The sequence below is a fragment of the Salvelinus namaycush genome, chromosome 20 (assembly GCF_016432855.1).
Source record: "Salvelinus namaycush isolate Seneca chromosome 20, SaNama_1.0, whole genome shotgun sequence".
NCBI lineage: Eukaryota > Metazoa > Chordata > Actinopteri > Salmoniformes > Salmonidae > Salvelinus > Salvelinus namaycush.
In genome coordinates, this window is record NC_052326.1 from 28627924 (window position 1) to 28700012 (window position 72089).

A 72089-nucleotide genomic window follows, 5' to 3' on the forward strand; every position below is an offset into this window, starting at 1 on the left:
GAGCTGTAGTAACAAGTGAATCTGGTGTCGGATTACATTACATAGCCACTGCACTGAAGGCTGGAAAGTCCCACCTATCTCCCGTTTATTTCAATCTCGCTGAAAGGCCAGTCACTTCTTGCAAGAAAGAAATGCATAAGTGCATGGCACTGTCAAACGAATCACAACGCTGGAAATCTATCCGCATCCACATAGACTGATCCCTGCATCGTTCTTTGACAAACACATAAGGTTGTATATTGAATTCAATAGAAGAAAACAGAGCGGGAGAGAGAGAGAGAGACTGCTAGTTCCTTAATATAGCCATTGGCTACAGCCAAAACATTAAGGAACTGGCAGTCTCTCTCTACTCTGCTCTGTTTTCTTCTATTGAGTTATATGTAGCCCAATATTTAAACACTTTTCTAAAGTGGGCAGGGGCGCTGTTATGTTATTATATACCAGCCAATGGGGTAAAGCTTTATTTTAAGGGTCAATAATAAACCATTCATAAGGCATTTATAAATTGTGTGTTCACCATTTATTAATCATTACTCCCACATTAATAAACCATTTACTAATCATTAGTAAAGTATTTTTGCAGTCTCTAATCTAAAGTGAGTGCTATTTATACTTCATAAATATTTTATGTCTTGAGTGACCAGTGTAATTTCTCACAGAAAGATGGGTATGCAATTGGTATACATTCCTGCTGTGCCTGGTAAAAGAACAAGCACACAACAGAAGATGTTTAAGGAAATATATATACATGTGTGAATAACTATTGTAGCTTACTAACATTTACAAATGTGTGAGTGATGATTCATAAATGGTGAGCAAACGGTTTATAAATGCCTTATAAATGGTTTATTATGGACCCTTAAAATAAAGCGTTACTGCTGGGCCCACCACAGTGTGGTCCCCTGGTCTTCTGGTCCAAGTGATGCTAGGACATCTCAGCTGTTGCTGCAGCGGTGAAGTGTAGTGGACGTAGGCAGAAAACAGAGAGAGAGAGAGAGAGAGAGAGAGAGAGAGAGAGAGAGAGAGAGAGAGAGAGAGAGCGAGCGAGCGAGAGAGAGACACTGACACACGTATTGGCAGTTTATTGATAGTGGCTTTATATTATACACTTAGTGTACAAAACATTAGGAAACCCTGATCTTTCCATGACATAGACTAACCAGGTCAATCGAGGTGAAAGCTATGATCCCTTATTGACATCAATTGTTAAATTCACTTCAATCAGTGTAGATGAAGGGGTGGAGACAGGTTAATGAAGGATTTTTAAGCCTTAAGACAATTAAGACATGTATTGTGTATGTGTGCCATTCAGAGGGTGAATGGGCAAGACAAAATATTTAAGTGCCTTTGAACAGGTTGTGGTAGCAGGTGCCAGGCGCACCGGTTTGAGTGTGTCAAGAACTAACAAATCTAATCAAATAGTGTTTATGTAATGCCCGGGGTGTAGTGGAGGAAGGAGTCAGACGCAGGAGACAGAGAGTTCAGAGTAGCGCTACTTCTTTATTCACCACATAGGTGAAAACGACACCACTCAAAACAAATGCCCCAAAACACAGGGGAACTAAACAGTCCCGAAAATAACTAATGACATACAGGCGCCTGTATGCCACGAAACAACCGTGACATACAGGCGTGTCCAACAGTACACATAAAACAGGAACAAACACCCACAACACACAATGACAAACAGGCTACCTAAATATGGCTCCCAATCAGAGACAGCGACTGACACCTGCTTCTGATTGAGAACCATATTAGGCCAAACACATAGAAACAGAATAACATAGAAAAAGGAACATAGACTACCCACCCAACTCACGCCCTGACCATACTAAAACAAAGACATAACAACAAAACTAAGGTCAGAACGTGACAATTTATCACATGCGCCAAATACAACCGGTGTGGAACGTACAGTGAAATGCTTGCTCATTAACCTTTCCCAACAATGCAGAGTTTAAAAAAAATAAAATAAAATAAAATAGTAACTAAAACAAAGAATAAAATAAAATACACAAGAATGGAGATATATACAGGCAGTACCAGTACCAGATCAATGTGCAGAGGTAAGAGGTATTTAAGCTAGATATGTACATGAAGGCAGGGTAAAGTGACTAGGTATCAGGATAGATAATAATAAGAGTAAAATAAAGAACAGAGTAGCAGCAGCAAATGATGATGTAAAAGTGTGTGTGCATGTATGTTAGTTTGGGTTGTGTCGGTATGCGTGTGTGTGTTATGTGTGTGTGTGAGTGTGCATATGCATATGCAGTATTTTTGAATGTGTGAGTAGTGTGTGTGAGTGAGTATATAGTATGTATATCAATTATAGTCAGTGTGGGTAGGGTCAACGCAAGATAGAGTAGGGGCAGCTGGTTTGGGTACCATTCATTGACTATATAGCAGTCTTACGGCTGCAGCGCTGCTGGGTTTTTCACGCTCAACAGTTTCCCGTGTGTATCAAAAATGGTTCACCACCCAAAGGACATCCATCGCGATGATGGGGCTGGCTTGGCTGAAATGCCAGGGTTTAATTTTTGTTCCAGTCCACACCTGCCATCACCAGGCAGAACAAAACTCCATCCCACCAAAACAGGCTGAAATGTCAGGCGTCTTTTTTAACAGCTCTTACACTAAAATGGCATTATCGTTATTTTCAGTTTCACAGTATTATTCCAACCTCAAAGAGTGGAAATATATATAAAACAAAGGACATTCACGTTTTTGACTGCACAGGGCCTTTAACATTCAAATATCTCTATCCCTCCTTCTCCATCCCCCTTTCCCCATAACAGTGTGAGGTGCCCTGAGAAGTGGCTGTGCTAATTCATTCGAGGTCAGGAGTTCACTTCCTGCCCACAGTGCAACAGGAAGTCTGCGTTTACAGCATCTCGTCACTGGCAACCTGTCAATCACACTGGCTTTCACAGACCATATCTAGGGAGTTGGAGAATTCCAAAATGTAACTCAGCCTGTTAGCCTTCATCTATTTGTCTGTCTGTCTGTCTGTCTATCTGTCCCCTCTTGGTTACCACAGACCTCTATACAATTTGTGTTCATGTTGCTGGGACGTTCCACGACAGGCAAACTTTTAAGAAATTCACTTTGAAATATGTCTTCTTTTAACATTCACTTGCATGGAGTACATGTTAATCCTACGGGAAAACACCTTTTCCCATCTCAGGCATTAAAATCCTATGAACTAAAAGCATTTTATCTGCACTTGTACCACACTGTCTGTCAACCCTGTTACAGACACTTATGTAACTGCCAAACTATTATTTAAAAGCATGTTTGAGATAAATCCAATATTTTGTCATTGATCAAGTATCAAGTATAACTGTCACATTCGTCGTATGGAGGAAGAGAGGAGGACCAAGGTGCAGCGTGATAAGAATACATTCTTCTATTTATTTAACGAAACAAAGAACACTTAAACAAACTATGCAAAACAACAAACGAACGTGAAGCTATATATTAAACAAGTGCATACACAGGCAACTTACTTATAGACAATAACCCACAAAATCCCTAAAGAATATGGCTGCCTAAATATGGTTCCCAATCAGAGACAATGATAAACAGCTGCCTCTAATTGAGAACCAATCTAGGCAACCATAGACATACAAACACCTAGACTAGAAAACACCCCATAAACATACAAAACCCCTAGACAAGTCAAAACACATAAATCCCCCATGTCACACCCTGACCTAACCAAAATAATAAAGAAAACAAAGATAACTAAGGCCAGGGCGTGACAATAACTGATAAAGTTACCATTGGGCCTCTAACAGGGTTGACGATAACAGGGGCTAAGGTGAAGATCAGCCATTACTCCTCATGTGGTGAAAGAGCATGGGACCACAAGGTGTTCATTAAATTAGGAATTATACATATATTCCACACAAAGTTAAATCAATTAAAGTTTTCATAAAATAAATTGAGTGAAGAGGGTTGACTGTTGACCACGACCCCCTCAGTCAAAGATGATAAAACAATTATAAATAAAATGGACCAAAAAGAGAGAGAAGACTTCCTTTCTTCTCCACCATGCTGTTCAGAAAACCCAAACAATGTCACCTGCTGTGAATCATTTAACTTAGTGGAATGGTCCATTATTTTAAAGGGGTAAATTGTTTGCATAACAGCGTTGGCCTTCAAATGAGAGACAGACGTAAATGCATCACTAATCACATGAATATAAATAATCATCTTCAGAAATGACTGTCATAGCAGCAAAGTAACTAGGCCTTTACAATGATGGTGAAACTTGGAGAAATCTTTGGATTAGGTGGGTTGAAATCTTCCGAGAAGTTACACGGGTTGAAGGAGGGACATGTCAAAATGCTGAATTTTTACACTTTAGCAAGCCTTTATTCATATGAAAAATCTGATTTCGCAAAAGGCACCCATTTTGTGGAGTGACACTGCTATCACTACTAGTGTTCGTATTAGTGCTGAACTGTCACGATCGTCTTGCTGAGAGAGAGTGGACCAAGGCGCAGCGTGTGCAAAATACATTCTCTTTTATTTTAGAGAGAAAGGAAAAAAACACGCAACGAACACTTAAACAAACTGAAACAAAACAACAAACGATCGTGAAGCTATAGACGTAAGTGCACACACAAGCTACAAACGTACAACATAGACAATTACCCACATTAACCTAGTGCCTATGGCTGTCTTAAATATGGCTCCCAATCAGAGACAATTAATGACATCTGTCTCTGATTGAGAACCATTCAGGCAACCATAGACACAGCTAGACACCTACACTAAACACAAACCCATCTACTCTACTTAACCCCCTAAACCATACAACCACCCTAGACAATACAAAAACACATACCTTCCCCATGTCACACCCTGACCTAACTAAAATAATAAAGGAAACAAAGAATACTAAAGCCAGGGCGTGACAGTACCCCCCCCCCAAAGGTGCGGACTCCGGCCGCAGAACCTGAAACAGAAGGGGAGGGTCCGGGGTGGCCCCCATCATGGCGGCGGCTCGGGCGCGGGACGAGGCCCCCACTCCACCATTGTCAATACCCGCTTTGGTGGCGCCTCTGGAGCGGCGACCCTTGTAGCAAGTCCCGGACTGAAGACCATCCCAGAGGGCGCCACCGGACTGAGGGGTAGCTCCGGACTGAGGGGTAGCTCCGGACTGAGGGGTAGCTCCGGACTGAGGGGTAGCTCCGGACTGAGGGGTAGCTCATGACTGGAGGGGTAGCTCATGACTGGAGGGCAGCTCCTGACTGGAGGGCAGCTCCTGACTGGAGGGCAGCTCCTGACTGGAGGGCAGCTCATGACTGGACGGCAGTTCCGGACTGAGGGACGGCAGCTCCGGACTGAGGGACGGCAGCTCCGGACTGAGGGACGGCAGCTCCGGACTGAGGGACGGCAGTTCCGGACTGAGGGACGGCAGCTCCGGACTGAGGGACTGCTGCTCATGGCTGGCTGACGGATCTGGCTGCTCATGGCTGGCTGACGGATCTGGCTGCTCATGGCTGGCTGACGGATCTGGCTGCTCATGGCTGGCTGACGGATCTGGCTGCTCATGGCTGGCTGACGGATCTGGCTGCTCATGGCTGGCTGACGGATCTGGCTGCTCCTGGCTGGCTGACGGATCTGGCTGCTCCTGGCTGGCTGACGGATCTGGCTGCTCAAGGCTGGCGGACGGATCTGGCTGCTCATGGCTGGCGGACGGATCTGGCTGCTCAAGGCTGGCGGACGGATCTGGCTGCTCAAGGCTGGCGGACGGCTCTGGCTGCTCATGGCTGGCGGACGGCTCTGGCTGATCCTGTCTGGCGGACGGCTCGGGCTGATCCTGTCTGGCGGACGGCTCGGGCTGATCCTGTCTGGCGGACGGCTCGGGCTGATCCTGTCTGGCGGACGGCTCTGGCTGATCCTGTCTGGCGGACGGCTCTGGCTGATCCTGTCTGGCGGACGGCTCTGGCTGATCCTGTCTGGCGGACGGCTCTAGCGGCTCGGGACAGACGGGCAGCTCTGACGGTGCTTGGCAGACGGGCAGCTCAGACGGTGCTTGGCAGACGGGCAGCTCAGACGGTGCTTGGCAGACGGGCAGCTCAGACGGTGCTTGGCAGACGGGCAGCTCAGACGGTGCTTGGCAGACGGGCAGCTCAGACGGTGCTTGGCAGACGGGCAGCTCAGACGGTGCTTGGCAGACGGGCAGCTCAGACGGTGCTTGGCAGACGGGCAGCTCAGACGGTACTTGGCAGACGGGCAGCTCAGACGGTGCTTGGCAGACGGGCAGCTCAGACGGTACTTGGCAGACGGGCAGCTCAGACGGTGCTTGGCAGACGGGCAGTTCAGGCGCCGCTGGGCAGACGGCAGACTCTGGCCGGCTGAGGCGCACTGTAGGCCTGGTGCGTGGTGCCGGAACTGGTGGTACCGGGCTGGGGACACGCATCTCAGGGCTAGTGCGGGGAGAAGGAACAGGGCATACTGGACCCTGGAGACGCACATTAGGCCTAGTGCGTGGTGCCGGCACTGGTGGTACCGGGCTGGGGACACGCATCTCAGGGCTAGTGCGGGGAGCAGCAACAGGACGCACAGGACTCTGGGGACACACAGGAGGCTTGGTGCGTGGTGTAGGCACTGGTGGTAATGGGCTGGAGACACGCACCATAGGGCTAGTGCGTGGAGGAGGAACAGGGCTCTGGAGACGCACAGGAAGCCTGGTGCGTGGTGTAGGCACTGGTGGTACTGGGCTGGGGCGGGGAGGTGGCGCCGGAAATACCGGACCGTGCAGGCGTACTGGCTCCCTTGAGCACTGAGCCTGCCCAACCTTACCTGGTTGTATGCTCCCCGTCGCCCGACCAGTGCGGGGAGGTGGAATAACCCGCACCGGGCTATGTAGGCGAACCGGGGACACCATGCGTAAGGCTGGTGCCATGTAAGCCGGCCCGAGGAGACGCACTGGTGGCCAGATGCGTTGGGCCGGCTTCATGACATCCGGCTCAATCCTCAATCTAGCCCTGCCAGTGCGGGGAGGTGGAATAACCCGCACCGGGCTATGAACACGTACAGGAGACACCATGCGCTCTACTGCGTAACACGGTGTCTGCCCGTACTCTCGCTCTCCACGGTAAGTACAGGGAGTATGCGCAGGTCTCCTACCTGACTTCGCCACACTCCCTTTTAGCCCCCCCCAAGAAATTTTTGGGTTGTACTCGCGGGCTTCCAGCCTTGCTTCCGTGCTGCCTCCTCATATCGCCTCCTCTCGGCTTTAGCTGCCTCCAGCTCTTCACGAGGGAGGCGATATTCTCCCGGTTGTGCCCAAGGACCCTTTCCATCCAGTATCTCCTCCCATGTCCATAAATCCTTTGTGTATTGCTCCTGTTGCTGCTTTACACGCCGCTTGGTCCGATTCTGGTGGGTAATTCTGTCTCGATCGTCTTGCTGAGAGAGAGTGGACCAAGTGTGCAAAATACATTCTCTTTTATTTTAGAGAGAAAGGAAAAAAACACGCAACGAACACTTAAACAAACTGAAACAAAACAACAAACGATCGTGAAGCTATAGACGTAAGTGCACACACAAGCTACAAACGTACAACATAGACAATTACCCACATTAACCTAGTGCCTATGGCTGTCTTAAATATGGCTCCCAATCAGAGACAATTAATGACATCTGTCTCTGATTGAGAACCATTCAGGCAACCATAGACACAGCTAGACACCTACACTAAACACAAACCCATCTACTCTACTTAACCCCCTAAACCATACAACCACCCTAGACAATACAAAAACACATACCTTCCCCATGTCACACCCTGACCTAACTAAAATAATATAGGAAACAAAGAATACTAAAGCCAGGGCGTGACATGAACGATTAGATTAGGGCTTTTTGAGGCCAGTTGAGTTTCGTTTTGATTATTGGAAAATTATCAAGGTTTTCAATTTCGGTTTCAATAATTTTTTAACAAGAAATGCACTATGCATTATGTGGGTTGAATGCTGTAACAACAAAGAATAAAACAATGAATAGAAGTCCCATGATGTTAGTGACTGCCCATTACTGCTTATTACTTATTAACCATAATTTAATCAGATTACTTCACGTTAATAAAATATTTCAGTTGTTATTACATTTGTTTTATTTGATGACTTATTTCATCCCAAGTCATCATCTCATCTTTAAGCTGCTGCTTAAAGCTGTCTGACAAAATCACTATTTTAGTAGTTCTTCAAAGTAAATAAGGCATACTTTATGACTGCTGAATACCAACTATCAATCACTTAGGTCACGTATTTTCAGGTAGAGACACCTTGCAAAGCAGCTGCTCTCTATCCCTCTTGATCAGCATTCTTCTGTCTCTTTTGCATTCTTCTGTCTCTTTCATGTAGCATAAAAGAAACACAGATGGACAAGTAGGCGTGCAATGGATTGTAGTCCATTATGTTTTCTGTCCTAAACTATGTAGAATATTTGTAAGGGGTGCGTAACTGGTGGCAGGGAAGTCAGACGCAGGAGAGCAGAACTAGGTAATAGCCGGAGCAGGTTAATTGTAAAACCAACGGCATAATGAAATAAACAAACATGGGTACAAAACCCGATGCACACCAGTAACATGTGCACAAGCACTTACAATAAACAATTCCACACAAAGACATGGGAGGGGGAACAAAGGGTTAAAGACACAACAATAAATGAGGGAAATTGAAACCAGGTGTGTAAGAAAACAAGACAAAACAAATGGAAAATGAAAAATGGATCGACGATGGCTAGAAGACCGGCGATGCCGACTGTCGAACACCGCCTGAACAAGGAGAGGAAACGACTTCGGTGGAAATCGTGACAATATTGGCCTGTTGGAAAATACAACTCCCTACTACATTGCACAGTTTGGGCTTGATCTGATTTATCTCTAGAGAAAATGTGCAATGTTCGCATAGAGCTCACAGAAAAAAACTGAATGAAATGGATGAAACAAATTATTGAACCGACTTTGGTCAATTAGTTGTTTAAACAACAAAAATAACAGAAACTTCAGTTAATTGCTCAGCATAAGGTAGTGTAGGAGAGAATGGGCATGTTAGACAAAAGACATGGGTATGTATGTATGTATGTATGTATGTATGTATGTATGTATGTATGTATGTGTGTATGTGTGTGTGCGTGCGTGCGTGCGTGCGTGCGTGCGTGCGTGCGTGCGTGCGTGCGTGCGTGCGTGCGTGTGTGTGTGTGTGTGTGTGTGTGTGTGTGTTTGTTTGCACGTGTCCATTCGGTGTAACACTGTGCAAAAATGTTCCAGACTTGACGCCCAGCGGCTGGACAGGAAGTATGTGGAGTCCATAAAGGAAGTATGTACCGGTAGGGTAGAGGGCTGAGAGAAAGAGAGATCATTGTTACAACAGTGTACATAGCCATAATATAACATTTGAAATGTCTGTATACTTTTGAAACTTTTGTGAGTGTAATGTTTACTGTTCATTTCCGATTTTTATTTCAATTTTGTTTATTATCTACTTCACTTGCTTTGGCAATGTAAACATATGTTTCCCATGCCAATACAGCCCTTTGAATTGAAATCGAATTGAGATCACACACTCTGTCTCTCCATATTTCCCTGTATTTTCCCTATCTCCTCATCCTCATTGCAAGTACTGAATGTATAAGTTTCACATTCCCTCTCTCACCTCACCTGGATGTAACAGTATCCATAGTAATGAAGGTGGGGTTGTGCAGAGACAGAGGGTATGAGAAAGAGAGAAAGAGAGAGAGCGAGAGAGAGAGCAAGAGAGAGAGAGAGAGAGAGATAGAGAGAGAGAGCGTGAGAGAGAGAGAGAGAGAGAAAGAGAGAGAGAGAGAGAGAGAGAGAGAGAGAAGAGAAAGAAAGTCCAGACCAAACAGGAAAATAGGGCAAGGATTGTATTGGATGGTTCAGAGCAAAGGTGATGAATGAAAAGTGGTTGATTAACAACCTCTCTCTCTTTCTCTCTCCTTCTCTCTCTCTCCATATCTCTCCATCAGTCCGACAGTTCTAGTTTCCTATCATTGTTTCAGTAGAGGAATTTGGGTGCCCTGGGAGACACAGGCCACAATCAGCAGCCGATAGGAAGTGCCCCATCCTCCCAACAAGCCCATCATACAGAGAGAGAGAAAGAGAGAGAGGTTGTTACTCAACCATTTTTCAAATTAGATAAACACTAACACTAAATCTATAAAACTCGACTATGTTCATAACAGATTCTAGTTTTGGGAACAGAAACTGTACTGAGATCAAATGTATCATTGATGAGAAAATTAGCAGAATGTCAGACAAAATCCATCTTGCTCCATCTTCTCCTACTTGCAGGCCACTGGGCTTCCTCTCATCACCATTTTTGGTAGTGAGTGGAAACGCCAACCGGATGCTTCCCACTTATACATCTAGTGAAATATCTGGCTCATTGATTTATCTGTGGCAGAACAAAGCAGAAGCAGCAGAGCTGCTCCAGTCCGGAAGACACACTGGCTTACATCGTCCTGTTGATGGACTCAAATGCGAAGTTTGTTCAGGAGAATAAACGTTTCCCTAGACACAAAATGAGAAAGGTGTGGTGCCAAACAACACAGGGTGCCACGGAGCTACAGTACCAGTCAAAAGTTTGGACACACCTACTCATTCAAGGGTTTTTCTTTATTTTTACTATTTTCTACATTGTAGAATAATAGTGAAGATTTCAAAACTATGAAATAACACATATGGAATCATGTAGTAACCAAAAAAGTGTTGAACAAATCAAAATATATTTTATATTTGAGATTCTTCAAAGTAGCCACCCTTTGCCTTGATGACAGCTTTGCACAATGTCATCAAGGCAAAGGGTGGCTACTTTGAAGAATCAGGGAAAATATCAATAAAGACAATTGCCAGTTGGTCAGCGCATGCTTGGAATACACGTCCTGGTAATCCGTCTGGCCCTGCGGCCTTGTGAATGTTGACCTGTTTGTGAATGTTGACCAGCTGTGAAGAGAGAGATCACACGGTCATCCAGAACAGCTGATGCTCTCATGCATGTTTCAGTGTTACTTGCCTCGAACCGAGCATAGAAGTTATTTAGCACGTCTGGTAGGCTCATGTCACTGGGCAGCTCTCGGCTGTGCTTCCCTTTGTAGTCTGTAATAGTTTGCAAGCCCTGCCACATCCGACGAGTGTCGGAGCCGGTGTAGTACGATTCGATATTAGTCCTGTATCGAAGCTTTGACTGCTTGATGGTTCGTCGGAGGGCATAGAGGGATATCTTATAAGCTTCCGGGTTAGAGTCCCGCTCCTTGAAGCGGCAGTTCTACCCTTTAGCTCAATGCGAATGTTGCCTGTAATCCATGGCTTCTGGTTGGGGTATGTACGTACAGTCACTTTGGGGACGACGTCATCGATGCACTTATTGATGAAGCCAGTGACTGATGTGGTGTACCCCTCAATGCCATCGGAAGAATCCTGGAACATATTCCAGTCTGTGATAGCAAAGCAGTCCTATAGTTTGGCATCTGCTTCATCAGACCACTTTTTTAGACCAAGTCACTGGTGCTTCCTGCTTTAATTTTTGCTTGTAAGCAGGAATCAGGAGGATAGAATTATGGTCAGATTTGCCAAATGGAGGGAGAGGGGGAGCTTTGTACGCATCTCTGTGTGTGGAGTAAAGGTGGTCACTAAGTGATAGGCTGTTTTAAAACTCTGCAGCTGCAATAAAAAAAATAAAACAGATTTACAATTAAAAAACAAGGTGACCCCTGAAAGCTAGATGTGTAAATTAGACACGCATTCTGTCTTAATATTACTCTAGCATATGCTATGCTGCAACAAATGTAGGCCTACCTGTCACAAGAAAAAAAGTTACCATGATGAGATGATAAGTCTACATGCATTGTGAAGTGCGCTCCATAATGCCATGGGCTGTCTGTCCCCATCCTGAGCGTCAATTCATCATGCAGAGGCCGAAGAGAAGCCATATTTAGACATCACAAATAATTTAACAGTTCCATTTCACGCCATGCTGTTCATTTAAATAATGTATTATAATTTACAGATTTCGCAGTTATTTATCCCAGGAAAAGGGAGTGGTTTGGGCTGTAAATCCCAGTAAATCTCGGTAACCGGGTCCTCGCCATTCAACCCTAGTAGAGACAGAGCTGCATTTCCTATTACACTGTGACAAATAGACTTGTGAGAATCTTTCTTTCCCAAAATTGTCATTCTGTACAAAAAATTTGAAACTATAAAAATATTTATGAGGTGAAAAGCCCAAATGTGCAGTTTTGGCAGCCAAATATGTGTCCTCCTGCCACAACCTGCGGGAAGGCCAGTGAAAAGTGCAATGTAACGTCAATAATATTTGCTTTTTTGTTTTGGCTTTCATACCATGCCATGTGGCTTTTCAGTCATGTTGAGACTGGCCTGCTACTATTGCTTTCATTTATTATTATTCTCATTAATATTGTTGTTGCTGTTAATGGTAATACCATTTCCACTACTACTACTATTATTGATGACTTATTGCTGTTGGTCCCACCTTTGTTGTTTTATGTGTACTTTGACAATGTAGGTAATTTAACTTGCTAGAGAGAGAGAGAGAGAGAGAGACAGAGAGAGAGAGAGAGAGAGAGAGAGAGAGAGAGAGAGAGAGAGAGAGAGAGAGAGAGAGAGAGAGAGAGAGAGAGAGAGAGAGAGAGAGAGACAGAGAGAGAGAGAGAGAGAGAGAGAGAGAGAGAGAGAGAGAGAGAGAGAGAGAGAGCGATTTGCAACAACAGATGGCCTTGGTCATGGATTCATCTCAACATTCAACCACTTTTGAAGTCTGAACATGCATGACAAAGTTTGATTTTAAAGTGAATTGACCTGAGAATTGAGGGTGTTTGTAAAATGTTGTATATCTTTATGTCTGGTCTGTCAGTAGATCTTGGTTGATGGTAAGACTTAAATCCCCAGCAGACTGTCGTCCTCCTGCAGGGAACTGTGACTGTCTGTCTGCTTCTTAAGCTGATTCACCAGCAACAACTGGTCCTGCCTGTCATATTCACTCTATACACATGCAGACAGGGAGTAAATAAGATGCACATCTGTGTGTGTGTGTGTGTGTGTGTGTGTGTGTGTGTGTGTGTGTGTGTGTGTGTGTGTGTGTGTGTGTGTGTGTGTGTGTGTGTGTGTGTGTGTGTGTGTGTGTGTGTGTGTGTGTGTGTGTGTGATTATGATTGAAGTTAAGCTAAAGCTGGTCTTTTACATAAGCATCTAAATAAATTATCAACTTTATTTTTTACTCTCTCTCTCTCTCTCACACACACACACACACACACACACACACACACACACACACACACACACACACACACACACACACACACACACACACACACACACACACACACACACACACACACACACACACACACACACACACACACACACACACACACACACAAAGTGTGTTCCCTCCCTCGCCCACCTTCTTCAGCATCCATCTATTTCTCCTCTCTTTGCCACGGTATGTCGCTCTCTCCTCACCTAAATCCTCTCCTCTGTTTGAAGTTACTGTATCAGTCAGTCAGTGAGTCTTTCTCCCACTCAGTGTGTGTATTTGTGTTTGTGTGTGTGTGACTCTCTCTCTCTCTCTCTCTCTCTCTCTCTCTCTCTCTCTCTCTCTCTCTCTCTCTCTCTCTCTCTCGCGCTCTCTCTCTCCCTGTCTCTCTGTCTCTCTGTCTGTTTTCCTTTAGCAACAGCCAACCCAGGCCCTGCAGGTGCAAGAGAGAGAGACACAGTTGGCCATTGTACTACTTTACCACATCCTTCATCCTCTACCTCTCTCTCTGTCCCTCCCCAACATACACACCTGCACATACATGCTGGTGGGGAAAGACAAGGGGAGTGGTCAGGGGGCTACTGTCACTGAAGAAGGTGGTGTTGATTGGTCTGTGGATGATTATTGAAAAAGGTCATGCTTTGCCGGTGCAATGTATTCCATAATCCATCTATCTGTCTCTTACTCTGATTCCTCTGAGCTACTCCTGACCCCTAGTGGTGATGTAGGCAACTAGCTCTTACAGTCTCACGTCAGAATTAGAAGTTCGTCCATGTTTCTCAAACCTCAAATTTCGTAGTGTTTTGCGAACGTCACATATCAAAGTGTTTAAGGTTAAGTTCAGGCATTAACAACGAAGTCTTAAGGTTAGGCATTAACTCCCAATGGTTAAGGTAAGGGTTAAGGTTTGGGATAGACTTAAAACAAAAATCTACAAAGCAACTTTCTAGCTCTGGATTTGAACTTGCAACCTTAGGAATCAGAGGCAGACAGGGTCCTGTGTCGCACAGTCGTCAAAAGCACTGCAACAGCGCTCACTGTTGCCTCTAGTGGCTGGTTTCTCCATCATCTTCTGACATCCTCAGACATGGATGGACGTCAAATACTGACTTGTATCACGGGTGACCTGGCTGGGTCTAGGGTGGTCAGATACACCAAATCATCTGTGTGTGTGGTGAGTAAAGTGCAATGTTTTTATACTAGAATGTTGTGTATATGATTACATTTGTTAATGGTTGATCATGTTGACCACCCTTGTTGATCATGTGTAAAATGTGTGTAAAATGGTGGTGTTTTTATGTACTCTTTCGCATTTGAGTGTATTTTCTGTGCCTTCCATTTAGCAGTGAGTGCCATTGCCAACAGTCCCTATGTGTGTGTGTTTGTGTCTTTCAGGGCAGGCTAAGCAGTTTTATCAAGGCAAAACATCACTTTGATATGAGGATTTAGATTTTGCCTCATCCTCATCCTACCCTCTCCTTTTCTCCCTTTCCTCCTCACTCTCTTGTAAAGGTGACAGACGACAGTTGAGCACTGGATTATTGGCGAGAAAAGCAGCACATTCTAGTAAACTCCTTCCTTTCACCCTATCAGTGCTCACAACATTTACGACATCTAGTCTTGTCTTCATATACAGTATGTGTGTGTCAGTGGAGGCTGCTGAGGGGAGGACGGCTCATAATAAGGGCTGGAACGAAGCGAATGGAATGGCATCATGGAAACCATGGAAACCATGTGTTTGATGTATTTGATACCATTCCACTTATTCCGATCCAGCCATTACCATGAGCCTGTCCTCCCAAATGAAGTATCCACCAACCTCCTGTGTTGTGTGTGTATGTGTCATCATTCATTTGGCTAGCAGTCATTTCCAGCGTGAGAACAACTCTGTTTATGGATTTGGTTCAAGCTCACCAGACGAAGCACTCATAAACGAAGGCCTGTTGTGGAGTTTGTGGTTGGAGATACACTGCACACATTTGATTTGAGAAGGTGTTACTCGATGTTACCGACCAATTACACAATAAAACAACCCCCATTCCCGCAAAAAAGCCCCTCTACTTCCACCACACCTCTCCCCTTTTCACTCCACCCATCTGCCACCTCTGTGAATGCAGAGAGAGCGATAGAAACAGAGAAAGAAGGAGAGTGATGCCAGCCATATGGCGCGCCTGTCCTCTCCTTCCCTCCCTCCCCTACCCCCTCTACTCACCACATCAGGATACACTTGTTCTGGTGGGATCCGGTTTCTAACGGAATGCTGCCTTGCTCTGGTTTGCCGCAGGCCCGGTATTATTAGCAGACACATCCCGTCCCCTCTCAGTGGGCTGGTGGTCAGGGAGGGGCACCCCTAACGGACTCTTAACCCCCCACCACCTTACTAACACCCCCACCCCTCCCCTCGACACACAACACACTCACATTCCCTCCCTCCCCAAAATCACTCACCTCACCTTGCTTGCGGCCCAGAGTGCATTGCATCCCTTCATAAGGATCTTTACACAGTAAAGATCTTAAAGGGAAAAAGAGAAACTGCTGCTTCTCACATACAGAGCTCTCTTTTCGCTTTTCTCTGTATCCCCTTTTCTAATCTCCTCTTCTGTTCACAACTCCTCTTCTGCCTCTGTAGCTGAGAGCCAAGGCTTAATTTATCAGCTTTGGACAGTAAGGGCTTGAGGCCCAGGGACTCTGAATCACGTTACCACTCTCTCTTACCATCCCCTCACTCTATGTGCTCCTAATGACCCTTAGGCCAGGGTCTAGTGCCCCAAGTGTTGAGATAAGGTTTAGCATGACTCATGTCAGCAGAAGCTTAGCTCTAGTCTAAACTCTATATCTACAGGATTGGATGTGGGAATGCCAACCTCAGCTATTATCATATGACTTTCTCATGGCTATTCAATATTCATGAATTTACATACTTTCAACAGTTCCTAAAGATCACATTAGGACCTACTGGTGTGTCGTGGTTGAACTGCATTCTGACATACAGATTATTTAGAGGGTCACAAGAATATTGGGTGAGTCACTCCCAGCACTAAAAGGTTTGGAAAGTACTTTCCCCAAATACTCTTCATATCTCTGTACAATAGCTATATTAAGCTGATCCTCCACTGTGGCTATCATACAGCCAGAGAACCATGAGGACAGAGTTCTCACGATGTCAAGACCCAGTGTGGTGGGAACAACCTCTTATTCCAATAGAGAGGCACTGATCACGTCCCCTGTCGCCCTCCACTCTGCTCCGCCACAATGTGTTTTTTATACACACTGCCGTTTTGTGTGTGCACTGTATTATTCCCTTACTGTTTATTTTCTAACAAAACACAATTTCTATTGTCTGGTGACGGAGACCTCTCTTACACATTGTGCCTCTGCACGTAGCGGCACCGTGCCTCTATGTATTCGCATGTGAACCTTTTAGGCCTTTTGGCTATTTTTTTCCCAGATGAACTTTTTGGTACAAATCAGAAAGAGATCATTTTTCCAGAACCTTCTCTTGACTTCAAGCGTCATCCTCAAGCAACACTGCCATCTGGTGTTGAGATCTGCTCTTGGGGGGGGTTAGTGTGTTCAGACCTGCTGAGTGTGTCAGGATACAGCTCCATGGAAGCTGGATATACAATCATGCTTCAAATCTAGGCCCAAGCTTTCATTGGGCCTGTTTGGGTCAGGATGAGTTTCATTGTGTTGGGTGTCTTTATATAACATTCGTTCTATTTTACAGTATTTCAGTATGTTTTGGACTTTACACAACTGAACAGGCCAACTGAATGTAGGCTTATATCACGTGTACCCAAAAGGTTCTATCTAATACAAGAACATCAGAAAAAGAGTAACACTGAGTCCCTCTTGATCATATATTGCTCTTGAACATCACCAGTAGTGCTTTGAGGTTGCCATGGTAATGTTGGCACAGAACCAGAAGAGAGTGGGTTGTGAGAGCGCCTGTCTGCTGACTCTCATGGTCACTGTAGCCCAATGTCTATCTAATACCAGTGTCGAAGTGAGGTGAGGCAGGTTGTTGTTCGTAACACTGTGTACTCTGTGCTCCAGAGCTGTTGAAACGGCGCGGGTCACATGTGCCACTTCCCCCAGCGGCATATGGCGGTTCTCAGGGGGGATGTTGCTGGCTAACCGCTGCCCAGGCTGGGCTTCCGGCCTTTGGGCAGCTCAGCCCACAGGTGCCCCTCTCGCCCTCCAGCACCCCCGCTATCATCCCACTCCAGACACCGTGCCAGGATACTGTGGTGACACAGCCCTGGGACATCGGTTCCTCCCATGTCAACAAGACTGAATATGGGAAATTGGCTCCAATTCCATTAATTATGATTAAAATACTATATGCCAATCCCTCATCCATAGTTATAACAGGCAATATCTGCTCTACTCTGTTCAGAATCATTAGAAGCAGCAGACGGCGATCCGATTTCTCCTTTGCTATTTTTATTATTCATGGAACCTCTGGCACAGGCAATTTATCAATCAAAGGAAATAACACAAATTTCCCTTAAATATACTGATCCTTTCATCTCACTATACATTGACAATATTTTGCTTTATCTAGGCAATGTATCTCAATTTCTCCAAAATGCTTTGAAGATCATAGGATAAATTCTGATTAGCCCTACTGCCGCTCAAGACCCCCAATGGAGGACTCACCTCTACTTATGGAATCCCAATAGTTTCGTTTAAATCTTTGGGAGTAGATATGTTTCCTCCCTTAGGTAAAACCATTGCCAGAAACTTTAACAGAGCGCTCAAATCAATTAAATTCAACCTCAGTAGATGGACAAACATTTCAGTTCCTTTAACCGGCAGAATATCTATTGTCCAAATGAATATATTGCCATGGTTGAATTTCTGCAGTTCAATGTTTCCCATGTCGACCCCTTCTGGCTGTTGAGAAAAAATATATAAATGAGAAAACATAATTTAGGAAAAATCACATATTTTATAGGGCCCCTCTTAGAGTTGTTTATTAACCATTATTTTACCAGGTACAGTGCATTCCCGAAAGTATTCAGACCCCTTGACTTTTTCCACATTTTGTTACATTACAGCCTTATTCTAAAATGTATTAAATAGTTTTTCCCCCCCTCATCAATCTACACACAATACCCCATAATAACAATGCAAAAACAGTTTTTTAGAAATGTTTGCAAATGTATATATATCACTCAGTAATGCCTTGCATCCCCCCAATGGTCCAAATGTGGAATCCGTACCCTTGCCAATATCATGGAGAGTATTTTTTGAGAACTCCTTTTTTTCTATATTTACAACTTAGGTCGGCTATGCTGGTCTATGGAGTCTCTTGGGAAACCCAACTACCAAACCATCCAATGATGAGATTCATAAACAAATTATCTGGGCTACCGAAAGGACTAATTTCTAGAATATATAAACAACTTTTGGAAAGCTCATATTCTCAGCTAGCCATTAACAAAGTATGGACCACAAATGTAAGTGAATCTGAACAACTATTTAACTGGAACAGAATATGGAAAAATATGACCTTGGCATCTCGTAATCTGGGGGGGGCGACTGCAACAAGGGGACAACGACTGCCCCTCATTGAGGAGGTGGGCGGTTGTATAGAGACATGTTGGTTGGATTAGTTTGGGGGAATGAGATGGGAGGTTGGGGGTGGAGATATGATATGATATGAACTAAATATGAAACTATATGAATTTGTATATTCAACCTGTAAGCTCCCTCAATGAAAAAAATGCATAAATAAATAAATTGGTCACAAAAAAAAGCACTGATGGGAGGCGAGGAGAAGGGGAGAGAGATGCTTACAGGTATGAGGAGTTACTGAGTGACAAGTGTTTTTAATCATCAATGTAGTGATCTTAATTGTGTGTAGTGATCCAATATTCCATTGCCATATATTCATATATTCTGAGATAGTCCTCTCAATTTACACATGTTCAACTCAGTTCAGCGATTCTTGCAGGCCCACAAAACATTTCCCTTGAATATTACTGTAACATTGTACCAGTGGCAGTGAACTTGTCAGGTTTTGATCCTAACTAAATATTTTCAGGTCTGAGTTTGTCAGCACTAAGAGCTAATGAACCTCATAGAGGACAATATGCCTGGTTTGGTTTTACTCTTTCTAATTCAACCCAGGTATCAGTGATTAACAGTTCTCTCCAACCACAAGGTGGCAGATTGTCTCTTATCCCACATCAAGTTACATTAAAGCCAGAACTGTCAATCAATGACATGGCAAAAGAGACATCACAGGAGTGTGTGTGTATGTGTGTGTGAGAGATATATAGATAGAGAGAGAGAGAGAGATAATGATAACTGAGGCGGTATGATCAAACCATGTCTGTGAGGGGAGAAGCCAGCTTGAAGCCTTTTCATCTCTAATAGAGGCTTGTCTTTATTAAGCCAAGCACATCATGCACCTCCCATTTGTGTGTGTTTGCATGCGTGCATGTGTGTATGTTCGTGCATGAGCATGAATGTGTGTGTGCTTTTCTGGAAGTAGTGTTTATGCAGAAGTACTGTGTGGTCAAGTTTGCGTATATAAGAACTGCGCCGCATATAGTGTCTGCTATGCTGAGGACAGTGTTTGTGTTTGCTTTGCTGCAGGCAGTATGTGTTTGTGCTTGTCGGTTTGTGTGTATAGGTAGTGTGTGTGAAATACTGTGGCTAGTTGAGATCCTGCCTACCTGCTGTATGTCTGTCCGTCTAACCCACCTCGTTGTTATTATTAGCCACTCAGACTGGCAGCTCGTCGCGAACACTGCTAAAACGGGCAAAGCAGTTAACACACCCCCTCACCCACCCACCCCACATAGCCTCACCATCCCCCATACACTCACATCCCCGCACACACCCTGTACACCCCCCCCCCCCCCCACACACACACACACACACATACACACACTGCTCACACACACACTCTAAACTCCCCAAAAAGCTCTGTGAACCACAGCCAGAGGGAGCCGCCCGTCTGACGCCAACTCCAAAGGACAGCCGGGGGTCAGTGTGTGTGTGTGTGTGTGTGTGTGTGTGTGTGTGTGTGTGTGTGTGTGTGTGTGTGTGTGTGTGTGTGTGTGTGTGTGTGTGTGTGTGTGTGTGTGCGTATGTGAGCAAATATCTGAGTGTGTGTGTGTGTCTTTCTCTCTCTGTGTGTCAGAAAGTGTGTGAGCTCCTAATGCCATCATTGTGTGGGACTTTGGTATGGGACAGTGTGAAAGCTGTTACAAGTTATTTGTGGTAGGAGAAGGGGAGGCCCTTTACCAAAACTGAGCTCTTCTCTGTTGACTGTCATAGCATCATTTCAAAAGAAAAGACAGTTAGGGTTTAGCTGAGCAATCCCACAGCTGGGGTCAGAACACAGGGGCCTGGAGATCTAGGGGTAGAGAGCGCTAAGTTGGCTGTCGGCTGCCCCTCTGTTGTACATTAGCACGTTAGCATGTTATCGGGCCATGGCTTTGAGGGGTCTGAGTATCACCCAACTGATAACTGACCCCCCTCTGCATGAACCTGGCACCAGCTGACCCTATATCCAGGGGGGAGGGAACAGGAGAAGCAGCCACCATGAAACTCTGACTATCTAAGTTTTATAGTGTAACTTCGAATTTTTTGTGAAACTACATACCTGAAAAATGAAGAAGTGCTTTGCTAAAGTACTGTACTCAACTGACAGGTACTGTCACATACTCTGTAAAATGTAATTTGCTACATGATGCAGGCTTAGGGTGAGGGGTTTTACTTAGTTTCCTAGTCAGCTAATTCTCCCTGGTTTGGATGTATTGACAACTCCTGCCGAGACTGAGGCATTCCTAATATGGACACCTTAAGAGATTATCAGATGGTTGAAACGAATATGCTTGTTTGGGTGATTGAATTAAACCTGTGTAGAATATCATACGTATAGACCTAACAGGACACCTGGATGTCAAGTACCTTTCTTACATAACTTCAAACTGAATTTCAGGCAGAATCTGTTAATCTTTTATGTTTTTATATGTTGACATATCTTATTTACCCAAAATAATACTGATAAACCAGAGACACAAATAACTCAGTCATTGGTTATAAATGTTATATAAATGTATTTCAATAATAATTTCTCTATACTAAAGCCATGATTGTCAATGTACATTTCTACATTACATTTTTGTGGAAAGATTTGCATAACATACTGTATGAAAAGTTTACTGCCGTTTAAATATCACAACAAAAAAAGATGCGGGGTGGCAAAGTATATGGCTTGAATGATGGATAATAAAAATGAAGCAGGGGTGAGGAACCCATGAGCCTTTATGAACACATATTCTGCTGGTTAATGGTGTAATTCAACTTCTTCAACACATACTTGGATTATAAATAAGGACAGAGACATCTAAACACTTTTCGATTTAGCACTATATTTACACCTGGAAGAAGTGATTTAGTGGCTCACTATCCCAACATCATCCAGTGAATCAAACATCCAGTCATCAGCTGGTTAACAATAACCTTCACACACTCTGCAACCAGATTAGGGTTTCCCTAGCTGGGGCACATCACAAACAGATCTGGGACCAGGCTAGATTTATATATACAGAACCTGGCTCAGAGGTTGTAGTAGGCCTACATTTTACAGATTGCTACTTCACATTAACTGTCCCAAGTCATTCTTTATTAGATGTTGCGTGGGCGTGTCTTCATCTCCACACTCTTAAAGGAGTAGCGCTCTCCACTGTGGCTGTCTGTCAGGATGTACCAGGTGCCCCAGTAAATGCCGTTGGTCAGCCCGCTGTAGCGCCCGCGGTAGTACCGTCCATTCAGGTTAGCCGCCAGGCAAGCATCGAACCACCAGCCCGCACCGTAGTACTGCGCACAGTTCCCCGAGGTGTAGCGGTCGTGATCACGGTCGTTGGTGCTGAACGCTCGGCCGTCGTGGTTGTAGCGTTTGCTGTAGCTCAGGGCATTTCCCGCGTCACCAGAGTACTCCCGTGCTGTCAGACGGTACCTGGGAGAAGGAGAGACAACATTTACTCAGCGTTCATAACCAAGTGGGAAGGTGGTATTTACTACATACGACTAGGAAAATACACTTGAACGCCCCTCCAACTGGTAATTACTAGTGGGACACTCCTCTATCATCCCTGATCTCCGTCTTCTCCCACATACTGACCTCTGATGTCACCTACTAAGGAAATTACCTCAATAACAGGATTTTCGGCAGTTAAATCCAACAACAAAATACAATTTATAAAAAGCTATCTATTAAAAGTGTTTTTGAACAATATAATTAGAACAATAGAGCACGACAGCTGTACTTTTAGTTGATGGTTGCCGCAACTTGTTAGCCATTAGCCAATCTCAATGAGTTCAAAGCATGTGAATGCATCCAACTCATATTTATTACTTCACATCTGGAAAATGCCACCTTCCCACTTGGTTATGAACACAGCATAACACCATGAGTGTATTAGTGTATTATATGTTAAAGAGATACTATGTTCACTCCAAAATCAAAGTTTGTCAGATGTTTACTGATGTCAAAAGGGGTCTAATGTTGAGATGAGTCCACGTCATACTCCATCAGTTGTGTAGATCCAGATACATGCATTAAAGATAGGCACTGTCTAATTTCAGGCTGTGCCTATCCTCCCATTCAGATGCCGTGGGACCTGAACTGATCTTGACATTATCCCACTTTTGTAAAATAAAATATATATATATTTGGTAATCTTTGATTTTGAGGAAAACAATTTATTTAATTTGTGTATAATATACACTGTATATCTTAGTCTTCCTATCTATCTGTGTGTTTCCATTACTTCTGTGTCTCTGTTGCCACTCTAAAGGTGTTGTAGGTGGCTTGGCGTTTCTGCTTGTGCCAGTCCTCCAGTTGAATACGCAGTAGGTGTTGACCAGTGTTGGTGAGAGCATGCAGCGCTGCGTTCCCTAGCCAGTGTTCTCCCTGTGGGGAACCAAAACCCTCGCGGTACTCCTGCCACGTCCGATTGAAGTCCACCGAGCCATCTCTCCGACGCTGGAACATCGTCCACCCTCCGCCTGCCGTCTCCATGTCACACTCTGCCTGGGGAGAGGCAAAGGTAACAACTCTTGGACATCCGACGCAATAATGATGAAGATTCCCTGACCATTGCCAATAATAGAGAGAATATACGGGGTGATTATTGAGATACAGTATGTAACGCATTGAGACATTTTTCTGTAATCAGTGGCCTTGTGGTTTGAGTGTCCGCCATGAGATTGGAAGGTTGGGAGTTCCATCCCCAGCCGAGTCATACCAAAGACTGTAAAAATGGAACACGGTGCGTCTCTGCTTAGCACTCAGCAGTAAGGAGATATATTTGGGGTAAGGCCCTGTGATAGACTAGCATCCTGTCCAGGGGGTGTACCTGTACATCAAGCTGCCTTATGCTACAGAAACAGGAGATAGGCTCCTGCTCCTGTGAGCCGTTCTAGCTTGCACAAGCAAGGCTACTTTACTACTGTAATCTGTAACGTCAGCTCCCTCCTTGTCTGTTTTTTCTCGCTGTATGTTCCCCTCCAAGCTCGACAGATGGTGCATAACACACATACAGTAAACAGGTTGTTTGCATTTTGTGTGTGTAAGTATTAGGTGGTACCTCGACTGCAGGTCTGTGTGGGTCAGGCTGGATGGTGTAGATTCCGTTCTCTCTGATCCCCAAATGATAGATCTCAGCACAGTCCTGAGGATGCAGCCTCGCTGAGGGGGCCACTGCAACACACACACACACTTGCGCCCTTACATCTGTATATTTTGTACGCACATGCGCACACATGCACTCAAGTACACACAAGCACACACTCACTCACACACACACACACACACACACACACACACACACACACACACACACACACACACACACACACACACACACACACACACACACACACACACACACACACACACACACACACACACACACACACACACACTGCTCTCACCTGTTGGAGGGTGTTGTGTGATGCTTCTCAATAGTAGTAGCAAGTCTTTCTCTCCCTCTCTCCCAACCGCTGCCCCCTCTAAACACATAAAACAAGAAGAGGTTGTGTGAGATTGAGGACCCATCCCACTGTAGTTACATATAGCAGTTATCTTCTGATCTGTTGTAGAAGTTATATGGTGGTTTTGTGAAGGTTAAAGAGTTGTGCACTGGGTTGTGAGATACCAGTGAACTATCTATCTGCCTTACTCATCCCACACAGAGCCTTGCATTCCTGTGCACTCACCTCTGACCGGCACAGACCAGGCCTCACTACGACTTTGTTTACTGTGAGTGTGTGTGGCCCTCTAATGAGATAGGAGAGACACCGTCATTGTGTGGAGAGGGATCAAGAGAATGAACAGGAGGATACACAGAAAGAGAGAAGATAGGTAGTAACAATGTGTGCATCTGTGTGTGTATGTGTGTGTGTGTGTGTTCGCCATGCTCCTCACCCAGTCGTCTGGCCATAGCCCTGAGGGCCTGGCTGTGACAGTGGAGGTCACACTCTGTCAGCACTGCAGCCATCAGAGCCAGAATGGCCACTAGCGTGTTCCCTCCCTGGTCCCTGGGGGCCCCCGGCTCCTGGAAGGAATGCATACATCGCTGCAACTGGAACAGACGCTCCGACACATCCCCTGCCTGCAGAGACCACACACAGCATTACAGTCATGACATGACACACACACACAAGCATTTACAGTCACATCACACAAACACAAACCGACACTAAGGCATGCAAAGTAGATGACTGCCACAGACTCAATCACTCAGTCACGCTTACATCCCTCCTAGCCATGTCAGTGGAACACCTGTCATTGCATGAGCTCAGCAAAGCCATATGATGAGGACATTTATAAACCCAAGCCTAATTTTACTCTCTCTTTGATTGTTATCTTTGGAAAGCATCTGTCAAGTGGTGCCAAGTGAAGAGTGCCCCTAATCCCCAGAGTAGGGACCTGTTGCCCGCTCTCCACATACTATACCACTGACACTAATGCTTACGACACCAGACACTACCCACTGGGCACAGACGTCAATTCAACGTCTATTTCACATTGGTTCTATATAATTTCATTTAAATTACGTGGAAACATTGATTCAACCAATGTGTACCCAGTGGGTGTCTATGCCACTATGCTACAGAGTTGGGCTCAATTCCATTTCAAATGGCTGAGTGACGTTATGTCCATTGTCACTGTTTCAGCGGCCTAAACTTTACACCCCTGCCACACAAACAAGAGGGACATGGTGTGTCAGACTCAGAGACTCTGCACCAGCATTATCTAATCACCCCTACCGAGCAAACATTGTCCAGGCCTTCCTCTGTGCCACCCAGCTCAGAATGCTCATTGTTTGGTGTGTACAATACCTGAGTCAGTTATATCAATACCTCACTCATTCTACTGGGAAAAGCACAGGAAATGACCTCAGATTGACCTGGTGATGTCACTCACCTCGGGCTGGACCTGTCGGACTTCTTGTCTGTGTTCCTCCCTCAGAGGGGGGTCGGAGGCAGCCAGGGGGGCAACCACCACCCTGCAGCCCGCCGTCCCCGGGCTCCCCTCACACCCCCCTGACCCTATCCTCGCAGGCGGAGCGGCCACCAGACTGTCCCTGCAAGGGGGGTGGGGACAGACCGGGGGTGCGTCTGGGGGGGACAACACGGCCCCCACACACAGGGACAGCAGTAGTGGGACCACGCCGATTGAGCCCAGTAGAATCATGGGAAAACTCCTAAAAGAATTTGAAAAGCTGGCAGAATTCAGTCTCTCAGGCACCTCTGAGTTTCGCCGTTTACTGTGCCTCCCGACACCGGTTTTCACCTTAAAGCTGTTCTGCCTTGCCAGCCTCTTGGATTTGGGTGCCCACACCTCTTTGGTGCCACTTGTCCTTATTTTTTCTTTTTTGTTGTACTTGATGGGTTTCTACTCCACTCCTGAGTCTGTCGGCTTGATGCTTTGTTTGAAGCCTTGGATGGTGTCCCTCCACTCTCTGCCCATATAACCTTCTATTTCTGTGTGAACTTCTTCATCTTTTTCTGTCTCTCCATGTCTATCTCTTTTTTTGATCTAATCTTACTGTAATCCCGATCTCTGTGTCTGTCTCTTTCTATCTATATACCTATTTCATCCTCTCGACTTCTCTTCCTATTTTTTCTCTCTCCCTCTGTTTCTCTTTCTCTCTCTCTTTCTGTTAGTGAGGTTCTTTTGGCTCAAATTCCTAGATAACTGCGCCTCTCTTTGCTGTCTGGCACGCACTAACGCACACACCTCCTGATTCACACATACACACGCACGGACACATGCACGGACACACGGTCACACACAATCCATCCATCTCCTTGACCCATCCCCTCTCTCTCTCTCTCTGACTCTCTCTCTCTCTCCCTCTCTCTCTGACTCTCTCTCTCCCTCTCACACAGTTTATGGACACAGAAACCAGAGGAGTGTTCGAGGAGCTTGTTGTAGAGTTGCATCCCTATCTCAAATGAACAGACATTTTCAGTACACTGGATTTTTACTCGCCTCTCCATTTGTCTCTTATCTCACACACATGCTCAAGTCACATGTTCCTCCCCCTCCTACCTCCCTCTCTCTTTTTCTCCTCTCTCTCTCTCTCTCTCTCTATCTTTCCCTCTGACAGTCAGTGCCTGCCTTTAACTCTCCCCTGATAATGTGTGTCTGTGTGAAAAATGTGTATGTGTATATTTGTGACGTTTTTCCTCCAAGAGGCCAAATCCTTTCTAGCACTACCCTCTCTTGTATATCCTCCCCCCATACCTTTACTTTATTGCTGGACGTGTTTACCAACTAAGTTCCTACCAGGTCTTAAGACTAGGCACTCAATAGTGTAGAGCAGTCAGGAATTCGTCCATTAACACTAGGGTCATCCCGACTCATTAGCAGTGGTGTAAAGTACTTAAGTACTTAAGTAGTTTTTGGGAGTATCTGTACTTTACTTTACTATTTATATTTTGGGCAACTTTTACTTCACTACATTCCGAAAGAAAATAACGTACTTTTTACTCCCTACATTTTCCCTGACACCCAAAAGTGCTCGTTACATTTTGAATGCTTAACAGGACAGGAAAATTGTCCAATTCACACACTTATCAAGAGAACATCCCTGGTCATCCCTACTGCCTCTGATCTGGCAGACTCACTAAACACAAATGCATCTTTTGTAAAATATGTCTGAGTATTGGAGTGTGCCCCTGGCTATACGTACTTTATATCTGAGTATTGGAGTGTGCCCCTGGCTATACGTACATTATATCTGAGTATTGGAGTGTGCCCCTGGCTATACGTACTTTATATCTGAGTATTGGAGTGTGCCCCTGGCTATACGTACATTATATCTGAGTATTGGAGTGTGCCCCTGGCTATACGTACATTATATCTGAGTATTGGAGTGTGCCCCTGGCTATACGTACATTATATCTGAGTATTGGAGTGTGCCCCTGGCTATACGTACTTTTTAAAAACAAGAAAATGGTGCCGTCTGCTTTGCTTAAAATACAAGTGATTTGAAATGATTTATACATTTACTTTTGATACTTAGAACCAAATACTTTTAGACATTTACTCAAGTCGTACTTTAAGTAAAACTTCCACTTTTACTTGAGTAACTTTCTATTAAGGTATCTATACTTTTACTCAAGTATGGCAATTGGGTACTTTTTCCACCACTGCTCATTAGGATGTGCCAAATGGACGCACTAACAGAATACACACCCACGAACACACAGTCTGCCCACAGCCAAGGGGCAAAGACACTTCCAGTGAACTGACCCCCATTCCCTTTGGCCTTTTCCCTTTCACTGTCAGACAGTTTGCATACTTCAACCACGCCCCCCCAGTACGTGTTCAGTCAGTCAGGAATGGAGAGCAGTCCATCATCCCTGTCCCAGTGTCCCTTCTTTGAATGCACAGACAAGCATGGAGGACTGAATGACTTCAGGGAGTTCAGGATCTCAGAAAATATCAGGGTAAGACTGGACACAACAGCACTTTGATGATGAAGTACAGAGCTGAGCAGCTGCATTCTAGATAAAAAAACAGACATAGAACAGAACCTTGAGTTAGAATCAGAGAGTTCTATTAAGGAGCCTTGATTGAATATAATTGTATATTTGACTTATGAGATTCATTATACAAATCATTCAGCTGCAGACAGTAGATACAACAGAGTAGCTCCTCAACATCTGTGGTGATGATGATGCTCAGGCAAGATAGTAATTATGAGTAGATCAGTTCTATCAATAGGCCCCCCCAAAAAATCAGTACTGGAGATGATTTTTGGCCTGCACAAGAACGCCCTCTTCACCACTATTCAGAGCCTCTGCCAGAAATTAACGAAGACTGCCCTCTAGTGGTGCTCATATTTGCTGTCTTCATCACAGAAATGTGATAATAACCAATAGCGCTCCTAAACTACATTTTCAGCCCTACATAAAAAACAAAATAGGCTACTCTTCCAGATATTAGGCTAGGGGATATATTATGCTATGGACTATATACTACAAATGTGTGGTATGTTTCGAGACAGTCTGCTTTGGGTAGTCTGCTGTTCTTTTTTCCAAAACAAAATGTATCTTCCATAAAGACATGTTTAGGTGCTGTCTGCTTCTCTCCTAATGCTCATGGTGTTCTTTAGCCTGGCATGTTATATCAGCGCAAATGTGCTATTGCAATTTGGAGAACTTTAAGAAGAGATACATTTGTACAGTCAAAAAAAGCTAAGGTATTTACAAACTTACTATAGATCCATCTCTGGTGCAGTAAGTGGGCGTGGTGTATCCTGTTTGTGCGTGATTACGTTACAGCGCGGTGACGCAAGACTAGTTGTTTTGGAGGAAGTGAGAGAGAAAAAATCAGTCGCGAAAAGAAACCAGGGCAAAAGACAAGACAACAAAATCTGAACAAAAATTATATAGCTAGATATATGTATTTACACTAATGTGAAGGGAATCTGAAAATACTTATCGGGGAAGCTGAATATCAAAGAGAGATAAGCATCGCAAGCTGCAGAAACCAACTCGATACATTAACATTTTAACTGTGCAATCTAGCTAACGCATTAACTAGCTATCTATTTTGCTCGTGACAGTTATTCAAATTCAACAAGAGGCTCACCTGAGTCGATACAGCGGCCTGGTGTGTTGGAAGTTGAAGGTAAGCTCTGAGATGTAATTAACTAGCTAATGACTGCGACATAATATAACATTATTTCATACGGAAAGCTTTTGTTCATGGTCTAACGGGGTAATACAAGAAATGGGCGACCGTCATAGTGGGGCGGCCTCTTGCAGACGAATTGAGCAATAGGTCGGGGACGGTGTAGCCGTGGGCCTCCTGTCCTGTCAGCTCCGACGGAGTGAACATTGCGTTCTAATGTGGACATGACCGAAAATATTTTCTGTTGTCCATTAATAACCACTTGAAATGGAGTTTGAACAACAACGACGCCGCAAATTGTAGTTTCAGTACATTCCAAATAGCTAAGCTTCCATGGTTCAAAACAACATTTTATGGAACATTACATATCATTTCTTTGTACAAAAGATTGATTCATGCATTGTTTGTTTGATATGTCACACTTAGGATCTCAGTGAGTCGATTGTAAAACAAACGTCTTGTCGGTCGTGAGCTTGTGGAAATCTTTCTCCCATGTGATCCGACTTCAATAATGCAGTGTCATGGGTTGCAGATTAGGCGAGGACTGGGGTTGTTACAGTAACAACTAACTTTACAGTAGGATTCCTATAAATATAACTTAACAATTATACTGGTTTATATTATGACAAATATTAATTTGTATGTTGGTTATAGTTCCACTACAACATAGGCATGATACTGTGCTTTCCAGCTAGACATTTTGTCAGCATAGAGATGACCTTTCCCCTCGTTAGAGCATCACTGTGTCACACTCACAGTATCTCCAGCTGCGGGAGTCACACTAGCAGGGACTCAGGTGCAGCTGTCAACCTGGTACCATTGAGGGTGTTAAGTATGTGACATGTTTGGAAATGAGTTAATCTCATCAGGGTTATTTATGCACAACACATCTAGCCTATATTTAGACTTTGTTTGTGTCTGAATGTGCCGCTGTATCTGGGTGTATGTGCATACAAATCACTGAAGTAACTGATTCCAGCTGTCTCTCCACCTCTCCCTCCCTGTGCAGTGTTTAGAATCCAACATCATGGACAGAGGGCATCAGACCATAACCAAAGAACACTGTTTGGGATTTGCTGGAGTCATCATGTTATGCATGATGTCATGCTACTCCCACAAGAGAACAATGCATACTATATTAATGACCATGAAATGTGAAATATAACCATGATTTACTGCCTAGTCTAGCGATCACAGTCAGACGATCAACCCAGTATTTTAGGAATCCATTCTTCACGTTATGGAGAACCTCTATACATGCTGGAACTCAAGGCTACCTGACCCCTAGCCTCTCTGAGTTGGAGGTCAATGGTCAGTAGTCTTCTCTGGTAGTCATGTAGGAGACTGTGGTGTTGGCATGCCCAGTGGGGCATCCTGAAGGGCTGTTCTCCACGCTCCAGAGTCAATACACTGGCCCTGTTCGAATGCTTTAAAAGTTTGCTCTTTATTCCTTGTTTCCTTTGGGTAAACACAGGTCATAAGTGTTGGATAGCCAATGAGTTCTTCAAAGAAGTCAGAAAGCGAGGATTTTCATCAAAGTATTCAAAAATGGCCCCTACCTCATCACACTTCACTAGTTAACCTGTCTAGGACCGGGGTTCCGAACCCCTCGCCAACAGCCAATGAAATTGCAGGGCGCCAAATTCAATCAACAGAAATCTCGTAATTCAAATTTCTCAAACATACAAGTATTAGACACCATTTTAAATATAAAATTCTCGTTAATCCAACCGCAGTGTCCGATTTCAAAAGGGCTTTTTGGCGAAAGCAGAACATATCATTATGTTAGGTCAGCAACTAGTCACAGAAAGCATACAGCGATTTTCCAACCAAAGAGAGGAGTCACAAAAAGCAGAAATAGAGATACAATTAATCACTAACCTTTGATATTCTTCATCAGATGACACTCCCGGGACGTGTTACACAATACATGTATGTTTTGTTCGATCAAGTTCCTATTTATATCCAAAACCTCAGTTTACTTTTGGCTTTACCTCAAACATCCTGTGAGTTTGCACAGAGCCACATCAATTTACAGAAATACTCATAATAAACATTAATAAAAGATACAAGTGTTATTCACAGAATTAAAGATATACTTCTCCTTAATGCAACCGCGGTGTCAGATTTCAAAAAAACTTTACGGAAAAAGCACACCATGCTATAATCTGAGTACAGCGCTCAGCCCAAATAAGCCATAAAGATATCCGCCATGTTTTCAAGTCAACAGAAGTCAGAATAGCATTATAAATATTCACTTACCTTTGATGATCTTCATCAGAATGCACTCCCAGGAATCCCAGTTCCAAAATAAATGTTTGATTTGTTCGATAAAGTTCATAATTTATGTCCAAACACCTCCTTTTTATTAGCGCGTTTAGCCCAGTATTCCAAATTCATGAGGCGCGATCACTAGGAGCAGACAAAAAGTCAAAAAGTTCCGTTACAGTCCGTGGAAACATGTCAAACGAAGTATAGAATCAATCTTTAGGATGTTTTTAACAAATCTTCAATAATGTTCCAACCGGAGAATTCCTTTGTCTTCAGAAATGCAATGGAACTCCAGCTAACTCTCACATGAACGCGCATGGTCAGCTCGTGGGACTCTGGGAGAGACCTTACTCAATCCCCTCTCATTCACCCCCACTTCACAGTAGAAGCATCAAACAAGGTTCTAAAGACGGTTGACATCTAGTGGAAGCCGTAGGAAGTGCAATATGACCCCATAGACACTGTGTATTCGATAGGCCAAGAGTTTAAAAAACTACAAACCTCAGTTTTCCCACTTCCTGGTTGGATTTTTCTCAGGTTTTCGCCTGCCATGTGAGTTCTGTTATACTCACAGACATCATTCAAACAGTTTTAAAAACGTCAGAGTGTTTTCTATCCAAATCTACTAATAATATGCATATATTAGCAACTGGGACTGAGTAGCAGGCAGTTTACTCTGGGCACGCTTTTCATCCAAATGTGAAAATGCTGCCCCCTATCCCAAACAAGTTAATGGAGAGCAGAGCAGGAGGACTGAAGGGGTTCTTGTACTCAGAGGAGAACTAGAGTGTTTGGCCAACTCTGGTGTCTGAGCAGTGCCGTAAGTTAAGACTGTTTGTAAATATAGCCGCCATTTGTCATTATCATATTAATGTTGGATTTATGAGTATGGCTAAACAATCTTTAAAAGTCTCACAGGTGGAGCAGTTGTCTGTAGTTAGATGTCTGCTGGCGGTCGCCTATGGTTTGTATTATGAGTACAGATCCAGAGGCCTAGTTAGTAGGTTATCAATAGAAACACAGGGCTTGTTAATGGCTATGGCTTGTTCACAGACCGAGACTAAAAGTGGATCACAGGTCCTGGACACGAAGGGTCACTTACCCTGTTTCTAGGCTTTGACCCCACAGAGCCACAGCTGGGACAACACACAGAGAGAGAAAGACAGTGACCACTGTCCAGGGGGTTGCGTAAGTGTTGTTATTTTGGAACCTTTTTTTTTTACAAGTATCAGCTCTGAAAATGGAGAGAAGTGTCAGGCTTTGGCCAGATGGGACATCCCTGTGTTTCACTTAATTAATTAAGGGTGAGTGGAGTGAGGGCTGTGGATGGATGGTAGGCTTGGGCGGTATACCGTGGTATTTGTACATAGCCGTTTAGAAGGCCAGCATCTCGGAGTCGCCTCTTCACTGTTGACGTTGAGACTGGTATTTTGTGGGTACTATTTAATGAAGCTGCCAGTTGAGGACTTGAGGCGTCTGTTTCGCAAATTAGACATTCTAATGTACTTGTCCTCTTGCTCAGTTGTGTACCGGGGCCTCCCACTCCTCTTTCTATTCTGGTTAGTGCCAGTTTGCGCTGTTCTGTGAAGGGAGTAGTACACAGCGCTGTACGAGATCTTCAGTTTCTTGGCAATTTCTGCATGGAATAGCCTTAATTTCTCAGAACAAGAATAGACTGACGAGTTTCAGAAGAAAGGTCTTGTTTCGGGCCATTTAAAGCCTGTAATCGAACCCACAAATGCTGATGCTCCAGATACTCATCTAGTCTAAAGAAGGCCAGTTGTATTGCTTCTTTAATCAGAACAACAGTTTTCAGCTGTGCTAACATATTTGCAAAAGGGTTTTCTAATGATCAATTAGCCTTTTAAAATGATAAACTTGGATTAGCTAACACAATGTGCCATTGGAACACAGGATTGATGGTTGCTGATAATGGGCCTCTGTACGCCTATGTAGATATTCCATTAAAAAATCCGCCGTTTCCAGCTACAATAGTCATTTACAACATTAACAATGTCTACATCCTCTTTCTGATCAATTTGATATTTTAATGGACAAAAAAATTGCTTTTCTTTCAAAAACAAGGACATCCCTAAGTGACCCCAAACTTTTGAACGGTAGTGTACATATACATACACAGTACCAGTCAAAAGTTTGGACACCTACTCATTCCTGGGTTTTTCTTTATTTTTTATATTTTCTACATCTTAGCATTCTCTCAACCAGCTTCATGAGGTAGTCACCTGGAATGCATTTCAATTAACAGGTGTGTCTTAAGTTATTTTGTTAAATTTCTTTCCTTAATGCGTTTGAGCCAATCAGTTGTGTTGTGACAAGGTAGGGGTGGTATACAGAAGATAGCCCTATTTGGTAAAAGACAAAGTTCATTATATGGCAAGAACAGCTCAAATAAGCAAGAAATGACAGTCCATCATTACTTTAAGACATGAAGGTCAGTCAATCTGGTAAATTGTGAGATGCAGAGTAGGTGAACGGATGAACTCCGCATGTGTGGTTCCCACCGTGAAGCATGGAGGTGTGATAGTGTGGGGGTACTTTGCTGGTGACACTGGGATTTATTTAGAATTCAAGGCACACTTAACCAGCATGGCTACCACAGCATTCTGCAGCGACACACCATCCCATATCATCTGTTTTTCAACAGGACAATGACCCAACACACCTCCAGACCTTGTAAGGGCTATTTGACCAAGATGGAGAGTGATGGAGTTCTGCATCAGATAACCTGGCCTCCACAATCACCCAACCTCAAGCCAATTAAGATGGTTTGGGATGAGTTGGAAGAGTGAAGGAAAAGCAGCCAACAAGTGCTCAGCATATGTGGGAACTCCTTCAAGACTGTTGGAAAAGCATTCCAGGTGAAGCTGGTTAAGAGAATGCCAAGAGTGCAAAGCTGTCATCAAAGCAAAGGGTGGCTTTTTGAAGAATCTCAAATATTAAATATATTTGGATTTGTTTAACACTTTTTTGGTTACTACATGATTCCATATGTGTTATTTTATAGATTCTACAATGTAGAAAATTGTAAAAAATAGAGAAAAACCCTTGAATGAGTAGGTGTTCTAAAGCTTTTGACCGGTAGTGTATATCGTGGAACACTATCTTCAAAAAGGCCGCAACCTCAGCAGTGGAGCTTGCTTGTAGAAGACTATGGCTGTGCTGTGGCATAGCCTTGTTTTGTTAATTTAGTAGACAAGATGCTCGTTTTTTCCTGAGTCCTTGTCAAGTCACAGCTATTTTATAGTAAAAAAATATACGATTTAATATAACAGAATTTAAATTGACCAGAATATTTTTCCTAATAAAAAAAGTTTACAGTGCGAAGTGATGCGTATCTCGTGCCTGGAACAGTTATTCTCTGTGATCATTTAAAACGGGTCTCAATTTAGCGAGTTGAAAGACAATTTTTTTTTCTGTGTTACAAACCAAAATGTGTCTTTTCAATATACAGATATTCGATTTAGTTTATTCTGCCTGTTCTTTGGAATTTTCAAAATGGATGAACAATTCCACATTGAACACTGCATGGGGATGAATTATGGCCAGGATATCTGCTTGGTGAGTAGGCCCAGGCTTAATGATTCTGATGAAAATATGCTCTGTCTTTGTCAAACTAATGTTTTTGCATATTTTCAGTGTGGAACCTGTCTATGTTTTTATAGGCATTTATTTCTGTTGGCCTAACGGGATCTTGTGTGCGCACTCAGCACATGTGAGTGAATGAGACACAGAGGGGGAAGAACAGTGTGATGTTTGACTTGGTTTCTTTTTTGTTGTGCCCCGCCAATGCACATGTACAAATGGAACACTAGAGTCAAAGCAAATTAAAGTTGTCAAGACAATTTCACTTGCCCGTTCGGGCAGCCACAAATCACATTCCACCAAATAGTTTTACAGTATTGGATTAAAAAAATCTCTGGTTGAAGGTCGAGATTTGACGTCCGTTCAAGTACTTGAGTACTTGATTACTCATGCCCATCCCTACCTGCAAATAGTTTGTCAGAGACTGTATGAAATGTTCACATTGTCCTTGTTAGCATTTAGGTAGAGTTCTCTATGGGATTGTATACGTATTTGTTAGCATTGTTAACCTTCGGATTCGAGGCTGTGTGGTCTGAAAGTAGTGCCCCTTGTGTCCAGTGCCAGTATTACCGAATATCCCTGTATGGCACAAGGTTGGTATGACAGTCTGGAGACCGCCCAAGCCTAATGGATAGTACATGCAGGGGAATGTTGGGGATTGTGTAGCGGTAGCCTAAACAGTCATGTCTTTCCTCCTTAATTAATAACTGGCTAGTTACTCTCTTTGTTTAGACGGACATATATCTTGATGGTAATAGGCCGGACAAAGGCTGTTGTACTCATTAATCTGACTGTTGGCCTGGCTGTTACATTGTTGTTTCCCATGATAAACACAAGATGGATTTGAATGGGTCACTCATCATTGTTTCAGTATAACATTGGGGGGCTTTTCTATTATCCCTTATCTCAGTCAGTGCCAGATAGGACTGGGCTGGGTTCTTTCCCATGACACTGCACCAGGTGTGTGTGCCTTTGTGAGAGATCTCACCTAGATTTCTCCATTGAGAGAATGTGCCCTCAAAGTTAGGATGTTTGCCATTAGTATTGAAGCATAATCACTTATTAAAACTGCAGTTTGGGAACGGCCACCCTGGAAGTGATTGGGAAAGAGTAGAGTTTTATGGTTGTGTCGTTCTCTCGCCTCTGACGGGAAACATGATCTAGTCCTCAGACTCTCTCTGTGTGTGTGTGTGTGAGAGAGAGATTAGGGAACACATGACTGGAATGAATAGAGTTCAAGTCTGATGCCCAGTGGAATAGCACTGACTATACAGTACACACAGTGCTAAATCACACACATTATAGCATTTTCTGACGCTCATTGTGCGAAGCTATGGATTTCAACTAGAGGTCGACCGATTATGATTTTTCAACACCGATACCGATTGTTGGTGGACAAAAAAAGCAGATGCCGATTTAAAAAAATAAAAAATGTATTTATTTATATATATATATATATATATATATATATATATATATATATATATATATATATATATATATATATATATATATATACACTGCTCAAAAAAATAAAAGGAACACTAAAATAACACATCCTAGATCTGAATGAATGAAATATTCTTATTAAAAACTTTTTTCTTTACATAGTTGAATGTGCTGACAACAAAATCACACAAAAATTATCAATGGAAATCAAATTTATCAACCCATGGAGGTCTGGATTTGGAGTCGCACTCAAAATTAAAGTGGAAAACCACACTACAGGCTGATCCAACTTTGATGTAATGTCCTTAAAACAAGTCAAAATGAAGCTCAGTAGTGTGTGTGGCCTCCACGTGCCTGTATGACCTCCCTACAATGCCTGGGCATGCTCCTGATGAGGTGGCGGATGGTCTCCTGAGGGATCTCCTCCCAGACCTGGACTAAAGCATCCGCCAACTCCTGGACAGTCTGTGGTGCAACGTGGCGTTGGTGGATGGAGCGAGACATGATGTCCCAGATGTGCTCAATTGGATTCAGGTCTGGGGAACGGGCGGGCCAGTCCATAGCATCAATGCCTTCCTCTTGCAGGAACTGCTGACACACTCCAGCCACATGAGGTCTAGCGTTGTCTTGCATTAGGAGGAACCCAGGGCCAACCGCACCAGCATATGGTCTCACAAGGGGTCTGAGGATCTCATCTCGGTACCTAATGGCAGTCAGGCTACCTCTGGCGAGCCCATGGAGGGCTGTGCGGCCCCCAAGAAATGCCACCCCACACCATGACTGACCCACCGCCAAACCGGTCATGCTGGAAGATGTTGCAGGCAGCAGAACGTTCTCCACGGCGTCTCCAGACTGTCACGTCTGTCACATGCGCTCAGTGTGAACCTGCTTTCATCTGTGAAGAGCACAGGGCGCCAGTGGCGAATTTGCCAATCTTGGTGTTCTCTGGCAAATGCCAAACGTCCTGCACGGTGTTGGGCTGTAAGCACAACCCCACCTGTGGACGTCGGGCCCTCATACCACCCTCATGGAGTCTGTTTCTGACCGTTTGAGCAGACACATCTGCTGGAGGTCATTTTGCAGGGCTCTGGCAGTGCTCCTCCTTGCACAAAGGCGGAGGTAGCGGTCCTGCTGCTGGGTGGTTTTCTCCTACGGCCTCCTCCACGTCTCCTGATGTACTGGCTTGTCTCCTGGTAGCGCCTCCATGCTCTGGACACTACTCTGACAGACACAGCAAACCTTCTTGCCACAGCTCGCATTGATGTGCCATCCTGGATGAGCTGCACTACCTGAGCCACTTGTGTGGGTTGTAGACTTCGTCTCATGCTACCACTAGATTGAAAGCACCGCCAGCATTCAAAAGTGACCAAAACATCAGCCAGGAAGCATAGGAACTGAGAAGTGGTCTGTGGTCACCACCTGCAGAACCACTCCTTTATTGGGGGTGTCTTGCTAATTGCCTATAATTTCCACCTGTTGTCTATTCCATTTGCACAACAGCATGTGGAATTTATTGTCAATCAGTGTTGCTTCCTAAGTGGACAGTTTGATTTCACAGAAGTGTGATTGACTTGGAGTTACATTGTGTTGTTTAAGTGTTCACTTAAATTTTTTGAGCAGTGTGTATATATATATATATATATATATCATACACACACACACACTTTTGTAATAATGACAATCGCAACAATACTGAATGAAGAATGAACACTTTTATTATAACTTAATATAATACATAAATAAAATCTATTTAGTCTCAAATAACATGAGAACATATGTTAAAACGAACCACCAGCTTTCATGGGTCTTCAATATTCCCAGTTAAGAAGTTTTGGGTTGTAGTGCAGAAAGCAGAGCTTGTCTGCATGGACCCCTGTCAGTCTGCTCCTCTGCGAAACACAGACCTTATTTGAAGTAGATCAAGACATTCTCTATGGAAGACATGAACGGTAAAATAACGAAGGAACCCCTTTCAAGTTCAGCCGCAAGTTATTACAGGAATTATAACGCGTCGACTATTTCTTTCTAAACCATATACCTTTGACTAATCCGGAAACTATCACCTCGAAAACAAAACGTTTATTCCGTTCCGTATTTTATCTAACGGGTGGCATCCACGAGTCTAAATATTCCTGTTACATTGCACAACCTTCAATGTTATGTCATAATTACGTAAAATTCTGGCAAATTAGTTCGCAAAGAGCCAGGCGGCCCAAACTGTTGCATATACCCTTACTCTGCGTGCAATGAACGCAAGAGAAATGACACCATTTCACCTGGTTAATATTGCCTGCTAACCTGGACTTCTTTTAGCTAAATATGCAGGTTTAAAAATATATACTTGTGTATTGATTTTAAGAAAGGCATTGATGTTTATGGTTAAGTACACATTGGAGCAATGACAGTCATTGATTGATTGTTTTTTATAAGATAAGTTTAATGCTAGCTAGCAATTTACCTTAGCTTACTGCATTCGCTTAACAGGCAGGCTCCTCGTGGAGTGCAATGTAATCAGATGTTAGAGCATTGGACTAGTTAACTGCAAGGTTGCAAGATTGGATCCCCCGAGCTGACAAGGTTAAAAATCTGTCGTTCTGCCTCGTTCCTAGGCCGTCATTGAAAATAAGAATGTGTTCTTAACTAACTTGCCTAGTTAAATAAAGATTAAATAAAGGTGTAAAAAGAAAAATTAATAATTGGCAAATCGGCGCCCAAAAATACCGATTTCCGATTGTTATGAAAACTTGAAATCGGCCCCGATTAATCGGTCGACTTCTAATTTCAACCCCAGCAATCAGTTTGAAACTATTTGAAAAATATAAAATGTCTAGAGAAATCAGGTCAATATACTTGCAAGAACTACTTTTTTCCAGGTGTGTGCATGTTTTTGTGTTTAGGTAGGGCAGGGGTGTCAAACTAATTTGCCCCAGGGGCCCGTTTGGTCTTCACCATGGTCTGGACCCCGGAGGGCCTTGCTGAAAATGTGTTATTTCCTCGCTGTCAAAATGTGCAAATAATGATCCGCTTATCCATAATTTCTGGAATTTCGGATGCTCCCTTACTTTCTAGCTTTAGTTTTGATGATTGTTAGCGAGTTGGACACATTGAACATACATTATAATGTCTACACAGTTTCGATTTGGTTTTAGTCATTTGGAAGAAAAAATGATACAAAATATATATAATTTTTTAACTAAGACATCATGGCGGGCCTTATTAAATCATCGTGTGCGTGCGTGCATAGTCCAAGTCCTGGGTTGTATCCAAATAATCAACTTTCTCCCAAAGTATGGATTTGAAAGGAAATGACTGGTAAATGGAAACTCCCTCTTGGCCTACATCAATACAATGCTTTTAAATGTGTAGGGAGTAGTGAACGAGTGCACACTTCAGGAGGAAGGAGAGACTGAGACGCAACCCTGATTTTGTGCGTGTGGTCTCTCATCAGACACGACAGAATGACGTCCAGGAAGAAAGTGCTCCTGAAAGTCATCATCCTTGGGGATTCTGGGTTAGTCACCGAGTATTTGTGTTCTCTTCCTGTTTGACCAGTGTTTCGTTTTCCACTTTGATAATAGACTGCTGTTTGGGTATTCCAGATTCATTAGAAACTGCAGTCTACTACAGTCTTCCTGTACAGTCAGACTGCTGTTTGGTTGTGCCACACATCTACAGGTAACTGCCAAAATAAAGGAAACACTAGAGTAAGTGAGGGGTACAAAGTATATTGAAAGCAGGTGCTTTCACATACAGTGGGGCAAAAAAGTATTTAGTCAGCCACCAATTGTGCAAGTTCTCCCACTTAAAAAGATGAGAGAGGCCTGTAATTTTCATCATAGGTACACTTTAACTATGACAGACAAAATGAGAAAAAAAAATCCAGAAAATCACATTGTAGGATTTTTAATGAATTTATTTGCAAATTATGGTGGAAAATAAGTATTTGGTCACCTACAAACAAGCAAGATTTCTGGCTCTCACAGACCTTCTTTAAGAGGCTCCTCTGTCCTCCACTCGTTACCTGTATTAATGGCACCTGTTTGAACTTGTTATCAGCATAAAAGACACCTGTCCACAACCTCAAACAGTCACACTCCAAACTTCACTATGGCCAAGACCAAAGAGCTGTCAAAGGACACCAGAAACAAAATTGTAGACCTGCACCAGGCTGGGAAGACTGAATCTGCAATAGGTAAGCAGCTTGGTTTGAAGAAATCAACTGTGGGAGCAATTATTAGAAAATGGAAGACATACAAGACCACTGATAATCTCCCTCGATCTGGGGCTCCACGCAAGATCTCACCCTGTGGGGTCAAAATGATCACAAGAACGGTGAGCAAAAATCCCAGAACCACACGGGGGGACCTAGTGAATGACCTGCAGAGAGCTGGGACCAAAGTAACAAAGCCTACCATCAGTAACACACTACGCCGCCAGGGACTCAAATCCTGCAGTGCTAGACGTGTCCCCCTGCTTAAGCCAGTACATGTCCAGGCCCGTCTGAAGTTTGCTAGAGAGCATTTGGATGATCCAGAAGAAGATTGGGAGAATGTCATATGGTCAGATGAAACCAAAATATAACTTTTTGGTAAAAACTCAACTCGTCGTGTTTGGAGGACAAAGAATGCTGAGTTGCATCCAAAGAACACCATACCTACTGTGAAGCATGGGGGTGGAAACATCATGCTTTGGGGCTGTTTTTCTGCAAAGGGACCAGGACGACTGATCCGTGTAAAGGAAAGAATGAATGGGGCCATGTATCGTGAGATTGAGTGAAAACCTCCTTCCATCAGCAAGGGCATTGAAGATGAAACGTGGCTGGGTCTTTCAGCATGACAATGATCCCAAACACACCGCCCGGGCAACGAAGGAGTGGCTTCGCAAGAAGCATTTCAAGGTCCTGGAGTGGCCTAGCCAGTCTCCAGATCTCAACCCCATAGAAAATCTTTGGAGGGAGTTGAAAGTCCGTGTTGCCCAGCAACAGCCCCAAAACATCACTGCTCTAGAGGAGATCTGCATGGAGGAATGGGCCAAAATACCAGCAACAGTGTGTGAAAACCTTGTGAAGACTTACAGAAAACGTTTGACCTCTGTCATTGCCAACAAAGGGTATATAACAAAGTATTGAGAAACTTTTGTTATTGACCAAATACTTATTTTCCACCATAATTTGCAAATAAATTCATTAAAAATCCTACAATGTGATTTTCTGGATTTTTTTTTTCTCATTTTGTCTGTCATAGTTGAAGTGTACCTATGATGAAAATTACAGGCCTCTCTCATCTTTTTAAGTGGGAGAACTTGCACAATTGGTGGCTGACTAAATACTTTTTTTGCGCCACTGTAGGTGTGGTTCCTGAGTTAATTAAGCAATTAAAACATCCCGTCATGCTTACAGTCATGTATACAAATGCCCAGTTGCCCATTATTTTGGCTACCATGGCTAGAATTAGAGAGCTCAGTGACTTTGAAAGAGGGGTCTCAAAGGAGCATAGGAGGTTTAAAGGGTGACTGTATGTCTGTCACCAGATCTCAACCCAATTGAACACTTATGGGACATTCTGGAGCGGCACCTGAGACCTCATTTTCCACCACCATCAACAAAACACAAAGCTATGGAATTTATTGTGGAAGAATGGTGTCGCATCCCTCCAATTGAGTTCCAGACACTTGTAGAATATATGCCAAGGCACTTTGAAGCTGTTCTGGCGGCTCGTGGTGGCCCAACGCCCTATTAAGACCCTTTATGTTGGTGTTTCCTTTATTTTGGCAGTTACCTGTATGTCTCCATTTGATTTATGACTGTACTTTTTATTTCACTTTCCCTCCCCTCTCACACTGTGTAATCTAATGCTGCTGTATTATCATTGTGTCACTGCATGCTCAACACTGCAGAGGAGAGCTAGAGAGTGTGAGTGTCCACAGTATTGCATCAGAGCACCTCTAATGGGGTTTTAATAGTGTCTGATCTCTCTCTGCTCCTCATTGAGTTTGTCTCATGAGCCATTGGCCATGGTTCCTCTTTCACCATTAGGACTGAATGGATAGTTGGAATAATGCAGCCATGTCAAATAAATTAATAATTATCTTTAACACCTTTCTTTCCCCTGCTTGTTGTCCACCTCTCTTTCTCTCCCTTCATATCTTTCCTTCTCAGAGTTGGGAAGACCTCCCTGATGAACCAGTATGTGAATAGGAAGTTCAGTAACCAGTACAAAGCCACAATAGGAGCTGACTTCCTGACCAAGGAGGTGATGGTGGACGACCGGCTCGTCACAATGCAGGTACAGAAACGTGGCTACAGCACCACCATCACAGCCACAATATCCAATAATAAAGATGGCGCGGATAGACATGGCCGCTTGTTTCAGACTCCTAAGCAACTTTGCAGTATTTTATTTTTTATAATGTTCTTTCTCACGTTATTAGCCCAAAACGTTCTTTGCATTATTACATACAGCTGGAAATAACTTTTTGATATCAGAGAGGCGGTAACTCACCAGCATTTCGACTTTCCTGAATTGGATCCTTTGTTCGTACCATCCAAGGCATTTTAACTTATCCCAGAGGCAGCTCCAAGACGCCGCCGGCGCAGAAGAGGTATTTGGAGTGGACTTTTAGTCCGACTCAGGAGGTGTGCACACCATCCACCGCTTCCGAGTATATTAGTCACAAATGTTCAGTCCGTGGAGAAAATAAAGGATCTACTTCCAGAGAGACATCAGGAACTGTAACATACTCTGTTTCACAGAATCATGTCTCTTTCTGGATATACTGTCCCCGTCCATACAGCCAGCTGGGTTTTCAATACATCATGCAGATAGGAATATAGTACTCCAGGAACAAGAAAGGCGAAGGTGTATGTTTCATGATTAACTACTCATGGTGTGATTGTGGTAACGTACAGGAACTTAAGTTATTTTGTTCACCCGACCTGGAATACGTCACAATCAAATGCCGACCGCATTACCTCCATACAGAATTTTCTTCGGGTATCGTCACAGCCGTGTGTATATCTTCAAGTCGATACCACGACAGCTCTCAAGGAACTACACTGGACCTTGTGTAAACTGCATATCCTGAAGCCGCATTTATTAAAGCTGGGGACTTTAGTAAAGCAAATCTGAGGAAAACGCTACCGAAGTTATATCAACATCGCCTGCAGTACTCGCGCTTCAAACTCTTAACCATTGTTAACCATTTTGCTCCTCCATTCCTATAGGCAGAAACTCAAACAGGAAGTACCCATGCTAAGGTCTATTCAACGCTGGTTTGACCAATCGGAATCCATGCTTCAAGACTGTTTTGATCACGTGGACTGGGATATGTTACAGGTTGCCTCTGAGAATAACATTGATGTATACACTGATAGTGACTGAGTTCATCAGGAAATGTATAGGGGATGTTCCCATTGTGACGATTAAAACCTATCCAAACCAAAAACCGTGGATAGATAGCAGCATTCGTGATAACTGAAAGTGCGAACCACCACATTTAACTACGGCAAGGTGACTGGGAATTTGACCAAATACTAACAGCCCGCCGTAAGGCAAACAGGCAAAACGTCAATACAGAAAGAAAGTGGATTCCCAATTCAACAGCTCAGACACAAGACGTATGTGACAGACCCAAGATAATCACAGATTATGAAGGGGGGAAACCAGCCACTTCGCAGACACCGATGTAATGCTCCCGGACAAGCTAGCCTTCGCCAGCTCTGCATACAATCCAACAATAGATCCACAGATGATGCCATCGTACTGCACACTGCCTTATTCCATCTGGACAAGAGGAATACATACAGTTGAAGTCGGAAGTTTACATAAACTGAGTTTAAATGTATTTGGCTATGGTGTTTCACAATTCCTGACATTTAATCCTAGTAAAAATTCCTAGTAAAAATTCCTTGTCTTAGGTCAGTTAGGATCAACACTTTATTTTAAGAATGTGAAATGTCAGAATAATAGAGAGAATTATTTATTTCAGCTTTTATTTCTTTCATCACATTCCCAGTGGGTCAGAAGTTTACATACACTCAATTAGTATTTGGTAGCATTGCCTTTAAATTGTTTAACTTGGGTCAAATGTTTCGGGTAGCCTTCCCACATTTAAATTGGGTGAATTTTGGCCCATTCCTCCTGACAGAGCTGGTGTAACTGAATCAGGTTTGTAGGCCCCCTTGCTCGCACACACTTTTTCAGTTCTGCCCACAAATGTTCTATAGGAATGAGGTCAGGGCTTTGTGATGGCCACTCCAATACCTTGATTTTGTTGTCCTTAAGCCATTTTGCCACAACTTTGGAAGTATGCTTGGGGTCATTGTCCATTTGAAGACCCATTTGCGACTAAGCTTTGACTGATGTCTTGAGATGTTGCTTCAATATATCCACATTTTCTTTCCTCATGATGCCATCTATTTTGTGAAGTGCACCAGTCCCTCCTGCCGCAAAGCATCCCCACAACATGATGCTGCCACCCTCGTGCTTCACGGTTGGGATGGTGTTCTTCGGCTTGCAAGCTTCCCCCTTTTTCCTCCAAACATAACGATGGTCATTATGGCCAAACAGTTCTATTTTTGTTTCATCAGACCAGAGGACATTTCTCCAAAAAGTACGACCTTTGTCTCCATGTGCAGTTGCAAACCGTAGTCTGACTTTTTTATGGTGGTTTTGGAGCAGTGGCTTCTTCCTTGCTGAGCGGCCTTTCAGGTTATGTCGATATAGAACTCATTTTACTGTGGATATAGATGCTTTTGTACCCGTTTCCTCCAGCATCTTCATAAGGTCCTTTGCTGTTGTTCTGTGATTGATTTGCACTTTTCGCACCAAAGTACATTCATCTCTAGGAGACAACGCGTCTCCTTCCTGAGCGGTATGACGGCTGCGTGGTCCCATGGTGTTTATACTTGCATACTATTGCTTGTACAGATGAACGTGGTACCTTCAGGCCTTTGGAAATTGCTCCCAAGGATGAACCAGACTTGTGGAGGTCTACCATTTTTTTTTCTGGGGTCTTGGCTGATTTCTTTTGATTTTCCCGTGATGTCAAGCAAAGAGGCAGTGAGTTTGAAGGTAGGCCTTGAAATACATTCACAGGTACACCTCCAATTGACTCAAATGATGCCAATTAGCCTATCAGAAGCTTCTAAAGCCATGACATAATTTTGGGGAATTTTCCAAGCTCTTTAACTTCTCTGGGATATGTGGGACGCTAACGTCCCACTTGGCCAAAAGCCAGTAAAAATGCAGAGCACCAAATTCAAATAAATTACTATAAAAATCAAACTTTCATTAAATCACACATGAAAGATACCAAATTATACCTACACTTGTTGTGAATCCAGCCAACATGTCAGAATTCAAATAGGCTTTTTGGCGACAACAAACGATGCTATTATGAGGATAGCAACAGAGTAAACAAAGAGAGAGAAGCATATTTCAACCCTGCAGGCGCGACACAAAACGCAGAAATAAAAATATAATTCATGCCTTACCTTTGACGAGCTTCTGTTGTTGGGACTCCAATATGTCCCATAAACATCACAAATGGTCCTTTTGTTCGATTAATTCCGTCGATATATATCCAAAATTTCCATTTATTTGGCGTGTTTGATCCAGAAAAACACCGGTTCCAACTTGTGCAACGTTACTACAAAATGTCTCAAAAGTTACCTGTAAACTTTGCCAAAACATTTCAAAGTACTTTTGTAATACAACTTTAGGTATTTTTTAACGTAAATAATCGATAAAATTGAAGACGGGATGATCTGTGCTCAATACAGGATTAAAACAAACTGTAGCTAGCTTTCTGGTCACGCGCCTCTAACAAACAGTACACTTTAAGTGACCCTCGTTCTGGATGGCCGTACTTCTTCATTACACAAAGGAAAAAACCTCAACCAATTTCTAAAGACTGTTGACATCCAGTGGAAGCGGTAGGAACTGCAAGAAGGTCAATTAGAAATCTGGATTCCCAATGAAAATTAATTGAAAAGAGTGACCTCAAAAAACAAACAAAAAATCTGAATGGTTTGTCCTCGGGGTTTTGCCTGCTAGATAAGTTCTGTTATACTCACAGACGTGATTCAAACAATTTTAGAAACTTCAGAGTGTTTTCTGTCCAAATCTACTAATAATATGCATATATTCTGGGGATGAGTAGCTGGCAGTTGAATTTGGGTATGCTTTTCATCCAAACGTGAAAATGCTGCCCCCTATCCTAGAGAAGCAAAGAGGCACTGCGTTTGAAGGTAGGCCTTGAAATACATCCACAGGTACACCTCCAATTGACTCAAATGATGTCAGTTAGCCTATCAGAAGCTTCTAATGACATCATGACATCATTATCTGGCATTTTTCAAGCTGTTTAAAGGCACAGTCAACTTAGTGTATGTAAACTTCTGACCCACTGGAATTGTGATACAGGGAATTATAAGTGAAATAATCTGTCTGTAAACAATTGTTGGAAAAATGACTTGTCATGCACAAAGTATATGTCCTAACCGACTTGCCAAAACTATAGTTTGTTAACAAGAAATTTGTGGAGTGGTTGAAAAACGAGTTTTAATGACTCCAACCTAAGTGTATGTAAACTTCTGACTTCAACTGTAATTAAATTGGGGTTTCCTCTTAATTTTCTTAGACAGTTAGGCTAAGACAAGGACTGTTTCCTCTTCTATGCTGCTGCTGCCTCCGCTGCGTTGTTCTCAATCCCAAAATGCTGTAACTTTGCAATTATGCACGTATGGGGAAATGCGGAAATGCGGCAATTCTATGGCATACTGAAGATTATTTTTCAGAACCGCGGACAGCGACCATATCCAACGCGGGAGAAAGTGCATTTGTTCTAAATAATATTCCATTTCTTAGTGTTGCACCATTATTTTTTCATAATATAACCATATACAATTTCACTATCACATGGAGTGATGGACTATGCCATCCCCGTGGTCTCCGCAATGGATTAGTCCACTGAGAGAGGTGCGAATCAGACAGGTGTCTTGTGCACCATTATAAAAATTCTAAATTGTTAAAGAAATGTCGGTCAACCAGCAGCCTATTGACCAAACAATCAACCAGTCGACTAAATGAGGTCAGCCCTAATAAACAGTATATGGAGCACTTTCTTAAATTTTTTATATATACCCTTTATTTTGACAGGGAGTAATGTTGAGGCCAAGGTCACTTTTTAAAAATGAGCCCTGTAATCACAAAGATACACACCATTTTCAGGCTGAGAAGTGCCTTTGTAGACTGGGGAAGTGATTATGACGTGGCTACATCAGTAGTGCCAAACAGGTACACCTGTTTTGTCTGATTTACATACATTTACATTTTAGTCATTTAGCAGATGTTCTTATCCAGAGTGACTTACAGGGTTAAGTGCCTTGCTCAATTGCACGTTGACATATTTTTCACCTAGTCAGCTCGGGGATTTGAACCAGCAACCTTTCGGTTACTGGCCCAACACTCTTAACCTTTAGGCTACATACTAAGGAAATGCAAACAACTTGTCATACCAATGGGTGATTTGATCAACAGTTAATTATGAAGTACGCTTTTGGTAACACTGATGCAAACTTCAAGTGGCAACCAAACAAGTCTGATTACATGACAGTGTGATTAGTTTAAGATCTTAGTTCAGAAGAAAACATGTTTCCCAGCAATAGTTAACCCTCTTTCCTTCTGTCACGGTTTCCCTCCCTCCTTTCTTCTCTCCATCGCTCCCTCCACCTGTCCACATGGCCAGATCTGGGACACGGCAGGGCAGGAGAGGTTCCAGTCTCTGGGTGTGGCGTTCTACCGCGGTGCAGACTGCTGTGTGCTGGTGTTTGATGTGACTGCTCCTAACACCTTCAAGACTCTAGACAGCTGGAGGGACGAGTTCCTCATCCAGGCCAGTCCCAGAGACCCCGAGAACTTCCCCTTTGTGGTGCTAGGCAACAAGATCGACCTGGAGAACAGACAGGTGGGTGACGGATGACTATAGGCGTTACCACATCTAATGTTACCACCTCTAGTACTACAGTCATTGGCCCTAATGCTAATGTCATCTCCAGTGGAGTTTCCATACATTTGATTCAAAGTTTCTCAGTCGCAGGGTACGATCTAATGTGTGTTTTTCACCAATATTGGGGTCTCCTCATAGATCTCATCTGATTTTTGTGAATGTCTTTCCCTCCACACCCAGGTGACGACCAAGCGAGCTCAGGCATGGTGTCAGAGTAAGGACAACATCCCCTACTTTGAGACCAGTGCTAAGGAGGCCATCAACGTAGAGCAGGCCTTCCAGACCATTGCACGCAATGCCCTGAAACAGGTGGGTGGGGCCAGGATCATCATGGCAGCTCACAGGAGGGAATTGGGGTTTTTGGTGAATGAATGACATTTTATTTTTGTGTCAAATTGCCAGTTGGCAACCCATTCCTTATGGGATGAATTGACACATAGATAAACATTACAATAATTCACTGTGATAATTCAGTGCACATCGCATAAAGAGTAAAACAATAAATATCAACACATAATTATTGTTTGGATAACCTTATTTAACTTATGTCCCTAGAGCAGCAAAAATATATAGACAGATACAGAAAAATGAAACAGAAGGCATTTGAACCCAGTCTGGCACAAAGAGAAGATTCAAGTGGGAGACAGGCCTTTGTTTTGTTGACTGTTCTTTCAGAGGACTACTTAAGTAGAAGAGTAAAACTTAGATCCCAGCTTCTCCATCTTCTCATTGTTTCTCCCTCTTATTTTTATCAGGAGACAGAGGTGGAGCTGTATAATGAATTCCCGGAACCCATCAAGCTGGACAGGAATGACCGAGCAAAGCCTTCAGCAGAGGCCTGCAGCTGCTGAGGCGCAACATGGACTATCTTCTGTCTGGCTTTCAGGAACAACCCCCTTCTCTCTTTCTAAAGGAAAGGACTGCCCCTCTGGTTTCTGCATGCACCCATGTCACATTCCCCTCCCAACAGAATCCCAACGAGTTTCCAGTTATTTACATGTACTGCACATGATGGGTGTATACATACACCTCTAACACACATTCATTCACTCCCACACATACACATCTTGATGAATCCAATGCGTTAGAGAAGAATTGGTACACCCCTGTAGACTCCACTATTCCTGCCCGTTCCTGAATCCATATCATGAGTGAACCCACAGCCTGGCCCACCCTGTCTGACTGTGTGTCCCCTCTCTGTCTCTCACATTGGGGGGTCCAGATGGAGCCATGTCCTAGGAGTGCAGTGGAGAACTCTAAAGTGATGGCTGAAGCTTCTTGACATGATGATGATGATATCTTTCTCATTGTCCTGAAACATTCAATCCTCTGTATTTTCTGTTCTTCATAATTGTTTTGTTTTGACTTGAAGTTCTATATTGCCTACCTTACTGTTGACAAATAATTGGCTGCACTATAATTTTTTGTTCGTATTGGCTGTCGATGTTAAGTCTTAAGCCAATCGGAAGCTTATACTTGTTTTTGCACTGTTGTTTTACTGATTTTTTGTTATAAACTCTTATTTGGGCTTGACTGACAACAAGCCATTAACAACAACACTGCTCCCACCATCCTTCTCTACTACCCCCAGGAAGCCTGTTGATGCTATAAAAAGAAATGCACAAGTGGCTGACAATGGCCTTTGTTGGGAGTGCGCATTGGTTGGTTTAGTAGCTTATGTTGCAGGGGAAATATTCATAAGTAGGCGATGACAAGAGAAAAGCTGACGACACAAACACAATGAAAGACATGGAGAAAGTTCTTACTAAGATATTAATACTCCTAGAACTACTGCTACTACTATGTTCTATATGTCCTTTCCTTTGTCAGCCAATGTGTTTCAACACTAGAATTACAGCTCTGTCCCTCTTTACATCTGTCCACTGTTATGCCTGTATTGTCTCTACTGTATCTTCCTCTCTGCTGATAGCTCAGGTTGGCAAGAGTTTGTTAATAAGTGCTTAATATGACTTTTTAACAGATTGTGTACTACTATTGAGTGTGGATATAACAGGAACAGTGGGGAAAAGATGAGAGATTAAACAATTGGATGTTATTTCTATCAATCACAAAGAAACAGTCCAAGGATTTTCCCTGGTATTACTCCTCTTCTTAACGAAATAATCAGTGCTATGCCAATTCAGTTGTTGAGTATTGGGATTTCAAAAGTAATGATAATAAAAAGTTATTCAATATAAAAAAGAAGATTGTTTTACTGCCATGTGTTTTAAAATGCTGGTGAGTGAGTTGAACAATATGGGTGCGTGGATAAAATCACTGAGGAAGCCAAGCCAGTAAGAAATCCATATTACAAACTACTGTAATTGCGTTGTTTGCTCTATAACCCATTTGTTCATATGCCAGCATGATATACAATAAGGCTGTGACAAAAAGAAAAGTCACACAGTGGTGCAATAAATTAAATTACCCACATTTGTTTCATCACAAAACCAGAGAGCAACATCTGTCCAGTGAAATCTACAAAGCAAATATTGCATTTAACAAACAGTTATGACCTGCAACATGGTCAAGGAAGTTCAATGTTTTAGACAGTTTACTAAACAACTACTGATTTAGAACCACGCAAGTCAGTAAAAAGACAACAGGAGCATTGGCTCTGCTATTTCAGCACCATTTCAACTTAGATATGATCAAATCAGCAAGGCAATATATAGTTTAATACACCAAAAACGATTTAGTCCAATCAATGTTACTAAATATGTGGCTGTCCATGATACTGATTTCTGTGTGTGTGTGTGCCTTCACAAGTAAAACATTTGGACTCACCCTACTTGTAGACTAGTTGAATGTCAATGCCATCCTCCTCTATTTCATGTTGGCAATACGGTCTATGTCATACAGTACACTTTTAGTTTTTGTTGTCATAGGCTACCTAGCTAAAATGCTTGCTAGCCTAACTTCCTCGCATGGGCAACAATGAACCAGCTAAGTTAGCTAGCTAGTTAATGTAAGCCTAAAAGGGATAGGCTACATCTAGGATACTTATTGAACTTCCATTGTATGCCACTGGATAATATATTAATTTATGGTTAGATCAGAATTGCCATCTTAATCATTGGCCTGTACAGAGAATTAAGTCAAAAAGTCCAAATCCCCATCTCCATCCATGGCTTAGGAAAGGGCCGATTTAGCAAGCAACCTACTGCAGGAAATCAACACAAGCAGACCAGAAATGAAAATGAAGATTTGCTTAGGATGTGATTTGATTGGTGTGAAGCCATATCCAAACTGGCCTCCCTGGGGGGCATTTTGCTGCACCAGGACAACCCACAGTTGAGCTCAGCTCAACGCTCATTGGCTAATTATTTTTTAAATGATACTTGCTGACAATCAAATGCTACAGTTGCAATGTCATACTTTTTTGGTCCAGACAGCAATAAATACATGGGCTACACATTCTGAGACAGAGGGACGCTGTTTCTCTCACTCTGATTATTTCTCCGGTGAGATTCAGCCACTTGCGAATTGACAGAAAATTATGAAAACACAGAGAGACTAAATAAAAATGATTTAACATTTTTTATTGGTCAAATATTTGGGTAAGCCTGTCTTCCCTTGGCATCCATGAATACACGCCACTGGAATTAATGGGATAGATTTATTTAGAATATGTCATCTGCAGGTAGCCTAGTGGTTAGAGCATTGGGCCGGTTGCTGGATTGAATCCTCGAGCTGACAAGGTAAAAATCTGTTGTTCTGCCCCTGAACAAGGGAGCCAGGTGCACGGTGTTTCCTCCGACACATTGGTGCGGCTGGCTTCCGGGTTGGAGGCGCGCTGTGTTAAGAAGCAGTGTGGCTTGGTTGGGTTGTGTTTCGTGGGACGCATGGCTTTTCGGCAAATTATGGTGGAAAATACTTATTTTCCACCATAATTTGAAAATTAATTAATTAAAAATCCTACAATGTGATTTTCTGGATTTTTTTCCCTCATTTTGTCTGTCCTAGTTGAAGTGTACCTATGATGAAAATTACAGGCCTCTCATCTTTTTAAGTGGGAGAACTTGCACAATTGGTGGCTGACTAAATACTTTTTTGCCCCACTGTATGTTTGAGGAATTTTAATTATGAGATTTCTGTTGTTTGAATTTGGCGCCCTGCACTTTCACTGGCTGTTGTCATATCGATCCCGTTACCGGGATTGCAGCCATATGAAGTTAAATAATTGATATTGTGTGTTTCTCGTGTGTATTGTTGTTTAGCATCTTTCCAATTTACCTACCTTAGCATTTTTAAATGACTATAATTATTTTTATTACCCTGGTCTTTGTAGCTAACTAGCTAGCTAACCTTAAGTCTCTCTGTCGATCAGAAGCAAGGATGGTTCTGTCCTATGTACCAGATTGTAACAACTACTACGATAAGCACACATGCATTTTATAATTTTCCGACCTCTGTAATCCAGAGAAGTCGCTGGAGCCGTGTGATTAGGTAAGCCCTGTTTGTTAGCTGCTAACAAGCTATTTTGATTAGGTCAAAGATTTGTGGTTACCTAGATGCTCATGAAAATTAGCTAGATAACCACCGACTGTAGTTACGGGTACAACGCACATTACCTTCCTTACAAGTAAAAAGAATATGTAACGACTTTCCTCTTCTGACGAGTAGTAAGAGATATCGGACCAATGTGCAGCGTGGTAAATGTCCATTTTAATATATAAAACTGAACACTACAAAAATACAAAATAACAAAGTGAATGAACAAACGGAAACAGTCCCGTATGGTACAGACACAGGAAACAACCACCCACAAAACACAAAGGAAAACAGGCTACCTAAATATGGCTCCCAATCTGAGACAACGACTAACACCTGCCTCTGATTGAGAACCATACTAGGCCAAACACATAGAAATAGAACAACAGAACAAAACATAGAAAAAACAACATAGAATGCCCACCCCAACTCACGCCCTGACCAAACTAAAATAAAGACATAAAAAAGGAACTAAGGTCAGAACGTGACAGAATACCAGCAAATTCAATATTACTGGTTGCATACACATATTTAGCAGACGTTTTTTGACGGCTCCTCCTTAATCAATTCAAGTTGCTTTTTTTGGGGTGTAGAGAAATGCTTGTGTTCCTAGCTCCGACAGTGCAGTAAAATCAAACAATACATAAATCTAAAAGTAAAATATTCGGGCGAGCAATGCCGGAGTATATATATATACACATACACACACACACACACACACACACACACACACACACACACACACACACACACACTCTACCGTTCAAAGGTTTGGGGTCACTTAGAAATGTACTTGTTTTTGAAAGAAAAGCACATTTTTTGTCCATAACAAAAACATCAAATTGATCAGAAATACAGTGTAGACATTGTTAATGTTGTAAATGACTATTGTAGCTGGAAACGACAGATTTTTTATGGAATATCTACATATGCGTACAGAGGCCCATTATCAGCAACCATCACTCCTGTGTTCCAATGGCACGTTGTGTTAGCTAATCCAAGTTTATCATTTTAAAAGGTTAATTGATCATTAGAAAACCCTTTTGCAATTATGTTAACACAGCTGAAAACTGTTGTTCTGATTAAAGAAGCAATACAACTGGCCTTCTTTAGACTAGTTGAGTATCTGGAGCATCAGCACTTGTGGGTTCTATTACAGGCTCAAAATGGCCAGAAACAAAAGACCTTTCTTCTGAAACTCGTCCAGACTTGTCCCAAAGCCACTCCTGCATTGTCTTGACTGTGTGCTTAGGGTCGCTGTCCTGTTGGAAGGTGAACCTTCACCCCAGTCTGAGGTCCTACACGCTCTGGAGCAGGTTTTCAGCAAGGATATCTCTGTACTTTGCTCCGTTCATCTTTCCCTCGATCCTGACTGGTCTCCCAGTAACTGCCGCTGAAAAACATCCCCACAGCATGATGCTGCCACCACCATGCTTCACCGTAGGGTGGCAGGTTTCCTCCAGATATGATGCTTAGCATTCATGCCAAAGAGTTCAAACTTGGTTTCCTCAGACCAGCGAATCTTGTTTCTCATGGTCTGTGAGTCTTTAGGTGCTTTTTGGCAAACTCCAAGCGGGCTGTCATGTGCCTTTTACTGATGAGTGGCTTCCGTCTGGCCACTACCATAAAGGCCTGATTGGTGGAGTGCTGCAGAGATGGTTATCCTTCTGGAAGGTTTTCCCATCTCCCCAGAGCAACTCTAGAGCTCAGTCAGAGTGACCATCAGGTTCTTGGTCACCTCAATGACCAAGGCCCTTCTCTCCCGATTGCTCAGTTTTGCCGGGAACAGCCTTGATGGTTCCAAACTTCTTCCATTTAAGAATGATGGAGGCCACTGTGTTCTTGGGGACCTTCAATGCTGCAAAAGCATTTGACACAATCCTGTCTTGGAGCTCTACAGACAATTCCTTTGACCACATGGCTTGGCTTTTGCTCTGACATGCACTGTCAACTGTGGGACCTTGTATAGACAGGTGTGTGCCTTTCCAAATCATTCCCAATCAATTGAATTTACCACAGATGGACTCCAATCAAGTTGTAGAAATGGAAACAGGATGCACCTGAGCTCAATTTCGAGTGTCATAGCAAAGGGTCTGAATACTTATGCAAATAAGGTATTTCTGTTTTTTATTTTAAAACATTTCCAAAAATGTCTAAAAATCTGTTTTTGCTTTGTCATTATGGGGTATTGTGTGTAGATTGCTGAGAAGAAAAAATAACAATTTGATCAATTTTAGAATGAGGCTGTAACTTAACTGTAACGAGTGCGCTGAAAGCCGGGAAGCAAGTCCAGGGAGTGAGAGTTTTAATAAATAAAAGAAACAATGAATACGAAACACAAACAACGCACCGACATGAAAACAGAGTCAATAACACCTGAGGAAAGAACCAAGGGGAGTGACAGATATAGGGAAGATAATCAAGGAGGTGATGGAGTCCAGGTGGGTGTCATGAGGCGGAGGTGCGCGAGACGATGGTGACAGGTGTGCGGGATAATCAGCAGCCTGATGACCTAGAGGCCAGAGAGGGAGTATACGTGACAGTAACAAAATGTGGAAAAAGTCATAGGGTCTGAACACTTTCCGAAGGCACTGTCTATATATATATATATATATATATATATATATATATATATATATATATATATATATATATATGATGTAGTAACCAAAAAAGTGTTAAACAAATCAAAATGTATTTTCTATTTTAAATTCTTCAATGTAGACACCCTTTGCCTTGATGACAGATTTACACACACTTGGCATTCTCTCAACCAGCTTAATGAGGAATGCTTTTCCAACAGTCTTGAAGGAGTTCCCACATATGCTGAGCACTTGTTGGCTGCTTTTCCTTCACTCTGCGGTCCAACTCATCCCAAACCATCTCAATTGGGTTGAGGTCGGGTAATTGTGGAGGCCAGGTCATCTGATGCAGCATTCCATCACTCTCCTTCTTGGTCATATAGCCCTTACACAGCCTGGAGGTGTGATGGGTCATTGTCCTGTTGAAAAAATTATAGTCCCACTAAGCACAAACCAGATGGGATGGCGTATCGCTGCAGAATGCTGTGGTAGCCATGATGGTTAAGTGTGCCTTGAATTCTAAATAAATCACAGACATTGTCACAGGCAAAACACTCCCACACCATCACACCTCCACCTCCATGCTTCACAGTGGAAATCACACATGCAGAGATCAAATGCAGAGATCACAAAGACACGGCAGTTGGAACCAAAAATCGTACATTTGGACTCATCAGACCAAATGACAGATTGTTGTTACAAATGTCCATTGCTCGTGTTTCTTCTTATTATTGGTGTCCTTTAGTAGTGGTTTCTTTTCAGCAATTCAACCATGAAGGCCTGATTCACGCAGTCTCCTCTGAAAAGCTGATGTTGAGATGTGTCTGTTACTTTAACTCTGTGAAGCATTTATTTCGGCTGAAATTTCTGAGGCTGTTAACTCTAATGAACTTATCTTCTGCTGCAGAGGTAACTCTGGGTCTTCCTTTCCCATGGCAGTCCTCACGAGAGCCAGATTCTTCATAGCGCTTAATGGTTTTTAGACTGCACTTTTAGAAACTTTCAAAGTTCTTGAAATTTTCCGGATTGACTGACCTTCATGTCTTAAAGTAATGATGGACTGTCATTTCTCTTTGCATATTTGAGCTGTTCTTACCATAATATGGACTTCGTATTTTGCCAAATAAGGCTATCTTCTGTATACCACCACTACCTTGTCACACCACAACTGATTGGCTCAAACGCATTAAGGAGGAAAGAAATTTCACAAAATAACTTAACAAGACACACCTGTTAATTGAAATGCATTCCACCTCATGAAGTTGGTTGAGAGAATGTCAACCGTGTGCAAAGCTGTAGTCAAGGCAAAAGGTGGCTACTTTGAAGAATCTCAAATATAAGATATATTTTGACTATCATCTGACTTTCGTGACCATGCTAATTTGGGGCTAGCTGTTCTAGCATTGATTGATACACTCACAAAAGCTTGGATTGCTTTTGCTGTAAAGCATATTTTCAAAATCTGACACGATAGGTGGATTAACAACAAGCTAAGCTGTGTTTTGGTATATTTCACTTGTGATTGCATGATTATAAATAATTTTTAGGAATATTTTTGAATTTGGCGCCCTACAATTCAGCAGTTGTTTACGAAAATGATCCCGCTAAAGGGATCCGTGCGGCAAGAAGTTAACAAACAGTTTACCGACCATTTCGAATCCCACCGTACCTTCTCCGCTATGCAATCCGGTTTCCGAGCTGGTCACGGGTGCACCTCAGCCACGATCAAGGTCCTAAACGATATCATAACTGCCATCGTTTAAAGACAGTACTGTGCAGCCGTCTTCATCGACCTGGCCAAGGCTTTCGACTCTGTCAATCACCACCTTCTTATCGGCAGACTCAAAAGCCTTGGTTTCTCTACTGACTGCCTCGCCTGGTTCACTAACTACTTCTCAGATAGAGTTCATTGTGTCAAATCAGAGGGCCTGTTGTCTGGACCTCTGGCAGTCTCTATGGAGGAGCCACAGGGTTCAATTCTCGGGCTGACTCTTTTCTCTGTATATATTAATGATGTTGCTCTTGCTGCGGGTGATTCTCTGATCCACCTCTACGCAGACGACACCATTCTGTATATATCTGGCCCTTCTTTGGACACTGTGTTAACAAACCTCCAAACGAGCTTCAACGCCATACAACACTCTTTCCGTGGCCTCCAACTGCTCTTAAATGCTAGTAAAATGAAATGCATGCTCTTCAACCGATCGCTGCCCGCACCCGCCCTCCCGACTGGCATCACTACTCTGGACGGTTCTGACCTAGAATATGTGGACAACTACAAATACCTAAGTGTTTGGTTAGACTGTCAACGCTCCTTCCAGACTCACATTAAACATCTCGTATCCGAAATTAAATCTAGAATCGGCTTCCTATTTTGCAACAGAGCCTCCTTCACTCATGCTGCAAAACATACCCTCGTAAAACTGACTATCCTACCGATCCTTGACTTCGGCAATGTCATTTACAAAATAGCCTCCAATACTCTACTCAGCAAATTGGATGCAGTCTATCACAGTGCCATCCGTTTCGTCACCAAAGCCCCATATACTACCCACCACTGCGACCTGTCTGCTCTCGTTGGCTGGCACTCGCTTCATATTCGTCGCTAAACCCACTGGCTCCAGGTCATCTATAAGTCTTTGCTAGGTAAAGCCCCGCCTTATCTCAGCTCACTGGTCACCATAGCAACACCCACCCGTAGCACACGCTCCAGCAGGTATATTTCACTGGTCATCCCCAAAGCCAACTCCTCCTTTGTTCTCAACTAGCCTACCTGGTTAAATAAAGGTGAAATAAAATTTAAAAAATAAAAATATATATTATATGTATGAAATTGGGAGCTATACTACTTAGTAACATGTTCATCTTGTATACTGTATTACTGCAGTGTTTACTATACTCTATGCTATTTTGTTTTTGTAGAACTGAAAGACGACGACCACGTGGTGGTAGAACGCGTCTATTTCCAGACGAAAAGGAGGCTGCCATTATGCAAATAGTAGTTGAAAATAATGCCATTACACTGCGGTAAATCCAACAACAGATTATTGAAAACCCTGCCATCTTCCATAATATCAGAGTGAGTTTATCAACCATAGCCCGCATCCTGAAGAAACACCATCTCCGGATGAAGCACATCTACAGAGTCCCATTTGAAAGGAATTCCCAAGGAGTGAAGGATAAATATGAATATGTGCAAGTAAGTAATATACTAGTATTACACTCTTGAAATATTAGAGACTCACTGATGTTGCCAGTGAACTTTATTACACAGCAACTACAGTATTTACCGTCATTTCAGAGAATCATGGATTTGGATGTAAGTCCCATGCCCCAGGAAATCATATTCATAGATGAGGCTGGATTCAATTTTGCAAAGACGAGGAGGAGATGAAGGAACATCATTGGTCAACGTGTCATCATTGAGGTACCTGGCCAGCGCAGGGAAATGTCACCATATGCGCAGCTATGAGCCACAATAGGGTCCTCCACCGACATGCCACCCTTGGACCATACAACACTGCCCATCTCTTTAACTTCCTTAACACCTTACAAGACAGTCTTTTTCAGCCAGAGCAGAGAGGGCCAGGTGATCCTGAGCAGCAAATGTATGTTCTAATTTGGGACAACGTGAGTTTCAAATCGGGCTGCTCAGGTCCACAACTGTTTCCATGACCATCCCAGGTTTACAATTCTTTATTTCCCACCATATTCCCCATTTCTCAACCGCATTGAGGAGTTGTTTTCAGCATGGCGGTGGAAGGTGTATGATCGCAAACCCCATAAACGTATGGCCCTTCTCCGGGTAATGGTGGAAGCCTGTGGTGACATTCCAGCAGAGTCCTGTCAGGGGTGGATGCGTCATGCCAGAAGATATTTCCCTAGCTGTCTGTGATGTTGATGAAAATCTGTGACCGGGCTAAAACAACAGACATGACTGATTTTGTTTTCTCAATGGAGTATTAGTTTCTTGACTTATGATTTAGATTTGACAGTTTCTTTGTCCATTCCATACAATTGATCTAACATACAGTAGTACAAATAGGACTATTTTCTTCCTTTGCTTATGCAAAATATATTTACTGCATGTTTGCATTTTTACTGTATGTGTGCTTACAGTATGCTGTTTGACATGTATTTGGTCATGTTGAAATATTAAACATTAAACATACACTTTTGCATGTGTTCCTTTCTTGTTTGAATACACACAAACAATATACATTATAACAACAAAATCTTGGTCTTTACACTGAAATAAGTTCTGATAGTAGTGTTTTGAATAAGTCACATTAGTGTGATTTTGGTTGTCACTGATTTATTTGATGTGTGTGTGTCTCATTTGTGTGCAGTTTCATTTTGAGCAGGGAGTACCTGATTTTGATTACTGTGTTTCATTTTGAAAGATGTCTGTGGGGTTTGGGGAAATTGGCTAACTGTTTTCTGTTTAAAGTTTTGATTACCTAAGATGTAATTTCAGCAAATGTGTGTTAAGAATTGGGAAAAACTGTAATGGACCGATATAGCCGTCTGCAGCACAGGAACGCCCCTCTCCTCCCATTTAAAAATGCCGACAGATCATTTGTTTGCTCAACATGGTGTGATCTTTTTGTGTGGATAATATTAATTATGTGAGAAAGGCAGTGGAAACGCCTTTATGCGCAAATATTGATATAACAACCATCATATCGAAGTAAACTTGGAGTCACGGTAAACTTGGAGTCACGCCATGATATGGTGTGTGGTACTCCCACTAGGACTTGGAAAACTATGTAGTTCATTAGGCTAAATATTAAATCATTTATTTTGAACTTCACAGATTGGTGAAAGTGCTGGGATCTTGGGATGCTGGGATCTTGATGAGCCATTCCAATAAATATCGAGGGTCTTATTCTGGTGACATGAACTGCTTTAAGCCAGCCAATACCTCCATGAAAACCACAAAAGCATCAACTACAAGAAGGCAACCGTAGCCAAGACAAAGGCCAAGAGCAGCCCAAAGAAGGGGCCAGCTGCAAAGAAGCCCTAAGAAGCTGGGTGCCAAGAAGGTAAACGCTGCACCGATGAACAAATAGCCGAAGAAGGCCAGTAAAGCCACAAGCCAAGTCACGAGGATGAAGAAGCCTAGTCGCTATCGCATACATAACTTTATTTTAGATTTTTATACATCTTGTAAACATTTCATTGAAATACATGCATCATCAATGGCTTATTATAGTCTACATGTTTGTTTTCTATGTGTATACTCTGCAAGGCAGTGATTGGCTCAGTTGCGTATTGTCAGAGGGACCATAACATGAGATTCAGATTGAGAGTGTTTAATAGTGTCACGCCCTGACTTTAGTTATATTTGGTTTCTTTATTATTTGGTTAGGTCAGGGTGTGACAAGGGTGGTTTGTTTAGTTTTTGTATTGTCTATGGGTTTTTGTCTTGTCTAGGGTTTTTGTTATCTATGGGGATTTTGTATTGTCTAGGGGTAATTAGGTTGATGGTGGCCTGGATGGGTTCCCAATCAGAGACAGCTGTTTATCGTTGTCTCTGATTGGGGAGCCTATTTAGGTTGCCATTTTCCAAGTTGGTTTTGTGGGTAGTTGTCCTTGTTAGTTGCCTGGATGCACTATGTTGGCCGCACGTGTCGGTTTGATATTTATTGTTGGCCGACGTCGGTAAATAAGTATGTACGCTCAAAACGCTGCGCCTTGGTTCACGCCTTTAAACGGCCGTGACAAATAGTCACATGTATAGGGTTGCAGTTGTGATTGCAGGGTACAGTGAACATCTTAGGCTCCGAGCTTCAACATACAGAACTAAGTGAAATAATGAAATGGTAATAAACAACAATGTAAATAGAATATTACTATATACATCAGAGCAACTATAGCTGTGATGAATAAATACATCTCCATTGGGGTGGAGGCAGGTAAAAGACTGTTGAGGGGGGAAATGACCATAGGGGGAGCTGCATGACCATTGAGGGGGTTGGGGACCAAGTGAAATAAAAACAATACAAATTATAATAAAAAATCTAGAGTATATACACTACCGGTCAAAAGTTGTAGAACACCTACTCATTCAAGGTTTTTTTATTTTATTTTTTACTATTTTCTATATTGTAGAATAAAGTGAAGACATAAACTATGAAATAACACATATGGAATCATGTAGAAACCAAAAAAAGTGTTAAACAAATAGACCCACTCCAATTCGCATACCGCCCCAACAGATCCACAGATGACGCAATCTCAATAGCACTCCACACTGCCCTTTCCCACCTGCACAAAATGAACACCTATGTGAGAATACTGTTCATTGACTACAGCTCAGCATTCAAGACCATAGTGTCCACAAAGCACATCACTAAGCTAAGGACCCTGGGACTAAATAACTCCCTCTGCAACTGGATCCTGGACTTCCTGATGGGCCGCCCCTAGGTTGTAAGGGCAGGCAACAACACATCTGCGGCGCTGATCCTCAACACGGGGCCACTCAGGCGTGAGTGCTTAGTCCCCTCATGTACTCCCTGTTCACCCATGACTGCGTGACCAAGCACGCCTCCAACACCATCATTGTGTTTGTTTGCTGATGACACAACAGTGGTTGGTCTGATCAATGATGAGAAAGCCAATAGAGAGGAGGTCAGAGACCTGGTAGTGTGAAGAGGGTAAGACAATGCCTTTTCCCCCTCAGGAGAATGAAAAATAAAATAAAAATAAAAATATATTTTTTTATTGCAACAATAATAACAATATTACACATCAGAATAATTCAGGACATCATTAATATGTGACAAGGCATTGAGATATTAACAGACATTCAGAGACATTACTTCTAATAATTTTTCAACTTTTTAAGTTTCACAAGTTTGAGGGATTTATAAGACCTTTGTACCTCGTCGTCGTCGTCCCCCCCCCCATTGGCAAAATAGTGGAGAGCTCCCTTTACCTTATTAGGAAGAAATCACCAGCCACACACATTTTGCATTAATACGAATAATGAGACAAAGTCACTCTCAATCAGTTTAACAATTTCTAGATTGATGAGGTTTCTCATATGAAGAATGAGAACACCCAAAAAATTGTCAGAATGTACTTTTACATAAACATTTTGAAACTGTAAAGGATATCATCAACATGTTCTCATCCTTGTAGATTGGGAAATTATGTAACCAAATAATGAAAATCACATATTTAACAATATGACACTTTTAAATAAATAAAACGAATGTATTCAATGTTTGTGTCTGCTAGATACAATCCAATACTTGTATAGAAACATCTTTGTCCAAATGATATAGGCTCCCCTATCAAGTCTTGTACATGGTGTGTTCCGGTTAGTGCATAGGGTCATGAAAAAGCCATGACAAGTGTACTACTTCCGTCTTCTCCCCCCCAGCGGATATAGAGAAATGGTAAGATCATTTATGTGGTTTACTATGAAAATAAAGACATTTCGACGTTATTTCAACATCAGTCATACGATGAGCAGTATATTGAATATGACATTATTCGTGGTTTACGCGAGGTCTGCGTTAAGGCCTATGTTTATCGCTAGATTTGGTTTGGTAGCTAGTAAGCTAGTTAGCATCCCCACCCAAAATGTGAAATAATCTGTTTTTAGCTATTGATGTAGCTCTAAGGTAAGTTTGGAAGCTAGTGCCAAATACTGTAATCTAAAGTATCCTTTCAAATGTATTCATAAATATAAACATAACTTAGCTAGTTACCCGAAAATGTATCTGTAGTAGGGCATCAGGGAGGTCGCATCTGTTCTTGGATGTCACTATCAAGCGTGTAAATTTAAAAATGAATACCATGAGTAAATATCCCCATGCCCCATTGAAATGTATATACCGAACACTAGCTGGTAGAAGAGGGTAGTTTGCCATCTTGCTACCTATCTCGCAAGTAAGGCAGCCAGCCTAGGTATTTATACCTGTACGCTCTCGTTGGCTGGCTCTCGCTTCATACTCGTCGCCAAACCCACTTGCTCCAGGTCATCTACAAGACCCTGCTAGGTAAAGTCCCCCCTTAACTCAGTTCGCTGGTCACCATAGTAGCACCCACCTGTAGCACAGGCTCCAGCAGGTATATCTCTCTGGTCACCCCCAAAGCCAATTCCTCCATTGGCTGCCTCTCCTTCCAGTTCTCTGCTGCCAATGACTGGAACGAACTACAAAAATCTCTGAAACTGGAAACACTTATCTTCCTCACTAGCTTTTAGCACCAGCTGTAAGAGCAGCTCACAGATTACTGCACCTGTATATAGCCCATCTATAATTTAGCCCAAACAACTACCTCTTCCTCTACTGTATTTATTTTGCTCCTTTGCACCCCATTATTTCTACTTTACACATTCTTCCACTGCAAATCTACCATTCCAGTGTTTTACTTGCTATATTGTATTTACTTTGCCACCATGGCCTTTTTTTGCTTTTACCTCCCTTATCTCACCTCATTTGCTCACATTGTATATAGACTTATTTTTCTACTGTATTATTGACTATGTTTGTTTTATTCCATGTGTAACTCTGTGTTGTATGTGTCGAACTGCTTTGCTTTATCCTGGCCAGGTCGCAATTGTAAATGAGAACTTGTTCCCAACTTGCCTACTTGGTTAAATAAAGGTGAAATAAATCAAATTTAAGACAGCAAATATTGTTTCACATTTGCTGTCATTTGTTCTCACCAGCTAGCTGGATCATTCCCACAATGCAGTGCCTTTTCTGGCCCCAGGAAATATCAGTTCTAATTTAGTGTAAAATGTGGATTCCAAAAGGCTTTAAATATCCTTTTCCTTTAACACCAAAAAAATGGATCCTGAAAGGGAACTTTATGCATTTTAAACACTCCCCAGGTGTTATTTATCAACTTCCACGAGATATAAACCATAAAAATTCGAATCTGTCTTTTATAGTCCTAGTTAGTCTCTTTTATATTAAAGTTTTTTTCATGATTATTTTATTTAAGAATTCCTGTGTCCCTGATCACTCTCCACCCTGTTAGTTTGTTGTAAATATCCATCTTAAGAAAACAACCCCTTCCTACAATGACACCACATTCAGGAAGTGTCATTTCTTTATATAAACACAGTTGTATCTATTTGTTCATGTTAGTCTGTATGTCACACTCATACATTTCCACCCTGTTAGGCTAAAAAAAATGTTAATATGTTTGATAGAGAAGTTAAAATCCTGTTCAAGTTTTCACAATTATGCTAGCTTACTCAGAGCTATGGCTAATTTAGGCTCAACACTTCCACCCTGTTAGGATTATGCACCTAACAAACTGAAAAATGCACCCAAAAATGTTGTAAGTACCTGAGCTTGACCAATTTAGTTTCTGTCATGCACTGTCCAGTCAAACATGTCCATTTTCTGATAGAATAATAAAAAATGTGTATATATATATTTTTTTATTTTCTCCAAGTTTAGGTGCAAATGGCACTGCATAGTAGGAATGACCCAGCTAAGTATGCACTAGCCACTGATCATGACTCTAGTTTCCATTACATTCCACATAAGTCATCTTCTGTACAGGGGGTGTTTTGGTTAGAGCCTGGATGCTTGGTCTGAACTAGCCCAAAGGCCGGCAGATAGCGATATTGATCTGGTATTGAGGGTTTCATCTTACCATCCAAACGCGTTGTATGCAGCTGGCAATACACTCATATCCCCGTGGACTGGTTCGTACCAAAAACATTCTCTATCCAGGCTGTAAAGGCATCAATTTCATCCTTAACTAGATGTATTAATGGCGAGGGGGGGAGACGGTGAAAATATGCGTACTTTATGAAACAACACTTTTCCACCACCATGCTAATGCTACTTCTTGATGTTGCGCCCTTCATTCAGTTACGGGTAAACAGACTGCTGCAACCTGATTGGCTGAACGCGATACAAAACATCTGGAACTATCATACCTAGGCATTAGCCTAGTTGAAAATGGTGTTTTGTAAAAAGTATGCATATTTTCCTTTATTTTTGCCTTTTTAAGGAAAAATGGACACCTTTGCACCCTGAATGGAGAATGTTTTAGGTACGAACCGGTCCATGGGAGCTGCCTACAGTACGTTTTGGATGGAAACTCCTCAATATCGCCGTCTGTCGGCCTTTGGGCTAGGTCTGAACATTAACCCCCATCACTTTGGAAGCATAAGGACCTAAACTTTCATATCAGCAGGAAATCATTTTCTAAAATCAGTTATATTGTTACACAGCTGTTGAAGTGCGTGTTTATGAAAAAGACAGACAGCCAACTACCTGTGCTAATTAGCTATCTGCGTCTCCTAACACCTGTGTGTAAATGGAATCTAGACACCATAAACATGTTGTCACTGAAAAATACTGTCACCTGCAAATTTTAAAACAGTTTACAGTAAGTGTATATTTTGCATTTGTGAAATTATTTTGATATAAGAATTGATTCACGTTCCAGAGCTAATTCGCCTTTAAACAGAACATGTAAGGTCCTTGGACTATAAGAAGTAACATTAGGCTCCTTTAGTCCATTGTAGGACTAGCTATGCACCTGCATCTTGCCTGAATTATTTTTGCTTTGCAGTAAGTAGGTCCAGAGTCTAGATTTCCCTTCCTTATACTCCACACACATAGGGTTGCTATAACATACATGTCCACTGAAATATTTTCTCGGCTGCAGGCTGGATTGAAGTAGCTAGATATTTTCATCCTGAAAATGCATGTAGTGGCAGTGCATTCTACAGCTGTACAGGCCTGAGCCAATGTGTGCCCACTGTCCTTATCTATTATAGTCATTAGTCAATGTGAAACAGTGGTGGTGTACTTTTTAAAGTCACACTTCACCATACGAATGTAATGGTACAATTGTTCAGACCATGAAAGGCTCCAGCGTGACTAGGCCTAAGCTATATTCTAGGGGTTTCAGTATGTACTCATGCGGTCAATATACTTCTTTACATTTGAGGGAAGCAGGGTGTATCATCTTAATGGTGATTTCACTAATGTTCAGCAGTCAACGATTTTGTATATATTTTTTTGAATGGGGTTGATAGGCCTTTTTGAACTTTTACTGACTAATGTGTTGGTGAGTTTCTATGATAGTTAAATCAGTGTAAAATCTGCACTGCAGCCATGAGCCATTGCTATGCAATAAACATTATGCCAGGAGTTCTAGCTACAAGCCTAGGTCTGCATGCTTGACAGTACTTTTGCTTTCAGTTCGTAAGGTGGTGTCGGGATAAGGGCCATTTAGCTAATAGTTTGAGGATAGTAGGGTGGCGTGAGGCGGTATTTTTTTCGGCAGGGGTAGAGGCTTCCCTCTTCTAACGTTTCTTTCTCCACTCCCTTTCCTCTCTCCCTCAGACAGCGACTCTGCGCCCGTACCTCAACGCTGTGCGTGCCACGCTGCAGGCCGCCCTCTGTCTGGAGAACTTCTCCTCTCAGGTGGTGGAGCGCCACAACAAGCCAGAGGTGGAGGTCCGGTGAGTGTCTGTGTTTGTTCGTGTGTATGTGTGCGTGAGAGTGTGTTTGACCTTGCATGTGTATGCTATCCCCCTCAGGAGCAGTAAAGAGTTGCTGCTGCAGCCAGTCATCATCAGTCGTAATGACAAGGAGAAGGTTCTTATCGAGGGCTCCATCAACTCGGTCCGAGTCAGCATCGCTGTCAAGCAGGTCAGGGATATTATTTATTCCAATGTGCATAGTCTATAACCTGTCCTTTACAGGTGTAGTTGACGGGCTTGATTTTGGTGACTTTCATACTTTATTTAAACAATAAGGCCTGGTGGGGTGGAGATGGCCAATATACCACGGCTAAGGGCTGTTCTTATGCAAAACGCAACACGGAGTGCCTGGATACAGCCCTTAGCCATGGTATGTAGGCCATATACCACAAAACCCTGAGGTACTTTATTGCTATTATAAAAGGGTTACTAATGTAGTTACAACAGTAAACAATACGTTTTGTGTCATACCTGTGGTATATTGTCTGATATACCACAGCTTTAAACCAAACTACCTGGTTTATAATTAAGCAATAAGGCACGAGGAGGTGTGGTACATGGCCAATATACCACGGCTAAGGACTGTTCTTAATCTAAAATCCATTTAAATAAATACACACTATACCCCATAATGACAAAGCAAAAACATTTAGAATGTTTAGAAATGCCTTATAAACAGAAATGCCTTATTTACGTAAGTATTCTGACCTTTTTTTGTTTTTTTTAAGGGGTGGATTAGCTTAATATTGCGGAAAGAATGTTGCTTCCATCAATGTAATTGTCTGCATCATTTCCAATCCCCCATATTTTTTTGGTAAATATATAATATAGAATATACCTTTATTATTATTCCCCGCAAACCCTACCACCGATCCCCCAATTGGAGTAAACTAATAAACACTTCTTTTACCTTCAATTTATACATCTTATACACATTTTACAGACAGTCTACTTTACAATAGTTCTCTCTTATTTGTTCTTAGCCCTTCCTCTATTTCTGATGTCCATCCAGTTTGATTTCTATTTGTAACTGTGCTATTTCACAAAAGTTCCGAACCTATATACATTTTACAGATCCCGTATGTTTTACATTGTTTATCTTGTTATTAGTCCCACCCTTTAGCTCCATTCAACCCCTCGCATCTATCTCTCAACATCATCCATTTCGGATTTCTATTTGCCATATATTTTTCAACTGTGCTGTGATGCTTCACAAAATAATTGAACCTTCCTATTCTCATAGCTTCTACAGATTGTAAATTTAAAATATATATTTTTTGCTAAAATAATAATTATATTATTGATTGATTGACTATGGCTTTTCAAATCACCCAGTATTGCTATCTGTAGCGTTAGTTCTAGGCAAATATTGCAATTCTTCAGCCATTCCTGGACCTGTGACCAAAAACGAGCTACATATGGACAATACCAAAATAAATGATCTAATGACTCTGCCTCCTCACAGCAGAATCTGCAGAGCAGGGAAGATTGTATCCCCCATTATATATAACATTCTATTAGTTGCAAGAATTTTGTATAGTAATTTAAATTGAAAAATTCGAAGTTTTGAATCCGGCGTTGTTTTGCGTATCAATTCATAAACCATGTGCCATGGAATGGGTACATCGCAAATCTCTTCCCAACTATTTTGCAATTTATATGGCACAGCTGTCAGTTTTTTTTGGTCCTTAAATTAAATTGGCATATGTTTTTATTTATCACACTTTTCTTTAACCATTTATGTTCTTTAATACAGGGCCGACATACAAGTTCCTTACTTTTTTCCCCTTCTACTTGCCTCTTCCATTTTTGTGGTAATGCTGAAATTAATTGGTTGTAATTTTGGGTAGAGCAGACATTTCCATATGTCTGTGTTAGCTGCATGTGTGACAACTCCACCAGTCCTATTTATATCATTCACTAAAATTATACCTTTTTAAAAAATGTATTTGATAAATACAGTTTTTTAAAATCAATTAGTATATTTGAAATTAACCACAATATTGGTTGTACTATTTGTTCCGTCCTTTCAGGTGGATTAAACTGAAATTGCAACCAACTTTCTAAGGCTTGTTTAAAAAAAATAAAGATATTTTGAAGATTATTTCCTTTTCAAACAACCGAAAGTGAGCAGGTGTAATCTGAATAAAGGGAAAAAGGCCCTTCTTGAACATAGGATGAGACATTCGTACCAATTTACTTGAGAACCAGTTTGAATTTAAGTATAACTTTTGTATGACTGATGCCTTTAGTGAGAGGTCTAATGCTTTAATATTTAATAATTTTTGCCCTCCGAATTCATATTCGTTATATAAATAGGCCCTTTTAATTTTATTTGGCTTGCCGTTCCAAATAAAATTGAATATTTTTTGTTCATATAATTTAAAAAGCAGGTCACTAGGTGTAGGCAAAACCATAAGCAAATAGGTAAACTGTGATATGACTAAAGAGTTAATCAGGGTGATTTTTCCACAAATACAGGTATTTTCCTTTCCATGGTAGCAAGATCTTATCTATTTTTGCTAACTTTCTATAAAAATGTATTGGAGTGAGATCATTTCTTTTGGGATTTGTATACCGAGTATGTCCACATCTCCGTCAGACCATTTAATTGGTAAACTACATGGTAATGTAAAATGTGTTTTAAAAAAAAAAAATCATAATTTGGTTTTAATCCAGAGGATAGCAAAAGTATCTAGATCCTCTGAGGCCGTGGAGACTAATTGTGGTTTTAAAAGAAAACATGAATCATCAGCGTACAATGACACCTTAGGTTTTTAAGCCACGGATTTCTAATCCCTTAATATTATTGTTTGATCTAATCTTAACAGTTAACATTTCGATGGCAATAATAAATATGCCGATAGTGGACAACCTTGTTTTACTCCTCTAGATAGTTTAAAACTTTCTGAGATGTAGCCATTATTTACTATTTTACACCTAGGGTTACTATACATAACTTTAACCCATTTTATAAGAGATTCCCCAAAATTGAAATATTCTAGGCATTTATATGTAAACTCCAGTCGTACTTTATCAAAAGCCTATTCAAAATCAGCTATGAAAACCAGGCCGGGTGTCCCCAATATTTCATAGTATTCTATTGTTTCCAGTACTTGTCTTATATTATCTCCAATGTATCGTCCATGTAAAAAACCTGTCTGATTAGGATGAATAATATCTTACAATACTTTTTTAATTCTATGCGCCAAGCATTTTGCTAGGATTTTTGCATCACAACACTGAAGTGTAAAAGGTCTCCAATTTTTTTAAATGGACTGGATCTTTATATATACCACTTGGGTCCTGTTTCAGTAATAATGATATCAGACCTTGTTGCGTGTCTGATAATCTACCATTTATATAGGAGTGGTTAAAACAAGCTAATAATGGTCCTTTGAGTATATCAAAAAAGTTTTGTATACTTCCACTGGTATGCCATCCAGCCCTGGAGTTTTCCCATCCTCAAAGGCCCCAATTGCATCAAGCAGTTCCTCCTCTAATTCAGACCTTTTGCTATGAGACTTGAAACTGAGCTCTGGTGCATCCTGTTTCCATTGATCATCCCAGGATTATGGGATTATGACAGGATTATGCTGTGGGATGTTCTTCAGCAGCAGGGACTTGGAGACTAGTCAAGATTGCGGCAAAGTTGAACGCGGCAAAGATGAACGGAGCAAAGTACAGAGAGAACCTTAATGCCTGGGGCAAAGGTTCACCTTCCAACCCTAAGCACACAGTGAAGACAACGCAGGAGTGGCTTTGGGACAAGTCTCAATGTCCTTGAGTGGCCCAGCCAGAGCCTGGACTTGAACCCAATCAAACATCAGGAGAGACCTGAAAAATAGCTGTGCTGCAACGCTCCCCATCCAACCTGACAGAGCTTGAGAGGATCTGCAGAGAAGAATGGAAGAAACTCCCCAAGTACAGGTGTGCCCTTGTAGACTCAAGGCTGTAATCACTGCCAATGGTGCTTCAACAAAGTACTGAGTAAAGGGTCTGAATACTTAAGTAAATGTGATATTTCAGTTTTATTATTTTATTAGAAAAAATGTCAACCTGTTTTTGCTTTGTCATTATGGGGTGTTGTGTGTAGATTGGGGGGGGGGGTTTAATCAATTATAGAATTAGGCTGTAACCTAACAAAATGTGGAAAAAGTCAAGGGGTCTGAATACTTTCTGAAGGTACTTTGGCCATATACCGCAAACCCGAGGTAACTTATTGCTATTTTAAATGGGTTATAAATGTAATGTCATACCCGTGGTATACGGTCTGATATACCACGGCTCAGCCAATCAACATTCAGGGTTCGAACCACCCAGTTCACAATAATATTTTGGAAACACCTTTTTGTATTGTCGTTACCCAAACAGAAGTGCATAGATGGAAGCGCAGCTGTACCTTTTTTTTAAATTTATTTTAAAATTTCTCTTTTCTTTCTCTGTTCCGCGAGGCTGTGTTGGTTTGTCAGACATGAAATTTACTACTGTGATTAGTTTTTTTTTTTACAACTTGGTGACAATTGGTGGCTATTAGAGCTGCTGTCCTGTGATTGGTGGGTGCTGAGTCTGATTGGTGTGTCACTGCAGGCGGATGAGATTGAGAAGATCCTTTGCCATAAATTCATGCGCTTCATGATGATGAGAGCTGAGAACTTCTTCATCCTGAGGAGGAAACCGGTGGAGGTGAGAGGACTGGTGGTACAACCAAC

General features: G+C 42.4%; 3 protein-coding genes across 5 annotated transcripts in view; 2 read left to right on the forward strand and 1 right to left on the reverse strand.

Annotated features, from left to right (window-relative positions):
* Window positions 1–21402: 21402 nt before the first annotated feature.
* si:ch211-157b11.8 (fibroleukin) lies at window positions 21403–27278 on the reverse strand. Its single transcript, XM_039016001.1, has 6 exons — window positions 25771–27278; window positions 24769–24955; window positions 24276–24353; window positions 23930–24042; window positions 23111–23373; window positions 21403–22296 (listed from the first exon to the last, which is right to left on the reverse strand). The coding sequence occupies exons 1-6, from the start codon at window positions 26038–26040 to the stop codon at window positions 21966–21968; spliced, it is 1242 nt and encodes a 413-aa protein (XP_038871929.1). The 5' UTR covers window positions 26041–27278; the 3' UTR covers window positions 21403–21965.
* Window positions 27279–29156: 1878 nt separating this feature from the next.
* On the forward strand, window positions 29157–51030 carry LOC120065205 (ras-related protein rab7-like). 3 transcript variants are annotated; one of them, XM_039016003.1, is made up of 6 exons: window positions 29157–29490; window positions 40183–40327; window positions 42974–43100; window positions 48565–48783; window positions 49006–49134; window positions 49581–51030. In XM_039016003.1, exons 2-6 carry the CDS (start codon window positions 40275–40277, stop codon window positions 49674–49676), a joined length of 624 nt encoding a protein of 207 aa, XP_038871931.1. In that variant the 5' UTR covers window positions 29157–29490; window positions 40183–40274; the 3' UTR covers window positions 49677–51030. The 3 variants fall into 3 exon arrangements, with proteins under 3 accessions (XP_038871931.1, XP_038871930.1, XP_038871932.1); XM_039016002.1 differs by having other exon boundaries at window positions 40265–40327; XM_039016004.1 differs by lacking the exon at window positions 40183–40327.
* Window positions 51031–63218: 12188 nt separating this feature from the next.
* Window positions 63219–72089, forward strand: part of LOC120065206 (actin-related protein 2/3 complex subunit 4) — a 10021-nt gene continuing 1150 nt past the window's right edge. Inside the window, exons 1-4 of the mRNA XM_039016005.1 lie at window positions 63219–63307; window positions 67238–67356; window positions 67435–67546; window positions 71968–72063. Coding sequence (XP_038871933.1) covers window positions 63305–63307; window positions 67238–67356; window positions 67435–67546; window positions 71968–72063 — 330 coding nt within the window. The 5' untranslated portion in view covers window positions 63219–63304. The remainder of the gene's footprint in view (window positions 63308–67237; window positions 67357–67434; window positions 67547–71967; window positions 72064–72089) is intronic.

What these genes read in the sequence shown, in the direction of transcription:
- si:ch211-157b11.8 (XM_039016001.1), bottom strand. Translation starts at nt 26,040, where the DNA reads ATGATTCTACTGGGCTCAATCGGCGTGGTCCCACTACTGCTGTCCCTG. An exon ending in CACACAACACCCTCCAACAG is followed by an intron (nt 24,043 to 24,275) that starts GTGAGAGCAGTG and finishes TGTGTGTTGCAG; the next exon opens with TGGCCCCCTCAGCGAGGCTG. An exon ending in GTGGCAACAGAGACACAGAA is followed by an intron (nt 22,297 to 23,110) that starts GTAATGGAAACA and finishes TCCTTCTCCCAG; the next exon opens with GTACCGTCTGACAGCACGGG.
- LOC120065205 (XM_039016003.1), top strand. Translation starts at nt 40,275, where the DNA reads ATGACGTCCAGGAAGAAAGTGCTCCTGAAAGTCATCATCCTTGGGGAT. An exon ending in ACCGGCTCGTCACAATGCAG is followed by an intron (nt 43,101 to 48,564) that starts GTACAGAAACGT and finishes CCACATGGCCAG; the next exon opens with ATCTGGGACACGGCAGGGCA. An exon ending in TCGACCTGGAGAACAGACAG is followed by an intron (nt 48,784 to 49,005) that starts GTGGGTGACGGA and finishes CTCCACACCCAG; the next exon opens with GTGACGACCAAGCGAGCTCA.